This window comes from Macaca fascicularis, chromosome 5 (assembly GCF_037993035.2).
Source record: "Macaca fascicularis isolate 582-1 chromosome 5, T2T-MFA8v1.1".
Classification (NCBI taxonomy): Eukaryota; Metazoa; Chordata; class Mammalia; order Primates; family Cercopithecidae; genus Macaca; species Macaca fascicularis.
In genome coordinates, this window is record NC_088379.1 from 139,630,366 (window position 1) to 139,702,454 (window position 72,089).

A 72,089-nucleotide genomic window follows, 5' to 3' on the forward strand; every position below is an offset into this window, starting at 1 on the left:
GCTGTCTCACCCCTAGCCTCCCAGCTGCCAACAGGCCCCAGTGTGTGATGTTCTCCTCCCTATGTCCACATATTCTCATTGTTCAACTCCCACTCATGAATGAGAATATGTGGTTTTTGGTTTTCTGTTCTTGTGTTAGTTTGTTGAAAATTATGGTTTCCAGCTTCATCTGTGTCCCTGCAAAGGACATGAACTTGTCCTTTTTAAGGCTGGATAGTACTCCATAGTGTATGTATATGTGCCACATTTTCTTTATCCAATCTATCATTGATGGGCATCTGGGTTGGTTCCAAGTCTTTGCTGTTGTGAATGGTGCCACAATAAACATATATGTGCATATGCCTTTATAGTAGAATAATTTATAATCCTTTGGGTATATAACCAGTAATGGGATTGCTGGGTCAAATGGTATTTCTAGTTCTAAATCCTTGAGGAATCACCACATTGTTGTCCACAATGGTTGAAGTAATTTGTATTGTCACCAACTGTGTGAAAACATTCCTATTTCTCCACATCCTTTCCAGCATCGGTTGTTTCCTGGCTTTTCAGTGATCGCCATTCTAACTGGCATGAGATGGTATCTCATTGTGGCTTTGATTTGCATTTCTCTAATGACCAGTGATGATGAGCACTTTTTTCGTAAGTTTGTTGACTGCCTAAATGTCTTCTTTTAAAAAGTGTCTGTTCATATCCTTTGCCAAGTTGTTTTTTTTTTTTCTTGTAAATTTGTTTAAGTTTCTTTGAAGTAAAATACTCATCAGGAAATGCGAAAGAATGGAAATCATAACAAACAGTCTCTCAGACCACAGTGCACTCAAATTCGAATTCAGGATTAAGAAACTCACTCAATACTACACAACTACATGGAAACTGAACAACCTGCTCCTGAAAGGCTACTAGGTAAAAAACGCAATGAAGACAGAAATAAATATGTTCTTTGAAACCAGTGAGAAAAAACACACAATGTACCAGAATTTCTGGTACACATTTAAAGCAGTGCATAGAGGGAAATTTGTAGCACTAAATACCCACAAGAGAAAGCAGGAAAGATCTAAAATCAACACCCTAAAATCACAAAAGAACTAGAGAAGCAAGAGCAAGAGCAAACACATTCAAAAGCTAGCAGAAGACGAGAAATAACTAAGATCAGAGCAGAATTGAAGGCGATAGAGACACAAAAAACCTTCAAAAACTCAATGAATCCAGGAATTGATTTATTGAAAAGATCAGCAAATAGATAGGCAGCTAGCCAGACTAATAAAGAAGAAAAGAGAGAAAAATCAAATAGACACAATAAAAAATGATAAAGTGGATAGCACCACCCATCCCACAGCAATACAAGCTTCCATGAGAGAATACTATAAACAAGCCTATGGCCTGAATGGTATTGCCTAGGTATTCTTCTAGGGTTTTTATGGTCTTACGTTTAAGTCTTTAACTCAGAAATAACACCAGACATCTACAACCATCTGATCTTTGACAAACCTAACAAAAACAAGCAATGGGGAAATAATTCCCTATTTAATAAATGGTGTTGGGAAAACTAGCTAGCCATATGCAGAAATCTAAAACTAGATCCCTTCTTTACACCTTATACTAAAATTAACTCAAGATGAATTACACAAACAAACAAAAACAACAATGATGACAAAACAAAATATTTCCAACTATAATATCTCTTCATACTTACAATGCTAATTACTTTAAAAAGTTTTTACATTTCTTGTTGCCTCACCTTACTACAAAAGTCTATGTATTCTACGATTTGTGCTGCCGCCCAAATTTTAATTATTTTTGCAAGAATTGAAAATGATTTCAGTATTACTAGTTAAGTGTGAACTCCTCAGTCATTTTTCTAATTGCTCTATTAGAAGCAACTTAGATATTCTTTCCCAGCCTTTTTTACCTTGACTGTTGTCACACCACTCTCCTGATTAATATTTTTTAATTCAATTGTGTCCTTGAAGACTCGGTATGGATGACCCACAGGGAACTTAAAAATGATAGCATCTCACTCTCAATAAATCAGTTATTGTGTCTGCTTTCAAGCAACTATACTTCCAGTTGCCAAAAAACTCTCTCTTTGTTGATCCCATCTTTTTCTCCAAAGGCTATGTCAAAGCATCCATCAAAACTACTCTTATGTTTTCTAAACATGATTTAAATACCTCCACTGATACCTATCACCCAGTTGCTGTCTTCATTTAAATCTTTTATAATCTCAGTTAGTCCTGTAAAAGTTCTCTTATAGGACTTCCTACCCTAATGATTTCCAACACCAATATAATTTTCTCACTGTACATCTAGTAGTCTTTCTAAAGTTCAAATGAAATCTTGTGATTTCACTGTTTAGTGGCTTTCCATTTTCTATTGTTCAGCTCCAATTTTGAAATATTGTATTGCATTTCTTGAATATGTAGGTATGCTTGATGTCTACAGATTTTCCAATGTTCTTCTCTACATTTCAAATACATCAATAACTCTCCTTCAGATAATCCTCCTTCTACCAATTCTCAGTTGCTGATCAGCACTACCCTAAGCTGTAATGATTCCAACTTATACTTTGACAAGCAAACTTGTTTTTCCCCCAAGACAATGTCCTGCATTTACTATAGTATCTTAATAACTTAAGAAGAGTAAAACTGTGCCAATATTTTAGTAGCTTTTTCTATTTTTGTTTCTGTGTGTCACTAAAAAAGTGTTTAACTGTTGTGCCTTAGCACCAATTTTCTCCAAACTTTTATGGTTATTACTGTAAGATTTTGCATTTTTTAAATAATTTTTCCAAATGCATAGGTTGCATTATAGGAGAACTGACTATGCTTTTACTTATATCACATTATGTAGGATAAATAATATGCTTAGCAAAGATCTATAGTTTTTTTTAATGACATACGGTATTGTAGAGCTGGGATAGAAATGCAAGGAAACTTGCTCAAAAATATATTCTTACCAAAAGTCATTATTAAATTCATATATTGTCACCATTATGTCCTTAATATCTAACATGGAAATATATTTTGTTAATTGAATGAATAAACAAATGAGCAGAAGATGTTAACTAAGAAATAAGAATATATTTAAACATACGTATTGTTATTTTTTCTATTGTGAGTTATTTGGTAATATATTTGATTTGTGAATTAAGAATTTGAACCATTATGTATCATTGAGAAAAAATAGACTATTGCATATAACATGATACTAACAGTTATTTTATATAAATGACATACATACGTATAGGTAAAAATAAAAACCGTTCATTAGGGCCGGGCGCGGTAGCTCAAGCCTGTAATCCCAGCACTTTGGGAGGCCGAGACGGGCAGATGACGAGGTTAGGAGATCAAGACCATCCTGGCTAACACGGTGAAACCCCGTCTCTACTAAAAAATACAAAAAATTAGCCGGGGGAGGTGGCGGGCGCCTGTAGTCCCAGCTACTCGGGAGGCTGAGGCAGGAGAATGGCGTGAACCCGGGAGGCGGAGCTTACAGTGAGCTGAGATCCGGTCACTGCACTCCAGCCTGGACGACAGAGCAAGACTCTGCCTCAAAAAAAAAAAAAAAAAAAAAAAAAACAAAAAAAAAACCGTTCATTAATGTTTTTATTTTTCAAAATCATGTTTTGTTTTGAAGTATGTGTAACATTGTACAGAAACAGCATGAACCCTCATTTATTCAGTTTTAGTCTGTTTTATTTAACCTCCAAGGACACACAACACTTTTTAAGACATTTGTTGAAGATAAGTTAGGTTATTTGCTTTAAGTATTTCACTTGTTCCAAAGGATTTTTGCCTCAGAGAATGACTATTATGTTCAAGGCAGTACATTACTCATAAAATAAATTATAAAGGAATTATATTTTCTATGATGATTATAATCATACTACTGTATACTTTAAATTTTAGATATTTTTATGATTATTTAATCCCAAAACACATTTTGTTGAATTTTCAAAAGAAAATATTAAATTCTCCAAATATTCAAGTGTTAATAATGAGGAACTTAATTAAATATTTTTCAGTTAAATGTAAAAGCTAAATGCATTGTAAAATGGTTTTTCGTTGGCATAACCTTATTTTCCAAGGAAAGAGTAATCATTATTTGTTGATCAAGAAATTTTCACATGCAAATTTTGTAGAGGAATTACTAATATATGCTTATCAGCACTTTTTAATTAATCTTTGGATAAAACTGCTAGATCGTCTCTATTTTAAAGTATACTAATAGAGAAGAATGATTTAAGCAAAACAGAGAATAACTTTCTTATTTATTAAGAAGGATATTTTGTGTAGTCCCTGAATGGTGGATAGCTGTGCTAGTTAATTTTTACATGTCAACTTGACTGGATTAAAGGATAATTCAGTAACTGGAAAGCATTATATCTGAGGGTGTCTGTGAGGTGTGCTTCCAGAGGATGTTGGCATTTGAGTCAGTAGACTGAGTAGGGAAGATATGCCCTCCATATGGGTAGACACTAGGCAATTGACTGGGGGCCTGAATAGCACAAAAAAGCAGGGCAAGGGCACATTTTTGCTATCTTCTGGAGCTAGACTATTCATTGTTTCCTGCCTTTGGATGTCAGAACTCCACATTCTTTGGCTTTTGGACTGTAGGACTTGCACCAGTGGCCCCCTGGGCTGCTGGGCCCTTAGCCTTAGATTGAGAGTTATGCCATCTGATTTGAGGTTTGGGGACTTTGAAACAGGTATTGGCTTCCCTGGTTCTCCAGCGTGTAGATGGGCTATTGTGAGACTTCTCAGCCTCCATAATCATATGAGCCAATTCCACTAATAAATTCCATCTCATCTATTTATCTATCTGTCTATGGGATACATGTATTCCTCCTACTGGTTCTGACTCTCTGGAAATCCCTGGCTAACACAATAGGAATATAAATTAGCAGTTCCTCTGATTGGCCTTACCATAGCACAGAAATGATTTGCCAAATTAGATTCATTTATGCTTTATTGAAATATTATAATAACAGTACATTGCAGAAATCCAAACTGCAAGTGGGAATACATTTAATGAAGCAATATTATAGCATAATACGAGCATTTCATTTAACTTAAAAATTCATAAATTATGATTTTTTTCTCAATTAATAGTTCAAATATTGAACAACTCAACAATTTAAGTAGGATACCTAGACAAATTATTGTTTTATTTCTAGCAGCCTCACACACATAAATGATACAAAAAGAGTCAAGAATATTTCTACCATGATCATTCCTCTGTGTGTGTGTGCATGAGTGTGTGTGTGCGTGTTTCTGTGTGTACAGGCTTTTACAGCTATTAGAGTTATTAAGTCCTAATAGCTGTAATAGTTTTCTTAAGTAAGTTGAAGTATTCCCTTTATAAATGCTTCAAGGATGTTTGAACGAGTACTATGAAGTTACATTAGAAATATTTAGTGTAAAACCAGACAAAAATGTGAAAGATTCCTAAATTATGTGTATTTGTAAAGTCTGTAAAAGTTAAGATCTAACATTAAAAGAAAGATATACATAGAATTCAAAATAGTCTTATATTAAGTAGATTAATTGAATCTATTGAAATGATAAAATAACCTATGTGGAGGCTAGCAGATATTAATTATCTACTCTAGTCTCTCAGCATACTACATAAGCAAAAACATAAAAATTGTCCTGAATGTGTGTCTCTCTAGATCCACCGTCTTGACTAATAATAACTTCAGCTCACAGAGAAATCATCTCACAAAATTTTGGGATGGTGACTTCCATTTTCTTATTGGACATCTTTAAATTTGGGTGCTTAGAATTGAAGTTGAGGCTGGGTGCGGTGGCTCACACCTGTAATCCCAGCACTTTGGGATGCCAAGACGGGTGGATCTCCTGAGGTCAGGAGTTTGAAACCAGCCTGGCCAACATGGTGAAATCCCATCTCTACTAAAATACACACACACAAAAAAAATTAGCCAGGAGTGGTGGTGCATGCCTATAATCCCAGCTGCTTGGGAGGCTGAGGCAGGAGAATTGCTTGAACCCCAGGAGGTGGAGGTTGCAGTGAGTCGAGATCACGCCATTGCATGCCAGCCTGGGGAACAACAGTGAAACTCCGTCTCAAAAAAAAAAAAAGAAAAATGAAGATGATGATGATGAGAATAATTTGATTCAAACACAAAGCATCATTGTTCTTGGGTTGGGTCTTAGAAACATTCTGTATTAATATTCAAATTATACATTTGCTAGAATGAAGAAGAAAATTGAATATACGATGTACAATATTAATTAAATTTAAATTTTTTAAGGAAACTTATTTGCCCAAGTGCAAATTCCTCAGTTATATAAAGATTTATGAGTTTTATAGGGAATAATAAGGTTACTTAAATTTAATGTAAAAATAAAAGACATTGTTTAAAATTTATTTCAGTAAATTAAATATTAATCTTTAAAACAAAAGAAGGTTTTGTGCCCCAAAAGCTAACTTCAAATACAACAAGCATAGGTTTACAGGTAGTTTCAAAATATGTAATTTAAATTGATTCGATAATTTCTCACATATTTAATTGTGTTCTTTTGATTTTTGTAACACTATTAATGACTTTTTTAAATAGAAAACTTTATGATTAATTTTTTGGAATTTTGTATATTAGCCAAAAATTAAATTTATTTGTTATTTGCTAGCAAATTTGATGACTGATTGAACAATAACCTTCTCCCATATTGTTATTATTGCAAATTATCTATTTCTAGGTGAACCCTTCTGGCCAAAATAACTCACCATTGCATATAGAGAGACCATGAGTTTTCTTATCATCTCTTTCAGAGTTTCCTATCAGAATAATGCTGATCCTTGGGAATTTTCTTATAATCGTGTTAGCTGTAAGTCAAATATCTGTACAACCATTTAGCAAAGTAACAAAGTTCTAGATGAATATACCCACCATTGAATAAAGTTTAGAGTTTATCATACCAAGAGCTATAAAAAGGGTAAAGAAATACTCTGTGCTGTATTTACAATGTAATTGGCACTGTGCTGTGAATTTAACATTTATTATTATAATCGATGTTAATAACAACCTTACGGAGCATGTAAGATGATTATCTTGGCTTCAGTTTAGTTTTCTTGCATTACAAATCTGGAAATATAGTGATCTGTAAAAATAATAATTTATAAGCTCCATGAAATTGCAATTTGAATAGAGATAGGTATGGAAGGCTAATTTCTGCTTTCATATAACATCAACTGGGACAGTTTGGCTGGGGACTGGAGAATATAATAGATACTTCATAGACATGGCTGTCTCCATTGGTGCTCACTGTTGGCTAAGTGCTCAGCCATGGCTGAAAGCAAGGGGCTTATTTCCCCCTTACATGAACAAAAGGATGTTTGTTTTCTTTTCTTTTCTTTTCTTTTCTTTTCTTTTTTTTTCTTTTTTTGTCAGGGCTGTGTTGACTTCCACACAGCATGTTTTGGATTCCAAGAGGAAAGATTACCAAAAGAACCAGCTGGAGGCTTTTATGATCTAGCCCAGAGGGCACAAGTGGTCACGGCACCATTCTATGTATCTGTGGCAATCACAAAAACATACTCAGGATCCAGGAAAAAGGATATTTAATCACTGATTCACAGGGGGAAGAGTAAGTAATAATGTAAGAAGAGCATGTAGGAAGGGAGATGAAAGTTGTAGTCATACTGGAAGAAAAAACTTCTCATTAAATATTGTGAGAACACAGACTCAGAGAGGTAAAGTAATCTGCCAAGATCACAAAGCTTAGCAAGTAAGAGAAGTGAATATGCTTTGTACTAGATACAAGTGACTTTTTTATAAGGTTTAGTTTATTTTTCACAAAAATTTTGACAGTAATAATACTGTTTTCACATCATTTTAATGGACTTTAGTACAAATGATCCTCATTAAGGTACTACAGTCTAGGACTGATGTATTTAAGCATAAAACATTTTTTAAAATAAATACATATTTTTTATTATACTTTAATTTCTATGGTACATATGCACAATGTGCAGGTTGTTACATACGTATACATGTGCCATGTTGCTGTACTGCACCCATTAACTCATCATTTACATTAGGTATATCTCCTAACGCTATCTCCCCCCACCACCACTCCATGACAGGCCTCGGTGTGTGATGCTCCCCTTCCTGTGTCCAAGTGTTCTCATTGTTCAATTCCCACCTATGAGTGAGAACATGTGGCGTTTGTTTTTTTGTCCTTTCGATAGTTTGCTGAGAATGATGGTTTCCAACTTCATCCATGTCCCTACAACAGACATGAACTCATCCTTTTTAATGACTGCATAGTATTCCATGTGCCACATTTTCTTAATCCAGTCTATCATTGATGGATATTTGGGTTGGTTCCAAGTCTTCATTATTGTGAACAGTGCCACAATAAACATACGTGTCCATGTGTCTTTATAGCAGCATGATTTATAATTCTTTGGGTATATACCCGGTAATGGGATGGCTAGGTCAAATGGTATTTCTAGTTCTAGATCCTTGAGTAGTCACCACACTGTCTTCCACAATGGTTGAACTAGTTTACAGTCCCACCAACCATGTAAAAGTGTTCCTATTTCTCCATATCCTGTCCAGCACCTGTTGTTTCCTGACTTTTTAATGATCACCATTCTAACTGGTGTGAGATGGTATCTCATTGTGGTTTTTTTGCATTTCTCTGATGGCTGGTGATGATGAGCATGTTCTCATGTGTCTGTTGGCTGCATAAATGTCTTCTTTTGAGAAATGTCTGTTCATATCCTTTGCCCACTTTTTGATGGGACTGTTTGTTTTTTTCTTGTAAATTTGTTTGAGTTATTTGTAGAATTTGGATATTAGCCCTTTGTCAGATGAACAGATTGCAAAAATTTTCTCCCAATCTGTAGGTTGCCTGTTCACTCTGATGGTAGTTTCTTTTGCTGTGCAGAAGCTCTTTAGTTTAATTAGATCCCATTTGTCAATTATGCTTTTGTTGCCATTGCTTTTGGTGTTTTATTCATAAAGTCCTTGTCCATGCCTATGTCCTGAATGGTATTGCCTAGGTTTTCTTCTAGGGTTTCTATGGTTTTAGGTCTAATATTTAAGTCTTTAATCCATCTTGAATTGATTTTGGTATAAGGTGTAAGGAAGGGATCCTGTTTCAGCTTTCTACTTACGGCTAGCCAGTTTTCCCAGCACCAATTATTAAATAGGGAATTCTTTCCCCATTTCTTGTTTGTGTTAGGTTTGTCAAAGATCAGATGGTTGTAGATGTGTGGTATTATTTCTGATGGCTGTGTTCTGTTCCATTGGTTTATATCTCTGTTTTGGTACCAGTACTATGCTGTTTTAGTTACTGTAGCCTTGTAGTATAGTTTGAAGTCAGGTAGTGTGACGCCTCCAGCTTTCTTCTTTTGGATTAGGATTGACTTGGCAATGAGGGCTGTTTTTTGGTTCCATATGAACTTCAAAGTAGTTCTTTCCAATTCTGTGAAGTAAGTCATTAGTAGCATGATGGGGATGGCATTGAATCTATAAATTACCTTGGGCAGTATCACCATTTTCATGATATTGATTCTTCCTATCCATGAGCATGGAATGTTCTTCCATTTGTTTGTGTCCTCTTTTATTTCACTGAGCAATGGTTTGTAGTTCTCCTTGAAGAGGTACTTCACATCCCTTGTAAATTGGATTCCTAGGTATTTTATTCTCTTTGAAGCAATTGTGAATGGGAGTTCACTCATGATTTGGCTCTCTGTCTGTTATTGGTGTATAAGAATGCTTGTGATTTTTGCACATTGATTTTGTATCCTGAGATTTTGCTAAAGTTTCTTATTAGCTTAAGGAGATTTTGGGCTGAGATGATGGGGTTTTCTAAATAGACAATCATGTCACCTACAAACAGGGACAATTTGACTTCGTTTTTCCTAATTGAATATCCTTTATTTCTTTCTCCTGCCTGATCGCCCTGGCCAGAACTTCCAACACTATGTTGAATAGGAATGGTTAGAGAGTACATCCCTGTCTTGTGCCAGTTTTCAAAGGGAATGCTTCCAGTTTTTGCCCATTCAGTATGATATTGGCTGTGGGTTTGTCATAAATAGCTATTATTTTGAGATACATCCCACTGATACCTAATTTATTGAGAGTTTTTAGCATGAAGGGCTGATTAATTTTGTCAAAGGCCTTTTCTGCATCTATTGAGATAATTATGTGATTTTTGTCTTTGGTTCTGTTTATATGCTGGATTACGTTTACTGATTTGCATATGTTGAACTGGCCTTGCATCCCAGGGATGAAGCCCACTTGATCATGCTGGATAAACTTTCTGATGTGCTGCTGGATTCGGTTTGCCAGTATTTTATTGAGGATATTTGCATAAATGTTCATCAGGGATATTGGTCTAAATTCTCTGTTTTTTGTTTTGTCTCTGCCAGTCTTTGGTATCAGGGTGAGACTGACCTCATAAAATGAGTTAACGAGGATTCCCTCTTTTTCTATTGATTGGAATAGTTTCAGAAGGAATAGTACCAGATCCTCCTTGTACCTCTGGTAGAATTTGGCTGTGAATCTGTCTGGTCCTGGACTTTTTTTGGTTGGTAGGCTATTAATTATTGCCTCAATTTCAGAGCCTGTTATTGGTCTATTCAGAGCTTGAACTTCTTCCTGGTTTAGTCCTGGGAGTCCAGGAATTTATCTATTTCTTCTAGATTTTCTACTTTATTTACGTAGAGGTGTTTATAGTATTCTCCCATGGTAGTTTGTATTCCTGGGGATTGGTGGTGATATCCCCTTCATCATTTTTTATCAAATCTATTTGATTCTTCTCTCTTTTCTTCTTTATTAGTCTTGCTAGCAGTTTATCAATTTTGTTGATCTTTCCAAAAAACCAGCTCCTGGATTCCTTGATTTTTTGAAGGGTTTTTTGTGTCTCTATCTCCTTCAGTTCTGCTCTGATCTTAGTTATTTCTTGCCTTCTGCTAGCTTTTCAATGTTTTTGCTCTTGCTTCTCTAGTTCTTTGAATTGTGATGTTAGGGTGTCAACTTTAGTTCTTTCCTGCTTTCTCTTGTGGGTATTTAGTGCTATAAATTTCCCTCTACACACTGCTTTAAATGTTTCCCAGAGATTCTGATATGTTGTGTCTTTGTTCTCATTGGTTTCAAAGAGCATCTTTATTTCTGCCTTCATTTTGTTATGTACCCAGTAGTCATTCAGGAGCAGATTGTTCAGTTTCCATGTAGTTGAACAGTTTTGAGTGAGTTTCTTAATCCTGAGTTCTGGTTTCATTGCACTGTGGTCAGAGAGACAGTTTGTTATAATTCTGGGTCTTTTACATTTGCTGAGGGGTGCTTTACTTCCAACTTTGTGGTCACTAGCAGAGTCTGCACTACAGCATAGATTGCTGCTTGTTCTTTTGTTCATTTCTTTTTACTCTTTTTTCTCTAAACTTCTCTTCTTGCTTCATTTCATTCATTTGATATCCTTTCTTCCAGTTGATCTAATCAGCTACTGAAGCTTGTGCATGTGTCATGTAGTTCTTTTGCCATGGTTTTCAGCTCCATCGGGTCATTTAAGGACTTCTCTACACTGGTTATTCTAGTTAGCCATTCATCTAATCTTTTTTCAAGGTTTTTAGCTTCTTTGTGATGGGTTCGAACTTCCTCCTTTAGCTTGGAGCAGTTTGATCGTCTGAAGTCTTCTTCTCTCAACTTATCAAAGTCATTCTCTGTCCAGCTTTGTTCCGTTGCTGGCGAGGATCTGAGTTCCTTTAGATGGAGAGAGGTGCTCTGATTTTTCCTGTTTGCCTGGATATTAGCAGCAGAGGCTGCAGAACAGTGAATATTGCTGAACAGCCAATGGTGCTGCCTGATCTTTCCTCTGGAAGCTTTGTCTCAGAGGAGTACCTGACTGTGTGAGGTGTCAGTCTGCCCCTACTGGGGGGTGCCTCCCAGTTAGGCTACTCAGAGGTCAGGGAACCACTTGAGGAGGCAGTCTGTCCATTCTCAGATCTCAAACTCCATGTTGGGAGAACCACTGCTCTCTGCAAAGCTGTTGGACAGGGACATTTAAGTCTACAGAGGTTTCTGCTGCCTTTTGTTCGCTATGCCCTGCCCCCAGAGGTGGAGTCTACAGAGGCAGGCATGCCTCCTTGAGCTGCAGTGCACTCCACAAAGTTCAAGCTTCCAGACCATTTTGTTTACCTACTCAAGGCTCGGCAATTTCAGGCACCCCTCCCCCCAGCCTCACTGCCACCTTGCACTTCAATCTCAGACTGATCTGCTAGCAATGAATGAGGCTCTGTGGATGTGGGACCCTCCAAGCCAAGTGTGAGATATAATCTCCTGGTGTGCCATTTGTTAAGACCATTGGAAAAGTGCAGTTTTTGGGTGGGAGTCACCCGATTTTCCAGCTGCCATCTGTCACAGCTTCCCTTGGCTAGGAAAGGGAATTGCCTGATACCTTGCACTTCCTGGGTGAGGCAATGCCTTGCCCTGCTTTGGCTGGCGCTCGGTGGGCTGCATCCACTGTCCTGCACCCACTGTCTGACAAGACCCAGTGAGATGAACCCTGTACCTCAGTTGGAAATACAGGAATTACCCGTCTTCTGCGTCTCTCAGGCTGAGAGCTGTAGTTGGAGCTGTTCCTATTTGGCCATCTTGGAACTGACCCGCCCCCCCCCTCATAAAACAATTCTTTACATCCTTTTCTTTCTATTCAGCTTAGTATATATTTGCATTACTACAATTATACAATATTGTGTGATTACAATTTTAGATACTACTGTGATAAATAAATTGGAGAACAAACACAACTAAGATTGGTAAACATAAAATGGTGGGAGCAGAAATGTGTGTATTTATTTGAGAATAGGTGAGTTACGGGTGTCAGTTGTGTTAAATGAAAGTGTCAGTTCATCAGGTAAGTCAGTTAAATAAAAGTTGGCTAAAAGAGCTTTTATTACATTTGAAAATTTAAGAGGTCAGGTCAATAATTCAAATGCTTAGATGCACTGCTTAAATCACCCATAAAATAAATATTTATCAGAACTATTTCAATATTCTCATTTTTTTAGTTCTAAAGAGATAGTCCGTGATTACTGTTGCAAGACTTCTTTTTCAGTAAAGGGTCAACCTTTCTCTTGATGGATAGATGGTGTCCTAGATCTTCTATGGATTGACTTAAAAATAGTTTCATTCTTATCTCTGAATAAAACAGAGATTATGACCCAACTGTCATGTAACAGGAGGGATCATCTGTCTTTTCTTTTTTGAGTCAAGGGATTTTGGCAGGAACATAATATTCCCTTCAAAATCAGTTTGTTCTTGACTTTCTTTATAGACTCCATTTATCTGTTTCTTCCTCCTCTACACAGTCGTTAGGCCTCCAGACTGATGAGATCCTAATTCTTTTGGCATGCTGTCAACATGTCCCACACAGAATAACTATTAAGCCTTTGCTTTTGCTATTCCTCTGCAATTTTGTTTCCTTTTCTGTGCTTCTTGCCTCTTTGTGATTTTCACCTATTTTGCCTCAAGCTATCTTCTGACAAAGTGTTGTCACCTCTCTTTACGAATTTGTTTCTTCTTTTCCCAAGTAATTTATTTTAGTCTCCTTCCTTTTCCCTGCCTACCCCACTCATAATCCAATATATTGATATTTTTATGTAAACATTTTTTTATCATTTTAATTATTCATCATGAATATTCAGAACAATCAGACATTTTCTTCTGTCTTAATTCTTCAAACAGTACATTCTTTAAGACTGAGAATCTTTACTTATAAACATTCATATTGCAACTATAGTAAACCAATCTCCAACTATTAAGGGCATTAACTTTTTCTTCTTAACAGAAAACAATTAATACTTGTAAATTTTGCTGAGGTAACTTATATTACTTATTCAAATTTTTTCAGTTATTATATTTTATGCACTAATAATAAATGTTAAATTGCAATTCAAACAAGTTTTCAATAGTAATAATTAGAACAAACATTTTATTCAATGTTTTGTGAGTATTCTTAGGAAATAAATTTAAGGCTGCAATCCACTGAAATTAATTCTATAATATTTTGTTGTTGGAAAAAAAGTCTTATGGAAAAATTATAATAAAGTCCTAATTGCAATTAAGAATAATGTTTTTGTTTGTTTGTTTGTTTTTTCAGGCCAGGCACGGTGGCTCACACTTTAGGAGGCTGAGAGGGGCACATGACTTGAAGTCAGGAGTTCAAGGCCAGCCTGGCCAACACGGTGAAACCCTGCCTCTACTAAAAATACACAAATTAGCCGAGTGTGGTAGCACATGTCTGTAATCCCAGCTACTTGGGAGGCTGAGGCAGGAGAATTGCTTAAACTGGGGAGGCAGAGGTTAAAGTGAGCTGAGATCGAGCCACTGTATTCCAGCCTGGGTGACAGAATGAGACTCTGTCTCAAAAAGTAAATAAACAAATAAATAAAAGAATAATTTTATAATTGAAACAAATGCTGAGAATTAACTAAAATAATTTTCAAGGATGAAATTAAGCTAATTTTTTTTTTACAATATTTATTTTAAAAGGGTGACTTTTTAAATATAGTTTTTGGATATTCTCCAACTTCTGCTTCTTACTGTTTTTAGAGTAGCTCTATATTTTTAATTATTTAGTTCACTATAAGGGAAGTAGCTTTATTTTTCTTGATTTGGGAATTATCATAGACTAGATTAGCTGGAAAGTAGACTCTGAGATGGAGATTAGATTAGTATGTCTGAAGTTTATTGAGGAGTGCTACTGTACTTCCCATCTTTAGAAGGAATAGAAAAGGAAGGAATCAGCAGTAGACAGAGTAAGAAACTGGATGATGCTGTAATCTCAACAAAGACCTCAGTTTCTTCCTCTGAAACTAGGATGGCCATTCAGAATTATCCCAAATTGGATGAGACTAGACATTTATATTATGTTAAGAAGACATTGGATGAGCAGAACTTGGTAAAGAGAAGGAGCCCCGGGAGAAGCAATTCCTGTTAAGTAACATCAATTTCACTGAGGACTTAACGGGAAATCTGGGTAGAACATCTCATCATGAGCCACAGATATAACTTCTCAAACGCAGTAAATGTAGAAAAAATGTTAACGGAATAGGCAAGCTGTTCTGTAACTATAGCATCAACCAATTCTTTAAAGTTCTGTAGATTTTATACCTTTGGTCACCCTCAAGATAATATTCTAATTATTCTCTCCTCTCCTCTTCTCTCTTGTACTTTCCAGCCCTCCTCTTTCCTTCCCTCCCTTCCTCCTCATTCTCCTTCCTCTCTCTGTCTCTCTATTCTCTTCTTCACTCTGTGTGTTTATATTTCATTTTAAACATTTCATTACATGATTACACAAATTTGAACGTATTCCAAGTTGAACAAGCTTTACAATGAATAAGTATACACTGGTCATTTTAATTTTATTTACCTTTTTTAAAAAATTAGATGAAAAAAATTTAATCTTTTGTTGCCCAGTATTGTAAATTCTGACAAATGCTTGAAATAATGTTACCACCAACAAATTCATCTTAGAAGACAATTCTCTTCGATTTAAAATCTCTTTACACTGCTCCTTGTTTTAGTTCAAGGCTATCCCTACACCAAGTCACTGGCAATCACTAATCTCCTCTTCATTCCATCCTCACCCCACCACCACTTTTTGCCTTTTCCAGAATGTCATGACTGGAATCATGTAGTATGTAAATTTTGAGTCTGATGTCTCTCATTTAAGATAGTGCTTTGAGATAATGTATCTTTTTGCTTATATCATTGGTTTTTTTGTTCTCAATAGTGTACTTCTTTTAAGTAGAAGCCATTTGGCAAAGAAGTCTGAGAAATGCAATTTGCAACTTGCTATCCCTACCTAGCATAGTAAAATCAGTACACAGAACCAAGATCAGATAACTGAGAGATACTAGATAAATAAATGATTCAATAGAAATTAAATATTTTAATAAGCATAAGAGGGTGATACAAATGTAGCACATTTTTGCACATATGAACAAATTATATATGCAGTTTTCTACATTCTAACTGTGATAACATTAAGAATGTGCAGTATGTTTTGTCTGAAATGTTCATCTTCCCTTATCCGGTTGGCAAGCTCCTATCTATCATTCAAGAGACAAGTAAGTGCTGCATATTTCTTGAATCTGTCCACTGATTCCTCTCTTCCTCATCTGTAGGCAAATATTTTCAATATTTACATTTTGCACCAAAATTTCCTGTATTTTTATTACATTTATATTTTACATTAAACTATGAGATTCAAAGAGGTAGTGACACATCTCTTTCGCATTAGTTATGCTGGCAACTGGCATGGTGCTTAGAATATAATAATCAGTAAATGTTTGTTAAGTGAATAAACTAAAGATGGAATGAATAAAATAATATTCTAATATATATTGCTTACCTTAAGTAACTTATTCCATGTTTCTGCTTAAAATGTGTGCTTTTGATCATAGTATTTCCATTTCACTTTCTTCCAAGTATATTAGTTTTTAGCATCATTTTTTGAGGCAGTGCTCTAAATTTTGCTCCTATTCTCTCTGCCTTGAATTTTGCATTATACTGCCAGCTATCACAATTCCAACCTAAGTCCTGGGACTGAAAAATGCATGGATCTCCATCTAAAATGAGAAATTGCTTATTGTTTTTCTATTTGCACCATTTTCCTATGAGGTAATTATGAATTAGCATGATGATTATTTTGGACATAAATTGTGATTAGTTTGAACATAAATTGAGATTATATCGCCGACAGTATTTTAGAATCCTTTCCTTTTAGTTAGTTTCTGAGGGGGAGCATCTGTTGCATTGTTCTTCAGCTCTGGCTATCATGTTATTTGAAGGACGCAGTAACATAAGGGTGGGAGGGCGAGGTGGAATATCTTTCAGGCATTTCCTACAAATATCATCACCATATGCAGACTGTGTATTAGATAAGGAAAGTTAGTCATGTGGTGAATCTTAACAAGCAAGCTGATAGACATCCTGACACCCAGAAAAAGTAGAGAATAAAACAGTGAGCTATAAAAAAAAGCTAACAGATATTTGGCATCTATTTTTAAAACAATGAAGAAAAAACTTAGAAAATATATTTTAAATTACTTTACTTAAAAATGAATACTATAATAACGTTTTATTAAAGTATTAAATTTTATACCTTAAAAGCTTTATACCACTTCATATATTTTATTATATCATACACTCAGAATTGGCTGTCTTTTGTCTTTGGAAATACTTATTTTTAGCTTGCAAATAAACTACATTACAAAATGGCAGTAAAAATATAACTTTTAATACAGAATCTTATGAAACATATCTTTATATCTGAAAATGCATAGGATTAATCAAATTATTATTATGGTAAAATACACATTCATTCTCAAGTCAACAAAAATTAATTGAGCAAAGAGGTTCAGGGTATAACAATAGATTCTGAAGATTCAAAGATGAACGTGCATGATGCTATTAAAATGAGAATGAGATTATTTCAGGTTGAGAAAATTAAGTTATAGTCTAAAGAATAGGACACATTTGTTGTTGAGCAGTTGATGAATGGGAAAAACAAAATAAAAAAAGTAAAAAACAGAGTTTCCTAAAAGTGTTGCGAAAATGCATGTACTGTGCAGGGAAAGGCAGATTTACCAGTGTGAGGGACGTTTGATGAAGGGAATAGTTGAGATAATGCTTCACAGATAGCAAATTAACAGATGATAAAAAGTCATTTTCACGAGGAATCCAAACTCTTGTAAACTTCTGGGGCCTCTATTCTGAACTAGAAAACAGATCGAAGTCTGCTTTAGCAGAATAATTTTTGTTATTGTATGTAGAATGGCTTTAGTTAGAATAAGTAAGTAATAGAGACTTTGAGGGCAAGAACATACTTTAATAACATATTCCAGAAGACCAGAACTGAAAGCATAAGAATGTACACAGCACAGTAGTGGTGGAAATGAAAAGGAAGTTTTGGAGTCCTGATAGGACAAGTAAGCAACAACAAGGAAAGGTCCCAGGATGGGGAGGACCCCAGGTGAGTAGAACAATGAACAACTGTTCTGAAAGATGACTCACCACAAACAACCCGTGGGCACAATGACATCCTTCCATGCATGGACCCAGCAGCAAAACCTCATTCTGCACGTAGCTGTCACCCAAACAACCCTGTAAACTCCCCTCCAGCCCTTCTCCCTTTGTAGACATCCCCTTCTCTGCTGTGCTCCCCATTGCAATCTTGCAATGCATTTTCATACTTTCTTTAATAAATATGTCTTTCTTTACCTACAACTGTCTTGGTAAATTCCTTTACTGCCTGTGACACTGGCCCTGGGTAGTTGCTACCCATGACAGAAATCACAGACTTGAATAGTCTCTTTGGTGAACAAACAAAGTGGTCCACAGTGCTGCACAGAGTATGTATGATTCCTCTCTTTTGAATTCATCCATACACTATCCATGCTCTTTCTTATGACCAACAAGTTCCCAGAGCCCTATGGCTCAGTGAGTTACGTTTTCAACTTGAAAACTTCAGTTGTGCTCTAAAATTAATAATAAAAAGTAGCTGGCAGAATTTATATCATCATAAAAACACAGTATCATTCAAGTATTGTCAATTTTGCAACTTAGGTGATACTCAAAATCAGAAAAATATACACCTCTCTCATAATTTACATTTTCAACACTGGTGATTTTCTATTCATGGTGTCTATTGTCTATGAACCACCAATATCCAGTTTATTCTAATATTCTCCAAAATCTAATTAACTTGGTTAAACATTACCTAAGCATTTGGATAACATAATATTTAAAACATAAAAAAAAACATTTTTTTTTTCCTAAGACTCAAATGGCAATCCTGGACTGAAGTTTCAGACCATACCTTCAATCGAAGCAACATTAATCATTTGGGATAGCAATGGCAGAAGCACAGATAGGACAAAATTACTGCAAATAATTCATGATGTTTTTACACATCACATAACGAATTCTTGAGTGGCAGAGTCATGGGCTGCTATAGCCAGCAGGGATGTTTGATAATGTGTAATGTGACATATGAAGTATCACCAAATCAATGGCGTCAGCATGGCTGGGAACTTTTTTTCAGGCTACACTCAGCCTAAATTTATTATTTTCCTGCCAACAGGTGAAGTTGACTATAAACTCATTGAACCATGCCATTTCAGTACAGAGACCGGAACCAGTGTAAAGGACTGATTACACAGATGGAGAATATCGAGTTAGAAAAGCAGTGGCAGTGAGTATTTTTAAAGTGTAACTAAAAGACAGTTCACTGTCTTATGCTCTATGATTTTTTTTAAAATGAGGCTTTATTTAACAACAGAAATATGTAATAATATCAAATGTAGAAGAGAACATGTTTTGGAAAATATTGTAGCCCTGTAACCCATGTAAAACAGTAATAGGATAAAGTTAACACCCAGAACATTTTCTTGTGCTTTCTTTTTTAAGGCCATTTTTATAGATTAAAAAGTACAAATGCAGTTTTGTTACATGGATGTATCACATAGTGGTGAAGTCTGGGCTTTTAGTATACCCATCACCCAAATATTTTACATTGCACCAAATAGATTGTCCAAGTTTGATTATTTTCTATATAGTTATTGCCATCTATAACAGAATGTCAATAACTATATTGCCATCTATAATAAATAATGAAAGTGACTAAACATCATAGTATTTCCAAAATGCTATCTGCAAAAGTACAGAACAAAGTATCTCTGCAAATGCAAGGAACAAAAGATGTGCACTAATGAGTTACATAAGAGATTTACAAATCGGCATAATTTTAAGTTTATAAGGTATTCACAACTTGATAATTCTTATCTCTGCATACAGATATACACATGGTCACACACCCACACACACAAACACACACACACACACACACACACACACACACACACACAGTGATATGCCTGTATTTGAGAGGTATTGGTTCCAGGACCCCACCAGATTACCAAAATCTGTGCATAATCAAGCCCACTCTGAAGTCAGCTTTGCAGAACCCACTTAAGGAAAAGTCAGTCCTCTATATTTGCAGAATGAAAAGCCGATGAGTACTGTATTTTCTATCTGCCTCTGTTTGCGGAGGAGGAACATCCAGTATAGAGTGGGCTGTATTTGTTGGAAAAAAAATAAAAAATTATAAGTGAACTCACACAGTTGAAACTCATGTTGTTCAAGGGTCACATATATATGTGTGTGTGTGTGCGTGTGTGTGTGCGTGTGTGTGTGTGTATATATGTATATATATACACACACATATTTGTATATGTGTATATATGTATATATATACACACATATTTGTATATGTGTATATATATACATGTATATATATAAATATATATATATGCATGTGTGTGTGTGTGTGTGTGTATATATATATCTTTTTTTTTCTTTAGTTTTTCCTCTTTGTTTTGCTTTTGTAAACATTCCGGTTTCACAAAAATAAGTATAAATTATTTTGTAAAAAAAATTTTTTTTGGTTTAGTGGGTATTTTTGTTTGTTTGTTTGTTTTCATTTAGTAAAAGGAAAAGAAGATGATTAAGGATCAAGGGAATGTAAGAGAGAGAGAGAGAAAGAGAGAGAGAGAGAGAGACTCTAAAGGACCCAAAAAGAAGCAGTTCGTGAAATTATACTTGGCAAAATTTTATTCATTTCTGTGGTAATGAAAATTTCAGTATTAAAAACAGAATTGCATCAAATATTATTAGTAGTTTTCTGGTTGTAATATTGGTAAAGATGATTAGTTAATATATAATGTTTTCTTTAATGCGATTTCATTTAACTTCAACTAAAATATTCTGTCAGTTAAACAAAATTTAAGTGGAAGCAATATTTGTGTATTGTTATACCCGGATATCTAAACAACAATATTTCCACATGATAATTAAAGTTTTGGGCCTGGTCTCCCGTGGGGTGAGTTTGTATTGACAGCATTTCTCCACACTTTAAAAGAAAAAAAAAAAAAAAAAAAAAAAGAATTAATGGGAGTAAGTGGAGCTTTGTTACATGGCTATATTGCCTAGTGGTGGAGTCTGGTTTTCCAGTGTATCCATCATGGGAATAATAACCCTTGTATTCAATACGTAATTTTTCAATCTTCTCTCCTCCCACCCTCACAGGTTTTGGAGGCTCTCATGTTTGTTATTCCACTCTGTATGTCCATCTGGACTCATTGTTTAGGTTCTACTTATGAGAGAGAACATGTAGCATTTGACTTTTTGTTTCTGAGTTATTTCACTTAGGATAGTGGCCTCCAGCTCCATCCATGGTGCTGCAATAGCTACTATTTTATTATTCTTTATGGCTGCATAGTATTAAATATATATATACACACACACATATACACACATATATATCTAAGAATAATACATATACACACACACATATACACACATATATATCTAAGAATAATATATATACACACACATGCATATGTGTGTGTGTGTGTGTGTGTGTGTGTGTGTATATATATATATTCCATTTTCTTTATCCAATTATCCATTGATAGATATTCAGGTTGATTTCATGACTTTGTTATGAATAGTGCTGAAATAAACAAACAAGTGCAGGTGGGTTTTTTTGTATATTGATTTCTTTTCCTTTGGGTGGATACCCAACAGTTGAATTACTAGATTAAATGGTAGTTCCATTTTTAGTTATTTGAGAAATCAAGAAATCTCCATACAGTTTTCCACAGAGGTGCTAATTAACATGTCCTTTTTCTGTCCAGAGAGGTTGTTCTGTGTGATATTTATAAGACTGGTTGTCAAGGCATCAGCCACTGTCAGGTATTCACCTATTTTATGCCAAATGCAAATGCTGCCAAATAAAAACAAAAAACTTTCTCATTTAGAATTCTTCCAGCTCCTCTGTGAAAGGGTGTTGCTGGGCAGCAAGTATTTTCTGTGGCAGGACTAGAGCCATATTGAATGATTTAGTCTCTTTCATAGATGGCTGCAGTATCAGTGGGAACACACAATAACAGAATCAACTGAGTAAGTACTGAAATGTTCTCTATAATAGCACACTAATAATAATTATGTAGCCTATAAAACTGACTTAATTTTCACAACATTCTGTGCTTGCTATGCAAATTCTTTGGGTAATTCTCAACTAGAATAAATGATTAGCTTCCTAAAGCACCTTTTGCATTTCATCTATTTTTATTTTTATCAGGGTGTGCTGGATTTTAAGTCTTTTGAAATTATGATAGGACACATTATATATATTTTTGTATGCAAACTTACTGTACAATATCTGGATGTGAAAAAGAATATAACTATAGACACTCTTGGCCAACTCTATCACAGTGAAGAAAGATCTGCGGCAAAGAGCAAATATGGTCTATTTTATAGCCTATCATCTGGATGCCTGAACTGTAGAGAACTCAAGGGAATAATTAAATTTCCATACCTTATGTGTACTGACCATTAAGGAAGATAATGCTATTCGTGGGCCAGTTAGAAAGACTTGGGCTTATGGCTCATTCCTTTGTAATTCTGATATTTAAATGAGTTGTAATTTGAAATTCATGAATTTAAAGTTTCCTCTTTTATTAAATGGATGTAGTGGATATTACACACAATATTAATAAGAGCAGAAAGGATGAGGTTTAGTAGTAAATCAAACTAATAATACATGCTGGAACTTACATCATTATACATTTTACATTCCATTTTTATTTTTAGCAGTTTATATTGCAAGTTTGAGACTATTTTATGTTAATTCTCAGAGGATATAAATATACCAAGAAAGCCTTCAGAATATTTTTTGAACAACATTAACTCTTTGGAATTCTTTAGTCAGTTTTATTGCAGTGTGTGTTAAAAGAAAATCTGTGGCTTGAAAATAAGAAACATCTCTAATAAAATAAAAGGTATTCAAAAGGTGACTGAAGATAAGGTAGAAAATGACTAGATAAACAAAACTAGGCAACTCAACTTATAAACCAGAAATTCAAAAACAATGTATTATATAGAAAATTGTATTTAAGGTTCTCTTTTCCAAAAGGGTCTTAACTAAAGTAAATCTATTAAGAACCTGGGCACAGTGCTTCTGGGCTCCCTAACGAGAACCCAGTAAGTCACATTTATACTTCACCTTAGTTAAACAGAGAATGGAAATACTATAGGTAATATTTATTCAGATACATTGGAAAGCATACTTATCAAATAATACATAAAATGACAATGGAATTTTACTTAATATTTCATTCTTACAGTTCATGCAATATACTGCTTAGTATTATTTTTATTGAATTTGTCGTATTTGTCATTCATGGTCTAGGACTTACTGCTTATTTCAGTGACACAGTATGTTCTCAATTAATGCTTTTGACTTTCAAAACTGAGTTCTAGAGTTAATATTTTGCTATAAATATATATAATTAGTTCCACTGGCCTATATTAAATATGATACATATGTTTTCTAAAATAATGTAAAAATTATAATTTAGAATAAATCTAAGAATAATCAAATATTTCTGTGAAATAATATTGTATAAAAAAGAATCAATATAATAAACAGCAATTTTTGATTAATAAGAGGAAAAATTTTATAAGCATCAAGTAAATAAAATGATAAAATAAAACATTAAGATTAAAAAGATGTATATTTTTATATCACAAATAATAAAAGTCCCCCAAGACATAATTATATAAAACTAAAGGCAAAAAATCAAAGCATAATCCTACTTTTCAAAATATGTTTTTCTCATTAAAAACAGAAAAGTGATTGAGTTATATGTTAACTATTTACTAGCATCCCCAGGTAAATGCATTGAGCAGCCTACAGAATTTTTCATGTTATTTATCCATGCTTATTCTTTAATATTTGACTTTTTCTAGTGCTATTTACATTTTCTTTATCTGTTTGTTCATTTGTACTGTTTTCCATTTATTCAGGAAATGCAAGTGGCTGAGCAAATCATAAAACATTGTTCACCCAATGTAACTAATGAATAAACGAGCTCATTGTAAATGTGAGCAGAGTTATTGTTTTCTACAAGATTCACAAATGTAAATAGTTGAAAAGGAAATTGAAACTGTAGCTGCTAAGTGAAGCATGTTCCTGCAGGTTTCCTTTTGTGATGCTATTCTAAGGTATCTCTATATCAATCAAGATACAAGTCCTGTTGAAATGTATTAGATATTATACTTCATGCAAAACATTGTTTTGTGGGTGTGTGGTAATAACTTTTGTTCCTTAAGGAGAATTCTAAAATACATTTATACGATAAAAGCATTGTCCCACTTGAAAACACTGCTGGATTCAAGGTGTTTCTGAAGTATCTTCAACAATTCTAAAATTTATAGGAAAGCAAGTGAAATGTCAGTAGAGTTGGAAGATGAGGAAACCAGTAAGAGTTCATGGGAGCACTAATTATTGCATTTACAGAAATTCGGTGCATCAGCAATCAAGAGCATTGATTGCCAACCATTTGAAGCTGCCTCATGTTGAAAAAATATCCTTCCTTATAATAGGAAATATAATACATATTCATATAAATGATTTGATGATTAATAAGAATGTTTATAAAACAGTTTTGACTAGCATTCTACTCTCCAGTATTTTGATACAACTGAAGACTTTAGTCTAATCAATATGATAAGAGTAAAATTGGTTCCACAGATTACAACTGCAAATTTAATTAATTGTCTAATAATTGGACAGCCTAATAAATAATTAATTGTCTAATAATTGGATAGATAGATAAAAGATATGACAATCTAATTCAATAATGAAACTAACCAGATAGATTGACATGGAAAGATGTCTTTGGGCTACTTTACAGCTTATGAGAATTTGTGTGTTAGAATGTAGCAGGGAAGATCACTATTGGAAACAAATGTAAGGATAAGGGATCTAGGTTTACTTCACTTTGTCACTAATCTGTGCAAGATATTGCTCACTTTGAATATGCATCTAGAGCATCATATTAACACTGGGTGCACATAGAGGATTTTCACATTGGAAACTCCCTTCCCTCTTATTGCAGAAAAATGCCAGGTATAAAACTTCTGTTTTAACTTCTTTTTCCCAGCTCCTAATGCAATTCACTTCAAAGAGGTAAATTTTATATAAAACCTCAGAGTCTTCGAATTTCAATTTTAGATTCATCTGTGGGTATTTGCTAAAACTGTGTGACAATAAATGCTAGTCGGCCCCATATGAGAGGCAGAATTAAAAAGCATCTTACAGTCTCTGATGATTAAATTAAAGCCTTTGATTAGGGACAAATGTGCTAGTTGTTTTAAAAGCCCTGGTAAAGTTGAGTTTATACATTTGAAATTAACACTTGTCTCGAATCCTGTTGATCTTCCAACCTTGTTTTTGCTAAATATGGGTCTATCTTCAAGTTAATGCATAATTTTATACTCTGTGGGCTTAAATTGAATTCCAAATGGCTTCAAAAGCTAAAATTAATTGCAAAAACGAAAAGAAGACACACATCAAAGATTCATTTTTAAAGTTGATATCTACATAGCATTTTATACCCATTTAAAACTGTTAGCTTATCCCTTATTTGGTCTCCCTAAACAATTAAAAACTTGATATACTGCAAATATGCATTTGTGAGAGAATATGATATGAGCTACTAAATCTCCCTAACTTGAATAATGTAAAATATAAATGTGTTCTGTATTTTATTATATTCACTTTTTACTCTTAAAGTTTACGTATTATAATCTCTTTTTACTCTTAAAGTTTACTCTTAAAGTTTACATGATTATTCTTACGAAGTACAAAATAAATCCAGATATTTTAAATCATGGCCCTTTTAAACATCCAGAACAAGAAAAAAAAGAAAGAAAGAAAGAAAAGAAATAGCTAAACCAAAGATATGTAATGTTTTATTGGTTGAATTACATATGAGATTTCATAATTTAAACATCTTAGCTATTACAATTTTTTTCATGAATGCATTATAAGAGCAGATGTTTATGAGTAGAAATGATTCTCTCATGAACCCTAGGAACAATAATAATCTATATTTATGGAGGAAGATTATACTTCTCCTTACCTTCCTCACAGGGTATAGATGTTTTTTTTCTTAAACAAGTAATTATATCTATCTTGATAAAAATATCCAGTAAGCTTAGTAAAGGATCTAGACATTTGGCTAAATGATTTTAAGAATTCATGTATAAGGAAATAGATAGTTGTAAATTCAAATATAGAATTAGATATTGTGAAGAAGTGATTTGGGGTTCACATTATTTATGGAAGTGTTTACTGCTTCTTTTCTATGTGAGGCCCAGTTATATAGAAATGTAATCCAGCAGAAAACACTGAATTCTATTAAACATTCAAAGGGAAATTGGCTCGAATCCTATTGACACTATTCTATATGATAGAAAAAGAGGGAATCCTCCTTAAATCATTCTATGAAGCTAATATCATCCTAATACCAAAATCAGGAAAAGACATAACAGAAAAAGAAAACCACAGATTGATATCCTTTATGAACAAAATGCAAAAATCCTCAATAAAATAATAGTGAACCAAATCAAACAGCATATCAAAAACATAATCAACCAGGATCAAATGGGTTGCATACCAGGGATACAGAGATGGTTTAACATATATAAGTCAATAAATGTGATAAAATGCATAAACAAAATGAAAAACAGAAATCACAGATCGTCTCAATAGATGAAGAAAAAGCATTTGATGAAATCTATCATCCCTTTATGATTAAAACCCTCAGCAAAATTGGCATAGAAGGGACATACCTTAAAGTAATAAAATCCATCTATGACAAATCCACAGACAAAATCATACTGAACACGGAAAAGTTGAAAACATTCCCCCTGAGATCTGGAACAAGAGAAGGATGCCCATTTTCACCACTTTTATTCAACATAGTACTGGAAGTCCTAGCCAGAGTAATCAGACAAGAGAAAGAAATAAAGGGTATCTAAATCAGTAAAGAGGAGGCCATACCATTGCTGTTTGTTGATGATATGATTGTATATCTAGAAAACCCTACAAACCAACTCAAAAAGTTCAGCTCCTAAAACTGTTAAATGAATTCAGCAAAGTTCCAATATACAAAATTAATATATACAAACTAGTAGCTCTCTTATACAACAACAGTGACCAAACTGAGAATCAAAGCAAGAACTCAACCTCTTTCACAATAGCGGTCAAAAAATTAAATGCTTAGAATTATACCTAACTAAGAATGTGAAAAACCTCTGCAAGAAAATCTACAAGACACTGCTGAAAGAAATCACAGACAACACAAATAAATGGAAACACATGCCATGCTCATGGATGGGTAAAATCAATATTGTGAAAATGACCATATAGTGAAAAGCAATCTACAAATTGAATGCAATCCCCATCAAAATGCCAACATCATTCTTTACAGAACTAGAAAAACATCCTAAAATTCATATGCCACCAATAAATAATCCACATAGCCGAAGCAAGAATAAGTGAAAACCAGCACATGTGGAGGCATCACATTACACAATTACCTGACTTCAAACTATACTAAAAGTCCACAGTCACCAAAACAGCATGGTACTGGTATTAAAGTAGGCACATAGATCAATGGAACAGAATAGAGAAACTAGAAATAAAGCCAAATACTTACAGCCAACTGATTTTTGACACAGCAAACAAAAACATAAAGTGGGCGAAACATACCCTACTCAGTAAATTGGGCTGGGATAATTGGCAAGACACATGTAGAAGAATGATACTGGTCCTCACCTTTTACCCTAACAAAAATCAACTCAAGGTAGATCAAAGAGTTAAATCCAATACTTGAAACCATAATGATTCTAGAAGATAACATCGGAAAAAAATCCTTCTAGACACTGGCTAAGCAAAGATTTCATGATCAAGAACCCAAAGCAAATGCAACAAAAACAAAGATAAATAGATGGAACTTAGTTAAACTAAAAAGCTTCTGCCCGGCAACATAAATAATCAGCAGAGTTAACAGAGCATCCACAGAGATGAAGAAAATCCTTGCAATCTATAATCCAACAAAGAACTAATATCCAGAATCTACAAAGAACTCAAACAAATCAACAAGAAAGAAACAAACGATCCCATCAAAAAGTGGACTAAGGACATGAATAGACAATTCTCAATGGAAGATATACAAATGGCCAACAAGCATGTAGAAAAATTCTGAACATCATGCATTTTCAGGAAATTCAAATTAAAACCACAATTTGGTACCACCTAATTCCTGCAACAATGGCTAATATGGTTTGTCTGTATCCCCACCCAAATCTCATCTTGAATTCCCATGAGCTGTGGTAGGGACCCAGTGGTGGGTAATTGAATCATGGGGGCAAGTCTTTCCCATGCTGTTCTCATGATAGTGAATAAGTCTCACCAGATCTGATGGTTTTAAAACTGAGAATTTTTCTGCACATCTCTTTTTTTGCCTGCTGCCATCCACCTTAGATGTGACTTGCCCCTCCTTGCCTTCCACTATTATTAGGAGGCTTCCCCAGTCAGATGGAACTGTGAGTTCTCCATTAACAGTGAATTCTATCCTCTTTCCTTTGTAAATTGCCCAGTCTTGGGTATGACTTTATCAGCAGTGTGAAAACAGACTAATACAATTGCTATAATCGAAAAATCAAAAAATAATAGATATTGACATGGATGCAGTGAAAAGGGAAAAATTCTACACTGCTGGTGGAAATGTTATCTAGTACAACCACTATGAAAAACAGTGGAAATTCCTTAAAGAACTAAAAGTAGATCTACCATTTGATCCAGCAATCCCACTACGAGGTATCTATCCAGAGGAAAAGAAGTGATTATATAAAAAAGATACTTGCACACGCATGTTTATAGTAGCACAATTTGCAATTGCAAAAATATAGAACCAGCCTAAATGCCCACCAATCAACAAGTGGATCATGAAAATGTGGTATATATATATATATTCAATGGACTCCTACTCAGTCATAAAAAGGAACAAAATAATGGCATTTGCAGCAACCCGGAAGAAAATTATTCTGAATAAAGTAACTCAGGAATGGAAAGCCAAACATGGTTTGTTCTCACTCATATGTGGGAGCTAAGCTATGAGGACACAACGGCATAACAATGGCACATTGGACTTTGGGGACTTAGGGAAAAAGGTGGGGATGGTGAGGGACAAAAGAGTTCACTTTGAGTACAGTGTAAGCTGCTTGGGTGATGGTTGCACCAAAATCTCAGAAATCACCATTAAAGAACTTATTCATGTAACCAAACACCACCTATTCCCCATAAACCTATTAAAATGAAAAAAAATAAAATAAAAATTTAAAAAAGAGTACAGAGAGGAAGATAAAGCCTCTGAAACACAGCCTAGTTTCCAGCAAACACTAATAAGAACTCAAAGGACTGACTTACCTCAATTTCTTTACTAAATCACATATCCAGTTTTCAGGTTCCTATCACAAACAAATAATGGATGAGAAGTATAATGGATGAGAATTTCCCAAAAGTAATTACAGATGCCAAATTTAATGGTGAAAAATTTGATGCTTTCTTTGTAAGTTCAAGGCAGAGACGTCTCTTCTCTCCACTCTCATTTAACATCATACTGGAAGTCTTAGCTAATGCGATGAGACAATGTAATAAAAGGTGTACACATTTTTAAAAAGGTATACACATTCAAAAGGAAGAAACAAAATTTTGTTTAATAGATTACATGATTGTCTATTTTAAAAGTCCCAATGAATCAACTAAAAATCTTGTGAAAAAATCTACATTATATGATTCCAACAGGCAGTGCAATGCAGTTTCTGGAAGGATTTGCAGACAAGAACTCAGTCCCAACACTCCTTTCTGACCCAGCCATGCTTATGTGCCCACCTGTATTTATAGGCTAGGCACCTTTTATTCCAAGACCTTCTCTTCATGAGCCTTGAAGACACTTGCTTTACCTGATTCAATGCTTTCATCTTCCTAGTTGTACCCTTCCGCCACATCTTTCCATCACTCCCTCCATAAAATGGTAGAAACTATAGATCTCCCTCCATAAAATGGCAGAAACTGTTTGCCTCCCTCAACAGTGAGAAAATTCATACTCCCTGCACCAGCTTCTTGGACCTATCTTACCCTTGATCTGTGCCATTCCATGGGGAAAATGGAACATTGAAAGGGTTGTCACCTTTTTTTGGACCTTTGTTTACACTATTACAGGAAGTAAATAAAGACTTCACAGTTACTTTCAGTTGGCTTGTCCTAATAAATAACCTTCACACACGGCAGCACTCTAACAAATTTGCACAGTGAGCAGGCTGGGTAAATTCAGCACAATAATTTTCTGGAGAAGCAAAAAACCTGACGATGACACAGGACACTTTTGAGAGGTGCTACCTGAATTCAAGGAGCATTCTCTGGGAGGTGTTAGAGAATCATTTTCAAGAGTCTGAGGGCCCCACAATGCACTTCATTAACCCTGCTAATGGGCCTTGAGAAGTGCTAGTGAACATAATGGGACACTCCTGGAGAATGTTAAGAGACTCTTTACATAGCTGCTCAGTTTTGATGAGGACCATTGATCCTTCTCTTTAGCCCCTGACTCCTCAGCCGAGTTTGTCTACTGTGTCAAATTAGACATCAAGCAAGTCCTAAGAAAGCTAGGGAAGCAATACTCTACCTACTGGTCATGGTTCCAGCAACAAAACCCAAAATTGTTAAAGATCTTGTGAGTTGAGTTGCTCCCAATGACTACTGTTGGCTTTTGCAGGTCCCTCATACTAGTGGCAGCCCGTGACACAGAAAGTCACTGAGACTTGTGCGTTTAATGAGATGAGTATGGCACCTTTTGAAATTGCTTTGCCAAAGAGTCAGGAGATATCCTAGAGACTTGGTTATTTTATCTTCACAATGAATTATCCTCACAATCTTTGACGCCAGGATAGAGAGGAAACAACAATTGCTCTAGTTTTGGGTCGGAGGGTGCCAAAACTAATACCCTTACCCAGGCCTGGCAATGAGTGTGTCCCTTCAGGCTTCTACAAACCTTCATTGGTATGGCCTCTTCTACTGAATCTATTATTGATATACATCTATTATCCACCTTCACCCCTATTCACCCACACCCTCAATCTCTCATGGAAATTGCTACAGTTAGAGCAAGAATGTTAAGGACTGGGAACTTACCCAACTATTGACTCCACCACAAAGGAAGACCAAAACCACAAATAGATAGCCACACATCAAATAAAATATCTAGGGGAGAACACTCAAATTCAGCAAGGAATTGATAGAGACCGTCTGAGGCATACAGACTCTGTATTACAGCATAGAGAGGGAAACAAAGGACCTGGCTAAGATCGGCTCTGAATTAAGAGGGACTCTGTTTATGGGAAACAGGTAAACTGGAGATCTTCAGCAGTTCACAATCCTACCACAGAAGCCTACCATTCTTGCTACAGGAGAATAGCTATAGACAACTATATGCTCCAAAATTGGAAAACAAAAGAAATGGACAAATTCCTGGACACATACAACCTACTAAAATCGAACCAAGAAAAAATAAAAAAATCCAAACAGACCAATAACCAGTAACAAGATTTAATCAGTAATAAAAAGAACAACAACAACATAAAAGCCCAGTACTGAATGGCGTTAGTGCTGAATTCTACCAGACTTTAAAGAAGAGCTAACACCAATTACCTCAGACTATTCCAAAATATTGGAAGCGAGATAATTCTTCCTAACTTATTATATGAGGCCAGAATTACCCAGATGCCAAAACCTGACAAGGACATAACTAAAAAAAAAAAAAACACACACAAAAAAACTACAAATCAATATCCTTGATGAACATAGGTGCAAAAATTCTCAAAAAAACACTAGCAAACTGAATTCACTGGCAATTCCACTCCTAGACATCAGATTAAGTCAAGATAAAATATGTGCAAAGTTTTTTCTACAATAAATATATTTAGAATTGATTTACTTATGATAGACAAGAACAGAAAATAACCTACATTCCCATCAATAGATTAATGGATAGTCAAACAAAGATACAGTGATCTAAATCAGATTGTTAGCTACCTGGAGGTTAGTGGTTAATAAGACTGTGAGAAAAAAAAAAAAAACTTCCCAGGGTTTCTTCACAAAATGTTTGCTATGTTTTAGGTACTAGTTACATGTGTTTCTTGTTTCTGAAAATCTTTGAATGATAGGCTTAAAATATACGCATTTTCTGCATGTGAATTATATGTTAATGAAGCTTATTTAGAATAAAATGAATAAAGAAGTAAAACAAAGGAGACTGAATATAAAAAAGCTAAAAATAGACAATACGAAGGGATTAAAACATAGTCTATAGAATAAAAGAGAGAAATTTACCTTTTAAATTTTAAATCTATTAACATAAATCTTAATTAGAACTTCATTAAAAATTTATTTTTATTTCTTTTTGGTGCTAGGGCTCTTATTAGAGTATATCCTTTTAAAGTATAGTTTTTAATCTCTGTCATTTCCAAGTTGTATACATCTTTATAAAATGGAAGTTATCTCCAGAGTCTTTATAATCCAGTGCTGTGCTTTCAGGTAGGACTACAAACTGAGCCACTACAACAGATGGTTGTCTGCCTTATTCTTACTGATGTTCAGAGAAAAAATATATATACATTCCCTTGGTAGTGAATTTTTTGTGTTTGAACAACCCTTAATGTCAGTAAGTTGTTTCTTACATCTAGCCTGAATCTCCCTATCTCAAACATAAGTTTCACATGCTTTTGTTTTATTCTCAGCGGACCAAGAGAACAGATGGTCAGTATCTTCCTTTGAAACACTGTTCATACACTATAAGACAGTTGCTAACAAGACCCTTTATTTGATCTTAAATTTAATTATTTCAATTCACATAATGGAAGTGATGGAAGTTATCTCAAGTTCATCTAAGTCTAATACTCAAAGAGTATGGCATAGAATTTCATCCGGTAAGATTTTTCTATTAGTATAAAGTTTTGTTAGCAAATAAGTTAAAAATGTCTGATAACTTATCCCTTTCTTGGAGATTCAGAAACTCATTTCTATATTAATAGCTCACAGAAAGTAAATAACAAAGTAAGTTCATTTCAGTTTACTTGCCCCGATATTTTCAAATGTTCTCTTCACTGCAACTCACTAATTAATACTTAGTAATACAGAACACTATTTGCACAATGGCATTCTGAATTTTATATTATACTGCTTCAAATACTAAAGTATCTCAAAGCAATGATAATTACATAGTTATTTAAACATTTAAAAACCTACATATCTGAGAGATATCCTGCTTTATATATTTAAGCATCCTGTTAAGAACAGCCAGAAAATAATGACAAATAAGTAAAAAATAATATATGTAAATCTTCAGAAAACTACATTCACAAAGAGAACACAATCTCTTGAACATAATAAGAAAAAAAACAAGGCACAAGGAAAAACAATTTGTTTCCAAAAATCAATAACAAAAATAGACAATGCAAAGAAAGATACTCACAGGAAATAAATATAACATTAATTGTAAAAAAAAAAAAATCTAATTTCAATGCAATCTAAATATTTCAGAAATTGTATTTCTCTTAAAGAAAATTGGGTGAAATGGACACTTAAAAAAATTCCAATATAAATTACAAAACTCTAAAATCTGAAATTAAGAGTTTTATGAGTGGTTTTCAGAGTAGATTAAACCCAACTAGAGAGGAAGTTAGTAAACTATATGAGAAGTCAAAGGAAAATATCTCCACTGAAGTTTGGAAAGAAGAAATGATGAAACATTTGGATAAAGAACTAAGAAATATAAAATGTTTAAAATATCTAATATTAATGCAATTAGAGTTCCCAAAGGAGAAGACAGAATGTAGGCAGGAGTAAATTTGAAAAGATAACAAATAAGAACATTTCAAAATGAATGAAACATATTAGATAAGTATCTAAAGAACCACTATAAAATCTAGCAGCATTAAAACACACACACACACACACACACACACAAAATTGTATCATACCTTTTAAACTCAAATAGAGATATGGATTTTTAAAGCAGCCACAGCAAAAAGGAGTCATTATGTGCAAAGAAATAAAAATTAAAATAGCAGCTAACTTGTCAATGGGAGAAATGGAAGCCAACAAAAAATGCCATGTCATATGAAAATCTTCTAAGGAAGTAACTGCTAATATAGACTCAATATCCAGTTGCAATGTATTTCAAAAAAGAATACTTTTCAAGAAAAAAAATTAAACAGCGAGAAAGTATTCAACAGTAGTTATAAGCAATTCTTCAAACTAAAGAAATGATTCCACTTAGAAGGCTTATGATCCAGGAAGAAATTGTAAGAAAAGGTAAAATGAGGAGAGTGGTAAACATGGTAGAATACCTTACTGATAACTGACTGTATAGAAAGATGCCATATTGAGAGGCCAAATCATACAGGAAATTAATACATAAAATAGCAACATATATTGGCAATATGTTAATTAATCTATACCTTGTTCATAAAGTGAAGTACCATTTTATATAATATTTTAATAAATCAGCAAAGTCTATTGAAATATTTTGGGTAAACACATATAATAGTAAAATAATATTTAATTAACAAGTTAATGGTGAGGAGTATAAAATAACATTTAAAAATAATACAAGAAAGCTGGAGAAAAGAAAATAATAGAGAATATATCTCTATATTTTCTTATTGTACATTAAATATGTGATGTGTACATATGCACAAAATACATTGTATATGCATAGGTATAGGGGTATATAGAGATATAGTTATATAGACTAAACACTGTAATAGAAATATATAAACCAAGGATTAATTTAAAATAACTTTATATTTCAATGAACAAATTAAATAGGTGGATACACAAAATTTAAAATGAAGAGACTGGAATAGAAACACTAATAAAAAGCAAACTTGCATTTTATATTGTTAATATACTGATGAAGCCTTACAAATTATTTTGGATTAATAGGGATATGGTCTGATAAAAATGTGAGTTAAATAAGAGAGAAAATAATTTGAAATTTGTATGCAACTAATAACATAGCTTCTAACTATAAAAAGCAAAATTTATGAACTTAAAGGAGAAATAGAAAAATCCAGAAATAATCACCTCTTTCAGTGAATAATATAAAAAGCATACAATAAAGTTTAGTAATTATATGGCAAACATTAGGAAAAAATAAATTAAATTTTTGTATGTTTATTTTCAAGGGCACACAGTATTTTCTATAATAATCAATTTCTGGGACACAAAGGAGGTATTAAACATTAAAATTAATTTAAATCATTTATTGCATATTATATGGACTAATAATTTAAAAATAAGAAAGCTAAAAATATTCCTCTATACTTTGAAATGACATAATGCATTTCTCAATAACCTTTGAGTCAAAAGAGAAATAAAGCAAGTGAGAAAATATTTGAACTTAATAAAAATAGTACAGAGTAAACATTTTAAATGATGCCAACACTGTACTTAGAAATAATTTACAGCATTAATTATATGTATTAGAGAAAAGTAGAAATTCCATCATTTAAGCATCTGTTCCAAAAAGTTATGAAAAAAACACAAACCACTCCAACAAAGTGAAGAGTAATTGGGCAGAAAAAAAATAATAATACAGAAGTAAAAAAGACAGTAAACATATTCAATAAAGCATAATAATGATTATTTGAAAAGATTAAAACTATTAATTAAATACCTTATGAGATTTAATAGAAATACAAAATGATATTAAAGCAATTCAAATATTATTAAAAACTACTAAATATATTTTGCATGTTTTTCCTAGCAAGTACAAAAATGTAAATAAAATAGACCTATTCCAAAAATAGCTAAACATTTAACATTAGCACAAAAACTATAAGCTGAATAATTTTTGTTACAGTAAATAAATTAACTCTCATATTAATAGACTTTGAACAGGAAAAACTAATAGAAACCTAAAGGGCCCATTTATGAATTTCATCAACACTTATGGAAAAAACAATAGCAATATTCTACAAAATGTTTCCAAATAACAGAAAAATATTGAACACTTTTCAGTTTTATGTATAAGACCTGCACTACCTTGAAAACAAAATCTATTGAGAACATTGGGAAATTTTAAATTTACCCAATCTCCTTTTTTTTTTTTTTTCAGACAGTCTCACTCTGTTGCCCAGGCTGGAGTGCAGTGGCACAATCTTGGCTCACTGTAACCTCTGTCTCCTAGGTTCAAGCAATTCTCCTGCCTCAGCCTCCCGAGTAGCTGGGATTACAATGTGCCACCACACCCAGCTAATTTTTGTATTTTTAGTAGAGATGGGATTTCACTATGTTGGCCAGGCTGGTCTCAAACTCCCGACCTCACTTGATTTGCCCGCCTTGGCCTCCCAAAGTGCTGGGATTACAGTCATGAGCCACTGTGCCTGGCCCCAACTTCGTTTTTAAAACATAGATTCAAATAATTCAAAATGAGGAAGTAGCAAGCAATATTTAATACCAATGAGACCAACAGAATAATGAGAACAATAATATGATTATGTTAACTAATGTAAAAAAAGTAATACAATTCAATGACTAAACAAAAAAAAATGAAAAACAAAGAATAAGTAAAAGGAACTCCTAGAAGCAGCTTCTTTGATTAATGAAGTGGGTCTCTAAATCATCTCAGTCATCATCACACTTAACGTGTGATTTTGAAAGCATACTATTCTATTTATAACATGATTCTAAATATATTAGACAAGTACAGCAAGAAAAATATATATGTACACATGAAGTAGATGAAAAGCTCATTGTTTACAAAATCTTTGGTTATGTATATAGAATATTTTAAAATACAGATCACTTATGACTTTTTTAATTTTCCTAATTTTATCATTTGTCCCCTTTTAATGGGGTGTTAATTTTTTCTTAGAAGTCTAAAATACTTGAACTGCATATTCTATTTCATAAGCATTATAATATTTATGTTTTCATTTCCCATCTGATGAACAATTTTTTTTGAGAGAGAGGGTCTCTCTCTCTTGCCCAGGCTGCAGCACAGTGGCATGATCTCCGCTCACTTCAGCCTTGATCTCCCCAGGCTCAGGTGATCTTCTCACCTCAGCCTCCCAAGTAGCTGGGACCACAGGCATGTGCCACCATACCAGGCTAATTTTTTATATTTCTTGTGGAGAGGGGGTTCACTACATTGCCCAGTTTGGTCTCAAACTCCTGGGCTCAAGCGATTTGCCCACCTCAGCCTCCCAAATTTCTAGGATTAAAGGCATGTGAGCCACTCTACCCAGCCTGAGCAATTATTTTTTAAGCAAAGTTTCCTATAAAAAATGAAGTTGAGATAAATGTTCTATATAGAAGCAACATTTTTCTAGTTTTATATATATATATATATATATATATATATATATCTCCTCTCTCTCTCACTCTTTACATATACATGTGTGTATACACACATACACATATAAAATTGCTTCTTTTCTCATACATAAATATTTACGTATATGCACCACTTTGTTTTATATACCCAAATTGCCTTCTAAAAGCAATTAAATAACTTACACTTTTATCAGTAAGCATCCCCATATCTTTGCCAGCACTTGATATTGTTAGACCTTTCAAATTGTTGCCTTTTTCAGTGGATCAAAAATGTCCAATCTTGGTAGTTTTGTGTTATATTTCTAATTCCTATCTATGTTAATTTGGTATTGTAGAAGTATATGGACTATTAAGGTTTACTTTTCTGTAATTTCCTTTTTATTTTTATTGGCAATTATATTAGTCAGGGTTCCAACAGGAAACAGTAAACTTAAATGAAGTAACTGAGAAGAATTTATAGAAGGGACACTTTATAAAGATGTGGGCCATATTAAGGCAAATCAAGTGTTGAAGCACCCTGGGACTAAAATCCTCAGGGAGCTATTAATACCAGCAGACCTGAAGAAGAAAGTAATACCTAGGACATGAAATACAGAGCCATCGTAGATGTCTACCTCACAGAAACTGTAACTTTTGTATAGGAATGCAGTTAATACAAGGTGTGCAAAGAGGTAGGCAGCCAGGAAAATAAATGCCTTGCCTTCCTCTTTTCACATCTTCCAATCACCTACTGATTTCCTCTCACTGGCCAAGTTCAAACATGAATGTAGAAGGCAAGGGGGTACCTTGATGCAGTCTACAAACTACAGTTTTCCAGGTTATGGAGAATGCTAGAAAAGTATGGAAAATGGACACAAAAAAAGCAAATGAAAAATATTCTGCCATCTCTTGTTTTTTTTTTTTTTTGTTTGGTCTTTCTTTTTTTTTAATTAAAAAATAATTGGCCAGGCATGGGTGGCTCATGCCTGTAATCCCAGCATTTTAGGAGGCTAAGGTGGGCGAATTGCTTGAGCCCAGGAGCTCAAGATCAGCCTGGGCCACATGAAGAAACCCCATCTCTACAAAAAATGCAAAAATTAGCTTGGCCTGGTGCCATGCGCCTATAGTCCCAGCTACTCCACAGGCTGAAGCGACAGGATCACTTGAGCCCAGTAGGCAGAGGTTGCAGTGAGTCAAGATCACACCACTGCCATTCAGCCTGGATGATAGAGTAATATCTTGTCTCAAAAAAAAAAAAAAAAAAAGTATAGAAACGTCTTGTGTGATATATTTCAAATGTCTTCTCTCATTCTGCATTGTTATCTCCTTTTGAATGGAGCCAAACTGTTACTAACTACATTTTAAATTTCATGTATGCAGGGAACTTTGTATTATTAACTGTTAAAATCTTAGAACTTGAAAAAATTCCTGGCATATAACACTTGTATCAATAATTGTTGAATAAATTCATAAATGAATAGTTTTCTTTAGGCTTTCTGTTGTTTATGTGTTATTTTCTGATTTTTCCCAATGATGAATCACTGAGATATTTTTCCTGTATTTTCATCCAAAAATTTAAATATTTTCTTATTTATGTGTAAATACATCTAAAATTTTTTACGATATGATAGGAATCTAGTTGGTATATACATGTATTTATATATGCTATCTATGGGTGTGTGTATATATATATGTATTTATATGTGATAGATGAATAGATATTCACCATGCATCGCAATTTACTGATTTGTAATTCCTCTTCTATCATATATGTGTATATAATATGTGACATATGGCAAATTACCGTATGTATTTATGTATCTATATCTGGCCTCTTCTCTCTCTCACTGATCTACAGTTTATCCCTTTGTCAAAAATATATTCTCAGTTCTATAATAAGTTTCTCTCCCTGGTTAGATATCTTCTATTTTTGCTCTTTTAAAATTGCCTAAGTCTTTTTCGAAATTGAAAAATTGAATCCTTTTTCAATTTCTAAAAAAAACTCTTGTTCATTTGTTAATAATATTGGCACTGGATTAATATATTAACTGTAAGAAAATGGCCAGCTTTACATTTTTTATTTCCCCTAATGATAGATGTTCTTTTGTTCTTTAATAATACTTTGTAAGTTTTTATATAATGATCTTGCACAAATTGGGTTATATTTATTCTTAGGAACCTACAAAATCTTTTACTAGACATTATACTTTATACTAAAATTCACAAGCCTCTCAACTAACATCAGAAACAATATGAGTATGTACATTGCTATTTATACTATTCAATATTATACTGAATGTCTTAGTCACTGAAGTTAGGCAACAGACAGACTTAAGTGTCGTATAGATTTGAAAGGAGATTCAAAAATTGCAGTTGTTTCTAGGTAATGCAAATATATAGAAACTTCAACATAATTTGTAAACTGGTTTAACAAGATTGTTGAATACAGATATATAACAACAATTAATAGTATGCCATTATAGAAATGACAACCAATTACCTCCAATGTGCTTTTTAATTTTGTTATTACTTTTTGGGGGGCTGGAAGGTGTATACAATCACTTTTAATGGAATTTTTGCTCCATTACATAAATACTATTTGGTCAGCTCAAATGTGTCAGGTAACATAGTAGATCTATTTCTGTTAAATGTCATTCTCTTGTTGGTTTATATTTGTGCTTTTAATTTCAATTTTTCTATTTATAACTTTTTCCACTTTTTTTTATAGAATCATGTTATACTATTATAAAACATATTGAATTTACTGTAGTGCATAGACCTATTTTTTTACTCTGACCCTTCAGGGAAATCTCTTCATTTTCTTATTGTTTTGCTTTCTCAATATTATTTGTGAGTGGTTTATTTTCACCCTTAGTCATCATAAAACAAAGACATTTCAACCTTGAAAAAATGCTTAGCATCATATAGGATGTCTATGTTGCCAAGGTCTTATCTCTTATCCATATCTGTGCTAGATTAATAATCTTTTGAGATGTTCACACAAAAGCAGGCTGATATGTATAACTTTTCTTTCTTAACATCTAGCAAACATCTCGTTTATGTAGCTTTTTCATGGTGAGACAAAGTGTAATCCTAGCTCCTCTGTCTGTCTCAATGAAAAACATATCACATACATAAAAAGTATATATAAATCATTTTGGTTTTCTTTAAGTACTTTAAATTTTTGAAATTACAATAAATCCAATTTGTAATGTAGCCTTTCCTGTGTCCTCATTTGACTTGTTTTAACCTAGGAATTTAGTTATTACATCTTAAAAGTTTTGGGGACAAATTGTTTTCAGAGTTTATAGTTAAGAGTTCACAGTCTTCTACTCAGATGACAGATAGAGTAAAGGTATGGCATTTGAGGTTAAAAAAAAAAAAAAAAAAAAAAGAGAGAGAGAGAGAGGATCATTTTATCTAATTTCTATGGCACAGTGTGAAGGAATGAATGTTTGCGTCCCTACAAGATTTAGATGTGGCCAGATGCAATGACTCATACCTGTGATCCTAGCACTTTGGGAGGCCCAGGTGGGAGGACAGCTTCAGCTCAAGGGTTACAGACCTGTCTGGTTACCATAGTGAGACCTCATAGCCACAAAAAGTTAAAAATGTAGCTGGGTGTGGTAGCTTATGCCTGGGGTCACATCTGCTGTGGAGGCTGAGGTGGAAGGATGGCTTGAGCCTAGAAGTATGTGAGGCTTCAGTGAGCTGGGATGGTGCCACTGCACTCTATCCTGGGCGACAGAGCAAGATCCTGTCTCAAAACAAAAGAAAAAATGTACATGTTGAAGTTCTATTCCCCAATATGATGGCATTAGAAGTTGGAGCCTTTGAGAGGTGATTAAGTGATAAGGATAGAGCCTTCATAAATAAGAATCTTACTCAGGAGACCCCAGAGAACTCCTTACTCTCTTTCTGCCAACTGAGGACACAGAAAGATGATGATCATCTAAAACAAGCAGTCCCTCCCCAGACACTGAATCTTCTGTAGCCCTCATCATGAACTTCCTTGCATTCAGAACTGTAAGAAATAACTGTTTGCTGTTTAACCCACACTGTTTATGGTATCATTGTTTTTAGTAGTCTAAACAGACTAAAACAGGCAGTTCTTCTTACTTTTCATTGGCATAGAATAGAGGATTTTCGTTGTTTATTTTTCAGTGTAATTATGGAAAATATGTTCCAGATACTGGAAATTAATTGTTTACTAGTTCTTTTCAAAGACATCATATGAAAATTTCATATTTTTATTTGAATTATATTTATTTTAGTGGAATATGAGAAAGGTTATACACAGGCTGCCATTTATGGGTCATACTAAATTTATAATCCTGCAGATTGATTTAATATTTAAATGTTCAACACAGTTAGAATAAAGTCTTAAGTATAGGAGAGATTCTCTGAATGGATATTTAGAATTTCTCTCCTCTGGAATTCTCTCTCAGATTTGATTTTCAGATCAGGCACTGGCAGTTGTGGCAAATACCCAATCTAAGACTCACATTGCATAGTGAGTGATAGAAATAGATAAAGACTGACACAGAGAACAGGGGCAAGTGACAGAGATGAATACCAAGGGTAATTCGCATGGATATAAACTATTCATTCTAACATAATAAGAGAAGATAGAAGAAATAAAGCTATCTTACTCTACCTGGATTTATGTACTTAATCATTCTAAGCGCATGCCAGTGTATCTCTCTCTAAAAACACAGTTGTTAAAATGATTAAAAGTTATATTTAAAAAAACAGAAGTCAAACAGATACTCTTCTAATTAGTGATTTTTTTCTCTTTGATGTGTGGATGAACAGTTATCTTGCTTAAGAAAGCCTTAGAGGCCGGGCGCGGTGGCTCAAGTCTGTAATCCCAGCACTTTGGGAGGCCGAGACGGGCGGATCACGAGGTCAGGAGATCAAGACCATCCTGGCTAACACAGTGAAACCCCGTCTCTACTAAAAATACAAAAACTTAGCCGGGCGAGGTGGCAGGCGCCTGTAGTCCCAGCTACTCGGGAGGCTGAGGCAGGAGAATGGCGTGAACCCGGGAGGCGGAGCTTGCAGTGAGCTGAGATCCTGCCACTGCACTCCAGCCTGGGTGACAGAGCGAGACTCCGTCTCAAAAAAAAAAAAAAAAAAAAAAAAGAAAGCCTTAGAAGCATATATCACATATGATTTTAAAATGGATCTGTTTGACATTTTAGCCAGCAATAATGAAAGTTTTTATATTTTGTGTCTTAGCTATAGAGACAAACTGTTGCTAGAGTAAAAAAAAAAAAAAAAAAAAAAAAAAAAAAAAAGAAATATTGTATATTCTTACTCTTTTTAAAAAGCCCATAGGAATTAACTAAATGAATTTCTAAAATATGAGATATACATAAATGAAAACAATTATGCAATAAACTTTATTTGCAGAGTAAAGTTGTTGATATATTATCCAAGGTGTATGACTGAAAGAATGTAAGTTTACAAAAATGCATTTTTTTCTTTGAGTACACTACATCCCATCAAAAGAATGAATAGGAGGTTACTTAGCATTAGCCTCACATTGATCAAAAGGCTTACATTTTATGTTTTGGCTTTTATGTTTGCTTTTGGGAACTAAGCACTATGTTAGATTATTTATAAACTCATTTTTGAAAGCACAATTCTTCATTAGGACCATGCTTAATGGAAAGCATCTAATACTTTTATGATTATTATTTTGGCTGTGAAGTTACTTGTAGCTTCAACTTAAGTATGTGCCTGTGAAAGTTGTTGTATTTTCCTCAGATCCATCCAGATGCTTATAAAGGACCAAACAAAACAAGACCATTGAGGTTATACATTGATGAGCCACATCAGATGGAAAAAACATCACAGAATGCCTGATTCTATCTCTCTATTTTTTATAAAAAATCTAGAAGAGGTTAGTAAGTAACTTATTCTGTTAGTTGTTGAAAATAGATATATGTATGATTTTTAAAATTGTATTTCTACAGTAGAGAATTTTTTATTCACATTTAGATGGATTATTTGCAATCTTATTTATATATAAATTTATTAATAAATGTATCATGTAATTCTTAGAAATTTTATGTAACTGTAAACTATCTATTTACTTGTATTTTGAAATTGTGCTACCCTTCATTTTAGAACATTTCAGTATATTAAATTATGGCTTCAAATGCGATTTACGTTAAGTTAAAAATTACATATAAAGATAAGTAAAGAAAAAGCACTCATTTGGTGAACTATATTAACATTCTTGTTTATCAAGTAAATAGAATAACCACTTTCTAATATAATGGACACTGATTGCTATTTTCTAATTAACAATGATAATAACAATAGATATGAATGTCAATAGCTGTAATATTTGGAACATATTTGACCATTGGTTAACAAAGGTTGTTTTATAAATTGTGCAGACTAAAACCAGCATCATTTATTAATTTTTTAAGGAAAATATTTCAATGCTTTTTTTATATATTTTATTGTGTAAGTAACTGCATACACTGGAATCATACTCTATTGAATATAGATCTAGTAAATTGTAAACTCTTTAAATGTTCCTTTTTGCTGTATAGATGTTTATTTCTAATCCTTAAATCATTTGATATGTTTAGAATATTTTATTTCTTAAACATTTAAATTCAGAATGCTAAATTTCTGTTTTTATTTTAAAGAACAAATATTTTTAAATGAATATTTAAAAATATCCTACAGGGCCGGGCGCGGTGGCTCAAGAATGTAATCCCAGCACTTTGGGAGGCCGAGACGGGCGGATCACGAGTTCAGGAGATCGAGACCATGCTGGCTAACCCGGTGAAACCCCGTCTCTACTAAAAAATACAAAAAACTAGCCGGGCGGCACTAGCCCGGCGAGGTGGCGGGCGCCTGTAGTCCCAGCTACTCCGTAGGCTGAGGCAGGAGAATGGCGTGAACCCGGGAGGCGGAGCTTGCAGCGAGCTGAGATCCGGCCACTGCACCCCAGCCTGGGCGACAGAGTGAGACTCCGCCTCAAAAAAAATAAAATAAAATAAAGCCTACAGTACTAATAAATAAGAGAAAAAAATAACGTATATTTTTAAAACTACTAAAAGTTAGCTTACATTTGACTAATTATTAAATGACAATGCTTCAGCATTTTAATAAATTTATTAATATACTACTTACGGTTATTATCTTAATGGTTGAATATCTAAATGCAACTTCTATATTTTAACTTAACAGAATTCTCTACTCACAATCATCAAATAATATCACACATGTAAATACTGCCTTAATGTTTTTAAATTCTTTTAGAATTTTGCTGATCTCATTTTGGCCTATTTCAAAACATCCATAAACCTAGTTTACACACTAATTATAATTTTGGAAAATAAAACATAAACATAATATTAATCAGTAACTGTTCCAAACTTTTTCTTTGTTTATTGACACTTTTAGGTATCTATCACTATATCTTTTTTATGTTTTAGAATGATAAGAAACCTAATTAAGATCATTTAGAAAATTTAACAAAGTTTTAATATAGTCATAGAATTACTTGGCCTGCTTATACTAATAAAGTCATTATATTCCAAAAATTATAACACACAGTATTTCTTTCACTGTTCATTTTGATTAACCAAATTATAACTTGTATAAAATGACTGAAATCCTTTCAGGGGAATATTTTTATCTTTAATGAAAGTTTTTTTAAGCTTCCAACAAAAGTATTGCTTATTAAAATTTTATAAGATAAAAAATTTATCTGCATTGTTTTTGAATCATTACTTTCAAATAATTGTCAGCAATAAACTGTTAACATAGATTCATTCTCAGAATGAATTTGCAAACTAATTTTGTTTCCAATAGATAACTGCCTCTCTCCTCAAGTGCACTATCAAACGAAACCATTATTTCATTGCTTCATTACTTTCATAACACAATGTTTGTTTATGATATTTTAAAAAATTATGACATAATGTTGGAACAGATTATTTTAAACAGAGAATAATGTAGATTTTAGCAGTATATTTACTGCTATTCCTGTAACAAGTCTTGCAAGAGATTTAAAATCATTTCATTTTTTAGCTACCATTAATTTAAAAAATGAGTGATGTCTCTTTAAGATGATATGAATATAGACTACTTTTTTCTATTTTCTTTATTATATTATTTATTAGATCTTTTGTACTTGTCTAAGGGGATATAGCTTAAACATAAAAGTCAAATTGGGAGATAAAACAATATTTTACTTTAATACAAAAATCATTTGGTATCCTACTTAAAATTTAAATGTCATTATAGATTATTTCAATAGCATTTTAGATTCTTGTTAGGGGCATGTGTGTGTGTGTGTGTTTGTGTGTGCGTGTGTGTGTGTGAATGCCCTCTCTAGCTGATTACTGGGTAGACTTCCTCTGTCTTTTTATTTTGGACACTGTATATTATGACCTCATGTAATGTTTTAATGAACTAATTTTACATAGTTTTCTTAAATTTTTATTAGGTCATCAGGATACAGTAACTATATCAAGAAGAGAAGAGAAAATCAATAGCATGTGTTGATGCATACATATATCTGAGTACACAGATGTAGTCTCAGGGAGAGGAGAGAGAGAGAGAGAGAGAGAGAGGAAGTTGTTCAAGTTCTATGAAATCAACATATGTTTGATCAAGATGTTTACCCTGAACATCTTGAATTATAAAAAATAATTTAGTGATCTATATCACTGTCAACATAACTACATTGTAGAGAGAAATGTAGTCCATGACTGTCTGTGAATGCTTAGCCTTGAGGAAAAAGCTGAGAATCAGTACATATTTTGCCACGAAGTTGTAAAATTTTTGCATTTTGCTAGCCCTATTGCCTGAGTTCATCAGGGAATTTAGATAGTAGGACATAATTTCAAGTAAACTGAGATTAGAATACATGTTTTACAAGGCGGTTTGATAATTTCTTAACATTTTTTAAATAATTATTTTACTTTGGTGATTGTATAATTATAAAATATTTCACTATAAAATATTTTGTTGACTTAAAGTTATCAAACAACACGACTCAAATATTGAATTAATACATTTTATTTCATAATACTTGCAAATGAAATTAAACATATAGGTCATAAAAATAGGCTCAGTTTTTAATAATTCTTCATAGTTATTTTAAATAGTGAATATCATGAGATCATGCATTCTCAGTGAAATTTTACCAAGAAAAATATTTTTTTCTTAGGAATAAACAGCAGAAAATATTTGCCAAAATGTGTCATTCTGTGTCAAAAATTTGCAAAGGTGTGCCTGTTATTGATAAAAAATAGACAAAACTTTTGTTCTTCTAAAATATGATTTGGGGAGATTGAGTTTTATTATCCTAATTTTAAAAGTATAAAACCGTATACACTATCTCATATATTTAATAAACTGGAGAAAGTAGTAAAATAATGGTGATGATCACGATAATTATAAGATTGTAATATTTATAATGATAAATTATTTGGTAACTTATTAATTGGTAAGTAACAAACAGAGACAAAAGTACCCCCATTTGCCTACTTATAAATCTAGGCTATTTGATCTTAGCCTTTATATTTGTGAACAGAGATGACCTTCATACTTATTAGAACTATAGTTTCTAATACGTCTGAATCTAAAATTTAAATCATTAGTGGAACAGTGAGTGGAACTTTGGAAAAGATATTCTCCAGACAACAGAAATTTTTGAGCCTTATATAAGCTAAGTTGATTTAGCTATGTATTTAATGCTTAAATAAATAATAAGTTTCAGTTTTAAGGTTCATTCTGTTTTAAAACTGAGGGAAGACAACAATTTTCTACAAGTTATTCTCTTTTTAGTTCAAATTATCTTGTAGTATTCATTGTGAAAACTTAAAGCCTAGAAAGCCCTAATGATGTTAGAAAAACAATTATCTAAAAGAGCACAATAGTCCTTGAAAAAGATGTATTAGATACAAATGTGTTGCTACTTTAAAAGAGACTGATAGTGCTGAAAGGAAACTAAACTACAGAAGCAACAACTTACCCAGAAAAAGACGAAAACCATTTTTAAGAGTTGCTTTTTCCCTTTTTCATCTTCTACATTAGGTATGAAATTAGTGTTTACAAGTACTAGATTTAAAACAGTTAGAAATTTATATATGCAAAAATAGTCTTTTTCTGCTTTAATTATATGTAGTATTATAATATTTCTTCATGTTACTTTGTGCATAGGAAGATAAATTTAGGGTTTCCAAGACTCCAACTAGAAAGAGAAGATGTCTAGTACTGTAGAAGGAGAGTAATGGACTGAGAGTCAGAAGACTGAATTCTAGCTTCATCTCCATATTTAATAAATGTTTCTAGTCTTGACGATATTAATCAATGTTTTAGAGTAGGTTTTCTTAATCTTTTTCATAATATATTCATAATCAACTCTATGAATTTTGCCATGTAATTATGAGAATCACAAATAGTAAATACATACACACATACTTATATACAGACACACGTGCATACATAATTTTATATACATCAGGAATTAGTTACTACAGAAAGATTTTGAAAGCAGCTTTGCTGCTATAGTGTCCAAATTACATTCCTCCTCTTTGATAATTAATTACAATCTACAACATAGAAATAAGCTGGGCTTACATTCAGAAATATGTCCAGAGTGAGCTTTTCAAATTTAACAAAAACTGTCAATACTACATTCCATTCAGTCAATTATCAAAGCTTATGAACTTGTTTTAATTATAAGCAAAACAGCCGGGCGCAGTGGCTCAAGCCGGTAATCCCAGCACTTTGGGAGGCCGAGATGGGCGGATCACGAGGTCAGGAGATCGAGACCATCCTGGCTAACATGGTGAAACCCTGTCTCTACTAAAAAATACAAAAAACTAGCCGGGCGAGGTGGTCGGCGCCTGTAGTCCCAGCTACTCGGGAGGCTGAGGCAGGAGAATGGCGTGAACCCGGGAGGCGGAGCTTGCAGTGAGCGGAGATCGAGCCACTGCACTCCAACCTGAACGACAGAGTGAGACCCCGTCTCAAAAAAAAAAATAAATAAATAAAAAATTATAAGCAAAATACATTAATACATTCAATCTAGAATTATACTCTAAAATATATTGAATAAATATGCATTGATTGTCTATTACTTGCAAGCTAACATGGTAGCCCTTGGGCATATACCAAAAAGGAATTTAAATATGGTCCCTGATCTCATCCCAATAAATGTATTTAAGAATGTTGCTGCAGGCCATGTGTGGTGGCTCACACCTGTAATCCCAGCACTTTGGAAGGCTGAGGCGGGCGGATCACCTGAGGTCAAGAGTTCGACATCAGCCTGGCCAACATGGTGAAACCCCATCTCTAGTAAAATAAAAAATAAAAAAAAAAAAATAGCTGGGCGTGGTGGTGAGCACCTGTATTCCCAGATACTTGGAAGGCTAAGACAGAGAATCTCTTGAACCCAGGAGGCAGAGGTTGCAGTGGTGGCAATTGTGCCACTGCAGTGACAGAGCAAGACTCTGTCTCAAAACAAAGAATGTTCCTGGAAATCTATTTTGCAAAAATATAAAATTTTTGTCACTGCAGTTGGTATTTCTCTACCTATTAGTGTAGCTGAAAATGTTAAGTTTGATCATTTTTGTATTTCTTCTTTTGTAAATTTTACATTAATGGTCTGTCAAGTTTTTGTAGAACATTTCTTTCTTATATTTTAGGAGTTCTTTTTGTTTGAAATGATATACTCTTATTATTATACTGAATAATGATAATTATTACAGTATGAAATACTATAATGTTTAATTACAGTATTAATAATGAATGAAATAATCACAGTATGAAATATAATAGTGAAATTTGTTTGCTATTCACTTATTGATTATGAGTTTTGTGTGGATAATGGGAATAAGGCTCTCATTTGCCAGTCAGTTTACTCCAGTGAATATAAAAGAAGGAAGTTCTTTTATATTTAGAGAAAGGGCAAATGGGAAAATAGAGAGAAGAGAGTTGGAGAAGAGAGTTTGCTTTTGCTTTACTCTTCCTTGTGCATCTGGTTGAGGGAGAAACACACACACACACACATACACACACCACTTACCTATGTCTAACATACATAGATATGCATCCTCATGAAGTGATGCTGAAGCAAGGCACCCATGAGAATTTCACTTTAATATAAGGGGCTGATTTGGAAACAGGGATGGAAAACACTTTCTGTTCTGTATTTTCTTATGTTGCATGCTTAATAACTGAATTGAAATGCAAAACCAGGACGTTCTAAATTCATACTGAAAGTTTTTAACAATATGCAAGTTAGCATCTCTGAATTATATCATGATTTTACTATAGTTCTGTGTTAAGCCACAGAAATTTTTAGAAATCCAAATATATATTTTTAAAAAAATGGTGGCAGGGTGCAGTGGCTCACACCTGTAATCCCAGCAGTTTAGGAGGCGAAGACGGGTGGGTCACATGAGGTCAGGAGTTCAAGACCAACCTGACCAACATGGAGAAACCCCATCTCTACTAAAAATACAAAAAATTAGCCGGGAGTGGTGGTACATGCCTGTAATCCCAGCTACTCAGGAGGCTGAGGTAGGAGAATCGCTTGAACCTGGGAAAGAGAGATTGCAGTGAGCCGAGATGACACCATTGCACTCTACCATGGCCAATACGAGTGAAACTCTGTCTCAAAAACAAACAAAAAAACAGATGAAAAAACTCATTGCCTCATTCATTTGCTGAATTCAATGTGCCTGTTTCAGGTTTAGTAATTTTAACGTTTGCGTAGTGAAGAATCAGCTTTACCAAAAGAGAGGTCTGGCCTTCATCCTTGGCTCTTGGTTAGTGATCTCTAGGCCACTAGAATATCCTTCCTGATGGGAATGTCTTTGTCTGGGAGCTTTGGCCACTATCCAGTCAAAAAGTACTCTGCGATGGAATCTTTGGACCACAAGTTTTCAATTCTGCCTCCAAAGGGGACTGGGGAATAAAAATGTCAGTCCAACTTCCAGAAAGGGCTGAAGACTAAATGCCAGCCACAGCAATGGTAAGTGATTGAACCCTACTAAAAATTCTGGACACCAAAGACTTGAAAGCTTTTCTAGTTAATAATACTTCATGTGTATGGTTACATGTTAATGCCTAGAAACTAATAAATTTGCCACTCCCCCAGGTTGGGGGCAATGGGAGATTCACATTTGGTACCTTTGCTGGATTCTGACCTAGGTATAATACTTCATCTCCTGGCAGATTTTAATCTGTATTCTCTTTCTGTAATAAGCTGTAACCACAAGTAAAACAGCTTTAAATGAGTTCTGTGAGTCCTTCTAGTGAAATCAAATACAAGAGTAGTGTTGTGTACCTTGTCTCGTGAACTTTCAATTGATATCTGAAATAATGGCAGTCTTTTGTTGACTGTTTATTCTAAACTTTGTAATTGGCCACAACTCTCAAAGGTGTTTATGTAAATATTTCTAACATACCATATTGTTGATGAAAGTGATGGTAGGAAGTTAAACACAATAGCAAATAAATAAAACAAATATTTAAAAGTGCCTTCTAAATAGTCTTATTCAAAAATTTTACTCAACGGTGTATACTATCTCTAGTTATATAGCCAGGTTGAGTCAAAAGAGCAAAAGTAAAATTGTGAAAAAATATAGCAACTGTATTTTCCAAATTGTACCTGGCAGAAAAACTGAGAAGTCCACATCTGTTGCTGGGAATTAATATTACCTTATCACAGAAGAAACACCTTAGGTTATTTGTTGTAGCTGCCATGAAATAAAATATCAAAGTGAAACAGAAATCTAATGTTATATTTTGAACCCTCTGAGAATACACTTCAAGTGGCTGCAGGCCTCCAAATAACTGAAGGATGTAGTTATTTAAGTGAATGAAAAATAATGATGGACAATTGATGAAAAGGTAAGTGGCATTACCATTATAAGGTCAATTACAAAAGAAATTCTTGTAAATCAAATTGTATGGCAATTATAGTTTGTAAATTTATCCATTTTTTTCATTATGTAGTGAATCAGAAGAAAATATATTATTTTACATTACATTATATTAAACATTTACATTACACTAAATATATATTTAGGTTGCATTATGAAGAAAAAATACACATACTTTACTAATGTTTAGCTACTACTAAGATTATGATGGAATTACATTCGTTAAAAAACTTTTTATCTCAAACAATAATATTCATGATTGAAATTAGGACAACATAGTTTCTTTTATCTTAGTAAGAATTAGCTAAGAGTACTCTGGAAAAAAAAAATGCTGTTTTAGTCTGTTTTGTGAAGCTGTAACATAACACTACAGACTGGGTAATTTATAATGAAGAGAAATGTATTTGGCTTATTGTTCTGGAGGCCAGGATGTCCAAAAGCATGGTGTCCACATCTTCATGAAGTACTGTCAGGGAAGGCTTGTGGTATGTCATCCCATGTCATAAGACAAAAGGCAAGAGAGGAAGAGAGTGAACAAGAGATTGAAATTGCAACCTCAAGCCCTTTTATAATCAGCAGTAATCCATTCATGAGGGTGGATTTTTCATGACCTAAATGCCTCTCATTAGGCTTACCTCCCATCCCTCTTGCGTTGGGATTGTGTTTTCAACACATAATTTTTAGGGGACATATTCAAAGCAGAACAAATGCCAAGTTACTGTATACTGTCAGACAAAATATACAAGGTATGAACTCCAGAAATATTGTCTCTACAACTAGATGACATATTGTTAACTTATAATATAATATGACCATTTTGTATAATACAAGAAATTGCTAAATTCTCCAGATATCTCTCTAGGTTTTGAAAAAACAGTTTAAAAATAAATTAAACAACAGACTAGCTTTAACATTAACTATAGTAAAAGATATTATGCTTTTTTTGCAAATACATTTCAGAATAGTATTTTGGTTTATTATGTTAATGCTGTTTTCACATGTGATCATGACTGAGAAAAAAACTCACTGGTTATGATCTGAACAGTCATAAAAGTTTAATTGCTAACATTTTGTATATGTACTTTTTTTTAATTTTAAAAGGAATGCTCACTTTAAAAATAATATTAATAAAAATACAATGAGGGTTATACTAAAATGTACATTAAAATAATTTCCGGCCGGGCGCGGTGGCTCAAGCCTGTAATCCCAGCACTTTTGGGGCTGAGACGGGCGGATCACGAGGTCAGGAGATCGAGACCATCCTGGCTAACACAGTGAAACCCCGTCTCTACTAAAAATACAAAAAAAACTAGCCGGGCGAGGTGGCGGGCGCCTGTAGTCCCAGCTACTCGGGAGGCTGAGGCAGGAGAATGGCGTAAACCCGAGAGGCAGAGCTTGCAGTGAGCTGAGATCCGGCCACTGCACTCCAGCTCCAGCGGCAGAGCAAGACTCTGTCTCAAAAAAAAAAAAAAAATAATAATAATAATAATAATTTCCATGAACTTTAATTTTTGCAATGTAATAGTATTAGGTATATTTGAGACTATCTATGTTAAAAAAGACATCCAATAATAGATTATAATTTCAAGTGAAATGTTTAAAATGTTTAATTCTCATCCAAATCTAATTTTCTTTCTACATAGCAATATCATTTATTATTATTAAATATCAGCATTTTAGCAGTGTAAAAACATAAAATTTAGGCTGGGCAATGTGGCTCACATTTGTAATCCCAGCATTTTGGGAGGCTGAGGTGGAAGGATCACTTCAGCTCAAGCATTTGAGACCAGTCTGAGCAACATAGGGAGACACTATCACTATAATTTTTTTTTTCTAAACATTAACCAAGCATGGTCATATGTGCATGTGGTCCCAGCTAGCTGGGGGGCTTAGGTGGGAGGATCTCTTGGGCATGGTAAGTCAAGACTGCAATGAACTGTGATTGCACTACTGAATTCCAGTTTGGGTGACAGAGCAAGTCCCCGTCTCAAGGCCCTGTTTTGTGGGATCTGATTTATTTAGTAATTATTTTTTAGATATAACACATACGAAATAAAGTTTTAAATTATTTGTATGTGTCTAATATATGAAGAAACGTAATGTTTATATGTCAAATATTCCAACGTGTAACACCTAAGGTTCTTGCCTAAACACACCAAAGAATTGGTGTGGCAGCTGACTGTGGCGAGTGATAGAGACACGAACAAAGAGAGAAAAAGCTGTAGGTTTTACTGAGCAGAGTGAAAGTACAAAACTTCCACAGCAAGGAAGGGGTCCTGAACGGGTAGCCACTGCTGGTTTTGGGTGATTGCCTTTTAAACTCTTTAAGTCAGGGAAATACATGAGGCGGAAAGATGTTACCAGAGCAAGAAACAAAGGCAGTAGAGTATTTTATGACATGTCTTAGATTTTGAGGCAAACCGGAATTGCAACTTAGGTTTTATCTACTTTATGACCTTGCAGCGGCATGGCAAAGGAGACAGGATCTTACAGGACTTTACAAAGTATGTTTACAAGGAACTGGAATTGGGAGTATAGATAAGGTCTGCTGGTCACAGAAAAACAGGCAGTTAACATTCCTTTTACTTTAGTTTCAGGGGAGGGGGAAGGGAGAGAGGGAGACAGGACACAAGGAAACTTAAAGCAACATTTTCCCTGTTTATAGCTTTCTTGGGGTAGAAAACACATGCACAAATCCTGATGTTAGGAATATTTTAAGCATATATCTTCAATATTATCCATCCAGGACCGAAGGAAGTCCTGATGCAGGAAATGAGTGAGTTTCACAGCTTTCTGAGCCCCTTCTCCACCCAGGAAGCCCAGCTGGCACCTACTCTCTAAAGGACTCAGTTTACATAAAACTTAATAGTCACACATAGTTGTAAATCACATATGTATATATTAATATGCATTATACATGCAAATTACCTAACTGCCTAATTCTAAAATTAAATAATTATACACAACTCATGAAACATTTTTATTATCTGTACTATTTGTGCCAAGGTTGTTTTAGATGAACTAATTCACAGGAAATCTACAAATTTGTGTCATTTATGAGTCATTTTTACTTTCTAGATGTTTACATTAAAATACTAAAACATGTATGAAATAAATAATAATATTGTAAGCGTTGTCCTAAAAAGAATATGCTGCTAGATTTCAGAAGGGACTTAAATTATATTTTTCTGGCCTCTGAACCCAAGCCAAGCCATCGCATCCCCTGTGACTTGCACATATACGCCCAGATGGCCTGAAGTAACTGAAGAATCACAAAAGAAGTGCAAATGCCCTGCCTCACCTTATCCGATGACATTCCACCACAAAAGAAGAGAAAATGGCCAGTCCTTGCCTTAAGCGATATTATCTTGTGAAATTGCTTTTCCTGGCTCATCCTGGCTCAAAACCTCCCCTACTGAGCACCTTGTGATCCCCCACTCCTGCCCACCAGAGAACAACCCACCTTTGACTGTAATTTTCCTTTACCTACCCAAATCCTATAAAACGGCCCCACCCTTATCTCCCTTTGCTGACTCTCTTTTCGGACTCAGCCCGTCTGCACCCAGGAGAAATAAACAGCTTTATTGCTCACACAAAACCTGTTTGGTGGTCTCTTCACACGGACGCGCATGACAGTGGAATCTCATTTGTTGGAAACTATATTCTAGAATTAGCTTATAAAATGATTCAAATTAGAAAAGAGTCAGTATTGCCCATAGGAATGGAAATCAACTAGGAAAGTTGACTCACTAATTATTTAGCACACTTGAATAAATTGGTATCCAAAAGGATTACTGCCCAAAAGTCTGCCCTGGGGTCGGAACAGGTGTTGTTTCATCAGAATTCTGGATTGCTGCTATTTCAAGGAGGAATTCAAAAAGACAACCCAGGGAAAGAAAATCCCATCTATGTGACATGAAAAGCATGACTCCTAAGTTAGTTTGTATGCTTTTTCCCTCTCAGTTATTTCCTAGACTTCTCTCTGTCTCAAATAGATCCCTTACCAGTTCCAAAGCAGCTGGCATAAGTCTTCTTCTGAAAATGGCAATAGCACCCTTGCAGCAAATCTCAGGCACACAGGTGTTTCAAGGGATCTGAGATACAGCTAGGCAGAAGCCAAACTTCAGGTACAATCACCCATAAAGGTTATGACTATGAGGCCAAAAATTGCCTACTAATCTTCCTTCCAAAGGTTTACTGCTCAAGGCTACACTTAAGAACCTTCCTCCTCAAAGTGAGTTACCATTAAATTCCTCTGCAACTGTTTGGGAGATTGTTTTGGTTGGAATTACAGTGGTATAATGACTGTAGTGCTCATTGCCTCTGTGCATAACACCTGCAAGTTCTTTAGTCCTTATTATCTCTCAAACAATTTAAATGACTTTGAATACTTTGCTAAGCACTCTGAGTAGGAGTTTAAAAAGTGGTCTATTGTTCCTGATGCTAATTATTGCAAATTGTCACTCAGTCTTGACAGCAGATGCTTTGTCTTACTGTTTTCCGTGGGCAAGAGGCTATAGAAACTTTCCTTTGGGGAGAAGAAAGGAAAATGAAAAAGAAACTTTAGGTCTTGAGGATCACTTCTTTATTTGCACTACGGATATAATTTGCGTGTGTGTCTGTGCGCGCACTCGCTCAAAGTGTAAACCAAAAAGTATCTAAGTCTCAATCAAGTTGTAAGTTTATTTTGACTAAAAGTTAAGGACATGCCTGTGACACAGTCTCAGGAGGTCCTGATATGTGCCTAAGGTGGTCAGGCTACACCTGATTTTTTACATTTTAGGGAGACATAAGACATGAATTAACACATGTAAGATGTACATTGGTTCAGTCTGGAAAGAAAGGTCGACTAAAACTGGGGGCATGTTGGGGATGGATTTCAGGGCATAGGTGGATTCAAAGAATTTCCAATTGGCAATTGGTTGAAAATGTTTATCTAACAATCTGCAATCAATAGAAGGAAGTGTCTGGGTTAAAATAAGGGGTTGTGCGGGAGGAGGAGGTTGCAGTGAGCCGAGATCACGCACTGCACTCCAGCCTGGGTGACAGAGCGAGATTCCATCATCAATCAATCATTCAATCAATCAGTCAATAAAGCGTTGTGGAGACTTCCTCATAAATAAATAAATAAATAAATACAGGGTTGTGGAGACCAAGGCTCTTATTATGCAGATGAAGCCTCCAGGTAGCAGGCTTCAGATAAAATAAATAAATCAGACTTAAAGAGTCTGTTCTGTCAGTCTTAAGGTCTCTGTTTTAATGTTAATGCTGGCCAGCCATGCCTGAATTCCAAAGGAGGAAGATAGGACGAGACATGTCTGACCACCCATTTCCATCATGGCCTGAACTATTGTTTACTTTAGAATGCCATTGGTGCCATTTCAGGTTTAGAATGCCATTTCAGGTTTACTTTAGAATGCCATTGGTGGAGAGGAGGGATCCATTCAGTTGGTTGGAGGGCTGAGAATGTCATTTTTGGTTTACCAAAGAAATCAATTTGTATGAAAGTAACATAAAGTTAAATCAGAGGAGTCTGTTTTCTGAGTACAGAATAATGAATCTGAGGAACTCTCCTAAGCATAATTTTACTTTTCTTGGAATCTCAGCTTTTCTAGATGTTTGTTAATAATTCTTACTGAATAAAAGATGCACACATTTTTTTCCTTGCTTTCTTATCCAGCTCTACCATCTCTGAAAGGACACAAAGATAGATGTGTACCCGCCCCCCACCCGCTACACCCTTGTTCTGCTCTCTAATCTTTGCACATACCAGAGATTTCATAAGTTCTGTGAGTACCTGGTTTTCTGCACGTACCAGAGATTTTGTTTTGCACATACCAGAGATTTTGTAAGTTCTGAGGCAAGGTCACAAGACGTGTTTAAGTAAGATAAACTCTTGCTGCCATAAACCTGCTCTCCCGCCTCAAAGTTTGAACCAAAATATCAGAAATGGCGGGAACCAATCATAGTTAGCCAAATCGCCTTGTTCAAACACTAGCCAATCATATATCTGATTTGTATAATAACTCTATGCCCACTTTTCTTAGACTATATAACACTGCTCGGAGCTCAGTGGGGGAGCTCTCCTGCCCGTCTCGTTTCACGAGCGAGGGAGAGTTCCAGGTTTGAACCTGTAATAAAGATCCTTGCTGCTTAGCTTTGACTCTGGACTCTGGTGGTCTTCTTCGGGGAATAAATGGTCTGGGCATAACAAATGGGGGCTCGTCCGGGATTTCCCCCAAGCCCACCAGACCCCCAAGTCAATGGATCTTAATCTGTAGGTAAGCCGGCTTTGTCACTGTCTCTGTCTTTGTCTCTGTCTGTCTCCCTGAAATTTCGCGAAATCCGTAATCTGTAATCTGTATTGGTCTGTTTTATAAGTGGCATGGTCTTGGCGGACGCGCTAAAAGACAGCCACTCGGGACTGGTGGGAGACGTCCCTCAGTGCCCATCTGGGGGCCTCCATCCTTGGTTGCCCCGTCTGACTCAGGTCGGAAGTCCGACACGCGCTCGCGAGGCTTATCGTTTCTCACTGTCTGTCCGTTATTGTTAAGTGTTAAGTGTAAGTCCAAAACGAAACATAAAACCTTTTCTTCCCCTTCCAGGACCGGACCTGTCGGATACTCCCCTCTGCTTCACACTCATTTTCGTCCCTCCTTCTCTTTGTAGGAGCAGTCCAAAGATGGGCAACAACCACAGCACGCCGCTCTCACTCCTTGTTACCAATTTTAAGGATGTGAAGGCTCGGGGGCGTAACTTAAGCGTAGAACTAAAGAAGGGAAAGCTAGTTACTTTCTGCCGTTCGGAGTGGCCCTCTTTCGGCGTAGGGTGGCCCTCCAAAGGAACTTTCTGTCTCTCTATTATTACTAAGGTAAAAACTAAGATTTTCCTGCCAGGGCAGTCAGGACATCCTGATCAAATTCCTTATATTCTAGTGTGGCAAAATCTTGTGGAAGACCCACCGCCCTGGATAACTCCATTCATCCTTGAGCCTTGCAAGTTCCTAGTAATGCGACCTACAAGACAAAGGACTCCCTCTGCTCCCTCGGCCCCTGTGCTGCCAGACAGCCAGGACCCCCTAACGATAGAACCCACACTTCCCCCACCATATCCGCACCTTATCCCGCAGGACCCAGTCCCCCAGGGTGGTGCTTCCGTAGAGGGAAACCGAGAAGCGGAAGCAGCCGAGAGCGAAAGTAACCTGGGGGGGCCGGCCGGCCGAACGCGAGGCCGCGTACTGCGGGACCAAGCTTCCCGACTCCCTGACTCCACCGTAGCCCTGCCTCTCAGAGAAATAGGATTGCTCGATGATACCGGGCTCTCCCGTCTCATGTATTGGCCTTTTTCCACTAGTGATTTATACAATTGGAAGTCCCAAAATGCTCGGTTCTCCGATAATCCCAAAGATCTAACCTCGTTGTTAGACAGTGTCATGTTTACTCACCAGCCAACCTGGGATGACTGTCAACAGCTCCTCCGAATCCTGTTCACAACGGAGGAGCGGGAAAGAATCCAAGTTGAGGCCAGAAAGCTGGTTCCAGGAGACGACGGCCAGCCAACTGCAAATTCTGACCTCATTAACGCGGCTTTTCCTTTGACCCGGCCCAGATGGGACTACAACACGGCAGAAGGTAGGGGACGACTGCTCATTTATCGCCAGACTCTAATGGCGGGTCTCCGGGCTGCAGCTCGCAAGCCCACCAATTTGGCTAAAGTATATTCTGTGTTACAAGGTAAGACAGAAAGCCCTGCTGTGTATTTAGAGAGATTAATGGAAGCTTTCAGACAGTATACCCCTGGACAACCCAGAGGACTGTAGACTTAGGAATGGGAAAAGTCTCCCATTCCTTCCTAGTCATCCCAGAGAGCCCCTGCCCTCTACTAGGGAGGGACTTGCTGACAAAAATGGGGGCCCAAATCCACTTTGAGCCAGAAGGGCCCAAGATAACTGATTCCCAAAACAGGCCAATATCTATCCTGACTGTCACCTTAGAAGATGAGTACAGACTCCATCAAGAGCAAAAGCCCCCCGATCAGGAAATTGACTCTTGGCTCCAGCGTTTCCCTGAAGCGTGGGCAGAAACTGGGGGCTTAGGGCTAGCTAAACATCGACCTGCCATATTTGTGGAAGTTAAGCCAGGGACGGACCCGGTTCGGGTTCGGCAATATCCTATGCCCCTGGAGGCAAGAGAAGGAATTACACCCCATATCCGCCAACTCCTAGACCAGGGAGTCCTACGGGCTTGCCACTCATCCTGGAATACTGTACCACTGTTACCTGTTCGTAAACCCAACAGTACGGACTACAGGCCAGTACAGGATTTAAGAGAAGTTAATAAAAGGGTCATGGACATACATCCCACTGTGCCCAATCCATACACCCTTCTGAGTGCTTTACATCCCGAAAAACAGTGGTATACCGTTCTTGATCTAAAAGATGCTTTCTTCAGCCTTCCTTTGGCTCCCAAAAGTCAAGGACTCTTTGCATTTCAATGGACGGATCCTGAGAGGGGCATCAACGGTCAGCTAACATGGACCAGGCTGCCACAAGGGTTCAAGAACTCGCCAACCCTGTTCGATGAAGCCCTTCATGAAGATCTGGGTGAGTACCGGCGGCAACACCCTGAAATAACTCTTTTGCAATATGTTGATGATCTCTTAATAGCAGCCAGATCCCCGGAAACTTGTGTTCAAGGGACTGAGGACCTCTTGAAGACTCTGGGGGAGCTAGGCTACCGAGCCTCAGCAACAAAGGCTCAGATCTGCAAATCGGAGGTAACTTATCTGGGGTACCTATTAAAAGGGGGGCAACGCTGGCTAACCAAAGCCCGAAAGGAAACAGTCCTACGCATCCCTAGACCCCAGTCGACATGGCAAGTGAGAGAATTCCTGGGGTCGGCAGGGTTCTGTAGGTTATGGATACCCGGATTTGCTGAGTTAGCCAAGCCCCTATACCAGGCAACAAAGGAACGGCAGCCCTTCAATTGGACGGAAGAGGCTGAGCTGGCCTTTCAACAAATCAAAACTGCCTTGTTATCAGCCCCCACGCTGGGGCTCCCTGATGTCTCCAAGCCCTTCCACTTATACGTAGATGAAAGTAAGGGTGTTGCAAAAGCCGTGTTAACACAGTACCTAGGCCCCTAGCAGAGGCCAGTTGCCTATTTGTCAAAAAAATTAGATTCAGTGGCTGCTGGCTGGCCATCCTGCCTGTGGATAATCGCGGCGACCGCCCTAATGGTCCGAGACGCTGATAAACTTATCATGGGGCAAGAGTTGCGCGTTATAACCCCGCATGCCATTGAAGGCGTCCTCCGGCAGCCGCCGGACCGATGGATGAGTAACGCCCGGCTCACCCACTATCAAGGACTGCTGTTAAACCCCCTCAGAATAACTTTTCTGCCCCCAACCTCTTTAAACCCTGCTTCACTGCTGCCAAATCCAGACTTGGACGCCCCGTTCCATGAGTGCACTGAGATACTGGCTCAGGTGCATGGGGTGCGGGAGGACCTGCAAGATCGTCCGCTCCCCGACACAGAACTCACCTGGTTCACTGATGGCAGCAGCTACGTCCACCAAGGCCAGCGGTATGCAGGAGCGGCTGTAACGTCAGAGACTGAGGTAATCTGGGCAGAACCCTTGCCTCCAGGGACATCAGCCCAAAGAGCCGAACTGATAGCCCTCACACAGGCCCTCACCCTAGGGGCAAAGAAAAAACTAACAGTATACACGGATAGCCGCTATGCTTTCGCTACTGCGCACATACATGGGGCCATCTACAGAAAAAGGGGACTATTAACAGCCGAAGGCAAAGAAATAAAAAACAAGCAAGAGATCCTAGCTCTATTAACTGCTTTGTGGAAACCAAAGAAATTGGCTATCGTACATTGCCCTGGGCATCAGAAACCAACTACGCCAATTGCTCGAGGCAACTTCTTAACCGACCAAACCGCAAGGAGCATAGCAAAAGCTCCCAGTCAGCTCCTCGCGCTCCAGCTCCCCGATCCTGGCCCGCGAAATTTGCCATGTTTTCCCGACTATACCGAACAGGATCGCGAATGGATGAACACGCTTCCCCTAAAACAGGTTAAAAATGGGTGGTGGACTGATATAAATGACCAAACCATCCTACCAGAAAAATTAGGACGGCAGGTGTTGGAACACATCCACCGGACAACCCACCTGGGTGCCCGGCGAATGATGGACTTAATCAGGCACGCCAAGTTTAGAATCAGGCGCATAGCTGAACTGGCCAGCGATGTCACAACAAATTGCAAAGCCTGCCAACTAAACAACGCTTGCCCCCAAACCCAGACCACCGCAGGAATTAGGTGTAGAGGAACTAGGCCTGGTATCTATTGGGAAATAGACTTTACTGAGATAAAGCCTGGAAAATATGGGTATCAGTACTTACTTGTCTTTGTAGATACTTTTTCAGGATGGACAGAAGCGTTCCCAACTAAGAGAGAAACTGCTCAGGTTGTAGCAAAGAAAATTTTGGAAGAACTCCTCCCCAGGTATGGCTTTCCCGTCCAAATAGGGTCAGACAATGGACCAGCCTTCGTTGCTAAGGTAAGTCAGGATTTGGCTTCCATTCTTGGGGCAAATTGGAAATTACATTGTGCTTATAGGCCCCAAAGCTCAGGACAGGTAGAAAGGATGAATCGGACTCTGAAGGAGACCTTAACTAAATTGACCATGGAGACTGGCGCTAATTGGGTAGTACTTCTCCCCTACGCTCTGTTCCGGGCCCAAAATACCCCTTACAGACTGGGCCTCACACCATATGAAATCATGTATGGCAGACCCCCACCCCTGGTCCCCAGTCTAAAAGATGACTTACTCAAACCTGAAACTGAAAATGTCTCTGAGCTCCTGTTCTCCTTACAAGCCTTACAGAAAATTCACCAGGAAATTTGGCCCAGACTACGAGAACTGTACAAGGCAGGACCTCCGCCGACGCCTCATCCGTTCCAGCCGGGAGACTGGGTCCTAGTCAAGCGCCACCGGCAAGAAACTCTTCAACCCAGGTGGAAAGGACCACTGCAAGTACTCCTGACTACTCCCACCGCTCTCAAAGTAGAAGGCATCGCTTCGTGGATCCACTACACACACGTCAAACCAGTGGACCCAACATCCGACCTTCTCGAGCCGTCTGGAGCACCGGTTACATGGACTGTAGACAAAGCTAAGAACAATCCCTTAAAGCTAACCCTGCGCCGTCACCCACATAGCCGTAACCATGTCTAGCTTGCCTATGCTTTTATGCCTTATACATCTGACTCTCCTAACTGCTGCGCCGTCTAATCCCTATGTCTGGAGGTTCTGGCTCTATGAGAACAAAACTCACCCCGGGGAAACCCCCCAAGCGGGTAAACTGCTAGCTAGTGCAGACTGCCCCCCCTCCGGGTGCAATACTCCAATTTACCTCAATTTCACTAATTTCCAAATTGCCCAACCGGGGATACCCATGATTTGTTTTGAATATGATCAGACTGAATATAATTGTAAGAATTATTGGTGGCACCAGAATGCAGGTTGCCCATACCACTATTGTAAAATGCACTCAGCCAGGGTATGGGACGAATACCCGAGAAAGTCTAACCTCCTCAGGACTCGCTACCCGACAGGGACTCCTAACATATTCACTTGGATAACAGATCCAGGGCACTCCCGGTGGACATCGCCCCAACATGGGGCAGTCTACTACGATGCCAGTAGTAGCTGGCCTAGTAGCCACCTGTACTTGTGGCGGAGTCTAGTCCAGATTCGACCCTTAATCCATACACAAATCCACAGACAGGAAACCAAGCTATCACAAGACTTGCAGCCCTTCTCCTGGCTAACCCTATTACAAGAAGGGCTAGCATTCGCCAACCTCACCGGTTTAGGCGACCTGTCCTCTTGCTTTATGTGTGCAACCTTAGGAAGACCACCATTAACTGCTGTTCCCCTTTCCTCCCCACCCACAAACTATATGCCAGATTCTAATTCATCAACAGTTGCAATACCTGATGTAGCCCTGTACCGTGACCCATACCAAGAGAAATACCCCTACTGTTATTCAGCATTTAGTAGCAGCCTCTGCAACCAGACGGCTACATACCCTAATAGCCCCATACGTGCTCCCCCTGGTGTGTTCTTCTGGTGTAGTCCAAAAGCATCTCTGACGGACAGTTGTGCATCCCTGTTACACTAGTTCCCCGACTGACCCTGCTGACCCCGGCAGAGTTCATAGGCTGGGCAGGGACTGCCCCAACTGAAACTGCGCGACATAGACGAGCAGTTTTTCTACCACTAATTGCCGGAATATCCTTAACCACCTCTGTCGTCGCAGCGGGGTTAGCAGGAGGGGCCCTACAACACTCCATGATAGAAAACGACAAGCTGTTACAACAGTTCTCTGTTGCTATGGAAGACTCCGCCTATTCCCTAGCCTCCCTTCAGCGGCAGCTCACCTCCCTAGCACAGGTCACCCTTCAAAACCGCAGAGCCTTAGACTTACTCACGGCTGAGAAAGGAGGTACCTGTATGTTCCTCAAAGAAGAATGCTGTTTCTATATAAATGAGTCAGGGTTAGTTGAGGAAAGAGTCCAACGCCTATACGAACTAAGCTTAGAAATGAAAAAGCAACAATTCACTACAGCCGCTAACAATTGGTGGAGCTCTTCAATGTTTTCCCTTCTGGCACCCCTTTTAGGCCCCCTAATGTCTTTACTACTTCTATTCACTATAGGCCCCTGTGTGGTAAATAAAATTTTACAATTTGTCAGAGAAAGGTTTGATACCATCCAACTAATGGTCCTCCGTAGCCATCACCAGCCTCTCCTGCACCCAGAAAGTGAGGCTATATTATAAGACTCTGGAAATCCAAGATTGGACATCCAGTTACTTATGAGAAGGGGGAAATGAAAGGACACAAAGATAGATGTGTACCCGCCCCCCACCCGCTACACCCTTGTTCTGCTCTCTAATCTTTGCACATACCAGAGATTTCATAAGTTCTGTGAGTACCTGGTTTTCTGCACGTACCAGAGATTTTGTTTTGCACATACCAGAGATTTTGTAAGTTCTGAGGCAAGGTCACAAGACGTGTTTAAGTAAGATAAACTCTTGCTGCCATAAACCTGCTCTCCCGCCTCAAAGTTTGAACCAAAATATCAGAAATGGCGGGAACCAATCATAGTTAGCCAAATCGCCTTGTTCAAACACTAGCCAATCATATATCTGATTTGTATAATAACTCTATGCCCACTTTTCTTAGACTATATAACACTGCTCGGAGCTCAGTGGGGGAGCTCTCCTGCCCGTCTCGTTTCACGAGCGAGGGAGAGTTCCAGGTTTGAACCTGTAATAAAGATCCTTGCTGCTTAGCTTTGACTCTGGACTCTGGTGGTCTTCTTCGGGGAATAAATGGTCTGGGCATAACATCTCCAGTCATTTTATTTTTAAGTAATTAATCATGGAGGTGAAATCTATTCATAACAGTGTTCCTGAGTCTGAACACCATTTTCAGATTTTTTTTTTTTTTTTTAAATATTTGCCTAATCGCAGTCAGGCAAAGGGACACTGAATCTGTGGCAGCAGATATTTTGTATCACAGATGAGAGTTTGATATAATAATTAATTTTAGAGGCATCCTAATTTATGGAAGTAATTGCCTTAAGTATCAGTTCACAAAATAAAACCTTGACACATCTCTTACAGAAAACACTCAATTTAGGGACAGATTCAGGTGTGTGGAAAAGCAAAACCGAAAGCAGAGCTTACCTCTTAGGTTGTTCACTACAGGGATACCTTTTGAGGTAATAGATATTAGCTAGGAATAGCAGGTAGAAATGTAGGAATATAGAAGTGAAGCATATACCACCTTAATATGCATCATGCCCAAGCTATTAAGTTTATCTTGAAAGGACACAAAGATAGATGTGTACCCGCCCCCCACCCGCTACACCCTTGTTCTGCTCTCTAATCTTTGCACATACCAGAGATTTCGTAAGTTCTGTGAGTACCTGGTTTTCTGCACGTACCAGAGATTTTGTTTTGCACATACCAGAGATTTTGTAAGTTCTGAGGCAAGGTCACAAGACGTGTTTAAGTAAGATAAACTCTTGCTGCCATAAACCTGCTCTCCCGCCTCAAAGTTTGAACCAAAATATCAGAAATGGCGGGAACCAATCATAGTTAGCCAAATCGCCTTGTTCAAACACTAGCCAATCATATATCTGATTTGTATAATAACTCTATGCCCACTTTTCTTAGACTATATAACACTGCTCGGAGCTCAGTGGGGGAGCTTTCCTGCCCGTCTCGTTTCACGAGCGAGGGAGAGTTCCAGGTTCGAACCTGTAATAAAGATCCTTGCTGCTTAGCTTTGACTCTGGACTCTGGTGGTCTTCTTCGGGGAATAAACGGTCTGGACATAACAATCTTATACTATACTTTATATTAATTTATGCATTCATTTGCTTTCAACAAAAAATGCTAGTATTGTTACAATAAATTTAGAAATCTTAAGACAGGAGAGGACCCTCATGTTCTTTCGGTAGAGAAAGGTAACAAATGGCTGATGACCCCATTCTATGAGTAGGAAGGAGAATTAGTCACTCGTGATTTTTGTGTTCTTAAGCTATAAACTTATTTTTTACCTATAAACTTCAGTTTATAGTTAACAGTTTATAGCTAACCTTGGACTTCGAAAATGCCCTTCTTTATAGACCACCCTTTTTGTCATACCAAAGTGATTTCAACTAAATCTCTCAAGAGTATTATATTAGAGATTTCAGCGTCAGACTCTTATAAGTGAAAACCCATATCTGCCCTCGTTAACAGTGGTGAATCTGTATGGTTCTGCAGCAGCCTCAATTCTTGCCTCCTCAGAAGAAAGAATTCCACTGAAGGGCATAAGGCAGAAGGAGAGACTGAGGCAGGTTTTAGAGTTGGAGTGAAAGCTTATTAAAAACCTTTAGAACAGGAATAAAAGGAAGGAAAGTACACTTGGAAGAGGGCCAAGCAGGCAACTTCAGAGAGTCAAGTGCCTGGTTTGACCTTCTGATTTTTTTTTTTTTTTTTTCTTTTCTTTTCTTTTTGAGACGGAGTCTCGCTCTCTCTCCCAGTCTAGAGTGCAGTGGCGCAATCTCGGCTCACTGCAGGCTACGCCTCGCAGGTTCACGCCATTCTCCTGCCTCAGCCTCCTGAGTAGCTGGGACTACAGGCACCTGCCACCACACCCGGCTAATTTTTTTTTGTATTTTTGGTAGAGATTGGGATTCACCGTGTTAGCCAGGGCGGTCTCGATCTCCTGACTTCAAGATCCACCCGCTTGGCCTCCCAAAGTTCTGGGATCACAGGCATGAGCCACTGTGTCCAACTGACTTGGGGTTTTACATATTGTACGCATGCTCACTGGAGGCATTCTTCCCTTAGCGGTGGAATGTCCCTGGAAGGTCACATACCAGTTAAATTACACCATTTTGCCTCTTATGGTACATGCTTGAGTTTACTTGCCCAACTCCTGAGATTTTATGGGAAGCTACTTATTGGGAAGCAACACCATTTTCTGGTGTTTCTATCTATTGAGAAACGGCCGTTCCCTGACACCAGCTGTAACTAATTGAGACAGCCAGGTGGAAGGGGGAGGTCCCTGGAGAAACTTCAACCAGCCTTCCCACTGAGGTGGAGTCTCAGGAAGTTCCCGCCCTTTGCAGCAGGGAGGAGCCTGGCCCCGCCTCTTCCTGTGTGGAACCTGGACTTGGAACCTGGAATTTGAACTGCAGGTAGGAAGAACTTTAGCAAGGCACTCTGGTCTAGCGAGAGTCCTTGTTTTCCCCTTTTCTTCATTTTCACCCAATAAAAACCTATCTTACTCACTATTTAAATTGCTTGCCTGAATTGTTGTGGCTGTGAGACAAAGAACCCCGTTTTTAGTCAACTAAGGGAGAAGTCCTGCAACACAATTATTATTTCAGAGAGGTAGTGAGTGTGACAACTGCCTAACTGTCACCTGATGGTTTCCTGACATTCCTGGTGGGAGAGCAGTGGGCGGTGTGTTGGGAGGGTGCTCTTCTTCCCTGCTCATGCCTGAGTAGCTACCCCCTGTTAACACCCTCTTCATATAGCAGGAATAGTACTGATGGTAAAAATCCTAAATCAAATGTCCAGTAAGATGATGGGAGCTGGTCTCCTTCCAAAATACACAAATTAGTCTAATAAATTGAAACTCTTTAACAGTGTAGACTTTTTTTTTAAGAATAAATTATGCACAAATTCTAATTTATCACAGTAGTTTGCCATAGTTAAGCTAATCCATAGAGTTTTGGTTTCTTTTTAGTGAGTCTTCATCTGACCTTTAGAATAGCTGAGTTAGGCTAGCATTAAAGTAATTAATCAGCATTCTTGTCTTCATGTTGGCATAGGCAATTGGGGAATGCATAACATGTGTGTTATGTAGATCCCTAGACTAAATAAAAGCAGGCTGTGATATATAAATTAAAGACTTTTATGACTCCTAAACAATATTATGACTTTTTAGTGAAACCCCGGAAGGAAAAGTATAAGCAAAGTTTGATCTCATGTTTATAACTTTCATAAATTATTCAACTGAACCTGGGTTTTTGAAGTAACTATAAATGAAAATCTTTCTTACATATTTATGTGCCAGGTAGGTTTTCATATGTACCACTGCTGCTTTAAAAAGAAAAATTACTAACTTTATTTACTTTGGAATGGAGTGAATAGAGATTAATACAAAGAAACAAAAAAAGAGCAGTCATTTCAGACCTCTAACAGGAGTCTAGAAAACTGAAGCAGAGAATAATCAACAAGCTATCATCTTAGATTTCTTGTGACACTACTCACTGTCTTAAGGGATGGCATATGTAAAAATCCCAGTCCAGAAGGGGAGCAAATCCATGTCAGCTATACTTTCTGTCTTAATTTAATAATTGTCTTAATTTAATACTTAATTTAGGAGAGCTAAATAATTAAACATGAGGCCAAAGTACATAAGAAAGCGGCAGTCTTTTATTGCAAATAGGCACACACTCTCAGGCGAGGTTCTCCGGTCCTCAGGTATGGGGCCAGGGAAGTCGCCCCTGCGCTCTCCCGTGAGGTTCTCCGGTCCATAAGTAGGAGGGGCCGAAGAAGTCAGGCCCGCTCCTGCCGGTGGCAGACTTTTATGCATTGGTACTGGAAGGAGGCGGGCAGTGGGCGGGATAAGGGCATGATAGGGGCGTCTCCATAGGCATGGCCGGGTAAGTTGAGATCTCTTTGGATTGACGTCAGCTGGCGCATGCTCCCCGGTTGATCTGCATCTTCCCAGGCACAGGCTGCATTTTCCCGTGGGCGGGAAAGTTGGTGAGGAAGAACCCGGAAGCAACATGGATTGTGCCTTCTTGTTCACCTTCTTCCATCTTGTCTTTTCTCCCTCACCCAAACACTTTCTGCCTTCAGAAGCTTATATTCAATGGAGAAATACAATTCTCTATTGAATTATTCTTTCTTTTGCCCTTACACAAATATTTGTTGTGTCCACTATTTCATGAGATGTAACCGTGAAAAATGTTCCATGGGGAGTGTAAACATCCATTAAATTAATTTCTGCTAACTAAATTGAGGAGGAAAATTGTCATACATATAGACTTTGAGCTAGACTTAACTGCTGTGAAAAATTTCTATAGACAGATATTGTGGCAAGGATATGGATATTTTTGGAGAACTCTCTGGGCACATTTATTTTTAATTAAAAACACATAATGTTGTCATTAAACACATAAGAAAATAATTTATGGTGTTTGGAGGAAGACTATGTACCAGCTTTTTGGCATGCTTTTCCCAATAAAAAGAAGTTGAAATGTACCTTGGCCCAAAATTGCCTTTATAATGACAATATAAATAATGTGTTGTGAATCATAATCAAGTACAGTCAGGCTTTATTCAATAACCCAAACAACTAATTATGTGCCATGCTAGATAAATCAGAGTAAATATAACAGAAGCTAGAAACAGCTGGGCGGACGTCTAGGGATTTTGCAGCTTTCTTTTTTTGCAGATAAAGTCAGCATACCAGGGACACAATTTTTTTCAAAAGGTTTGAGAGTCTTGGAAAATTCTATTTATGAGATACTTTAAATTCAATAGATTCCTTTACTTTTTAGAAGTAACATATTTGATAATTATACAATAATAGAAATAAGAATATAATATAGAAATTAAGAAAATAAAGAAAAATCTTAAAGATTAATAAAATCATCACTATTCTAAGAACGGTGGCTCCTATAAGCATTGTACATGTTACTGTGGGTTATTTCCATTGCATGTTATAAAGCTTTATTTTTTTATTTGCCACAAATTACACAAATGTTTATTCTCCTATGTCTTTTATTCACTTGCCCATTGTCTCTACAAGAAATCTGGTTCATGGTTTATTTAACCCTGTCTTTAAAGTATTGTTTGGCACACAATTAACTACTTACTCTCTTATTCCTGAAACACTTTTGTTTCTTGGATTAATTTCTTCAAATTTTATGGTTTTTTTTTTTCTTGGTTCTATTATAAAAACCTGGAATGGGAAGGGGGAAAAACAGCAGAGTGCTTGCTCCTTTTAGAGGGAGAGAGAGTACCCAGCTCCTTCCTCTTTTTGCTGGATGAGAATGCAAGCCCAGTGCTGCCTGATAATTTTTTTTTTCTTTTTTGCTAAACATAATCATAGATTTTATTCTCTGAAGAAATATATATATATATTTATATATATATATATATTCAGCTAAATTAATTTTTAAAACATAGTTTGTGGAATAATGCTTCACAGTTCAAAAATAATATGAAAAATAGATATAATGAGTAGATCCAGAATTTCCTGTTTTTGATATATACCATGTATTCTTCACTCATTTTTGTTTTATTTTTATTTATTTTATTTTTTGGAGACAGTCTCGCTCTGTCACCAGGATGGAGTGCAGTGGTGTGATCTCAGCTCTCTGCAACCTCAGCCTCCTGGGTTCAAGTGATTCTCCTGCCTCAACCTCCTGAGTAGCTGGGACTACAGGCGCACACCACCACACCCAGCTAATTTTTGTATTTTTAGTAGAGATGGGGTTTTACCATGTTGGCCAGGAGGGTCTCAATTTCTTGACCTCATGATCCGCCCGCCTCAGCCTCTCAAAATGCTGGGATTACAGACTCATTCATGTTTTTAATGAGAAATAATTTTGCATTATTTACAAATTTTGTTTTAAATTGATAATTTAAGTTGTTAACTTAATCACCCAGTGGAAAGCTGACTTGTTGGTGACTGTGGCACAATCACCTCTATAACTTGTTTTGTTGTGGTTATGGGTTCTAGTTTTAGACTACCTACTAGCTTGTTTGAAGTACTGACAAATCATCTACTAACTATGTGCCTTTGTACAAGTTTTGCAACCTCTCTAATTCAGTTCTTTTTTTTTTTTTTGAGACGGAGTCTTGCTCTGTTATCCAGGCTGCAGAGCAATGGCGCGATCTCGGCTCAGTCCAACCTCCGTCTCCTGGATTCAAGTTATTCTCCTGCCTCAGCCTCCCGAGTAGCTGAGACTACAGGCATGCACCACCATGCCTGGCTAATTATTTTTTTTGTATTTTTAGTAGAGATTGGGTTTCACCATGTTGGCCAGGCTGGTCTCAAACTCCTGCCCTCAAGTGATCCTCCCGCCTCAGCCTCTGAAAGTGCTGGGATTACAGGCATGCGCCACTGTGCCTGGCTTGAATTCAGTTTTTATATGTCCAAAATGGAAGTCATAATTACACCTACCTCTTGAGCTATAATGGCAAAATGAAAATCAATATAGGTATCATAGTGCCTGATGATATCAAGAGTTGCTATTTTTTTCCTTCTCCTCCTTTTATTTTTCTTCCTCTGCCTCCTCTTTTCTTTTCCCTTCTCGTTAAATCAAATCTCAATCCAGTTATTCAATCCAGAAATATGAGTGAGATTTTGTCCTTTATTTCACTGACCCCACATCTAAAATATTGCTGTATTTATTTGTGTCTACTTTTTAAATACTATACTTTAATAATAATAATGAATAGATCATACTTTAGTTTTAAAAGTTTACATTGCATCCCAACTCTTTTACAGTGCAGTCCAAGACCCTTTTTTAATAGCCATATTGGATAATACAAGTAGTGCACAGTCACTTATTTGGAAAAACTGATTTCTGCTATTTAACAGACTTTCGACAGTGGTACTTATGGTATGGGTGATGTTGTATTCATGCAGGTCTAGTACCAGTTGTATGTGAATGCAGAAGCCCTAAGGGAGGTAATGTGAAGAACTGAAGAGTAATTGAGGAGGTTTTTTAATTTTTTTTTTTCCTTCTCCTCCTTCACTTTTCCCCCTTCCACCTCCTTTCTCCCACTTTGGCCTCCCAAAGTGCTGGGATTACAGGCGTGAGCCACTGTACTTGGCCAAGAAAATTGCATATATGTTTATATATGTAGTATAGGAATATCCGAGGACAGAGAAAAATCAGGCTATTATCAGTGCCTTTCCTAAAAGGCGAGAGGGCAGATTAACTGTCTTCTTTAACCAGCCCAAACACTGTTGGACTGGTTGGTGCAATGTATTTTAGTAACAACTTCATTGAAAGCAAAGCCTGTGACAAGGACTTACATGGAGGTAATTTATTTGGAAGTGTTTCCAAGCAGCACAAATAAATGCGTGAAGAAAGTAAGACCGGGGTGTCTGGGCAAGGAAATAAAATAAAGCGTGCATTAGTAAGGTCCTTTCTGCAGAAAACAAAACTTGACTCCTATGGGCCCTCTGAGAAGCATGGAGTATTTTCCAGAATTGTCCATA

General features: G+C 36.2%; 1 long non-coding RNA gene across 1 annotated transcript; it reads left to right on the plus strand.

Moving 5' to 3' along the window:
* Nucleotides 1-21,929: 21,929 nt before the first annotated feature.
* On the plus strand, nucleotides 21,930-45,058 carry LOC123573627 (uncharacterized). The gene is made up of 3 exons (XR_006698316.2): nucleotides 21,930-21,997; nucleotides 43,098-43,233; nucleotides 44,034-45,058. It is a non-coding gene; the product is annotated as an uncharacterized lncRNA (long non-coding RNA).
* The last annotated feature ends 27,031 nt before the right edge of the window (nucleotides 45,059-72,089 follow it).